General features: G+C 45.0%; 1 protein-coding gene across 2 annotated transcripts; it reads right to left on the reverse strand.

The window, feature by feature from the left end:
* Positions 1 to 4,838: 4,838 nt before the first annotated feature.
* On the reverse strand, positions 4,839 to 36,504 carry APCDD1 (APC down-regulated 1). Of its 2 annotated transcripts, none has more exons than XM_027576584.1 (5): positions 36,302 to 36,504; positions 23,509 to 23,692; positions 19,933 to 20,464; positions 7,544 to 7,865; positions 4,839 to 5,919 (listed from the first exon to the last, which is right to left on the reverse strand). In XM_027576584.1, exons 1-5 carry the CDS (start codon positions 36,357 to 36,359, stop codon positions 5,468 to 5,470), a joined length of 1,548 nt encoding a protein of 515 aa, XP_027432385.1. In that variant the 5' UTR covers positions 36,360 to 36,504; the 3' UTR covers positions 4,839 to 5,467. The 2 variants fall into 2 exon arrangements, with proteins under 2 accessions (XP_027432385.1, XP_027432386.1); XM_027576585.2 differs by lacking the exon at positions 36,302 to 36,504 and adding an exon at positions 35,299 to 36,242.
* Between the last annotated feature and the right edge of the window lie 35,585 nt (positions 36,505 to 72,089).

Here is a 72,089-nt window from a genome sequence, read left to right on the forward strand (position 1 = left end):
AAGTATGTCCCTTGAGCTTGAAATATCAAGTGTGTGCTCGTGTGTGCAGAAGCCCAACCCAAAGGCACCTTCACTCACTGGTCTGGAAACCTTGGACCAGGAAAGATCTGGACGGAATCACCTTGGGTTGGCTGAGGAACTGAGGGTGACTGAAGCCTGACTTGATGTTTGGAAGTCGAAAATGTCCACTTGTTGCAAAGAGGGCACAGGTTGTTCTGTCCAGATGGCTCCGGAAGACTTCTGGGAGGAAGGAGGCTCCCTCGGCTTCCCCAAGCCTGATCAGGGAGTAATGATCACGTAGTGAGCTCTCAAAGTTAAAAGCAGAGACTGACGCCGCCCTAGTTTCTACTCTCTCTCCCCTGAAATCAGGGACTAACATATGCTTCACCAGCTTCACTGTGTCTCTGCATGTTCTGGAAGGGTGGGTGTTAAAGTCCCTAAAGAAAAACTGGCTTTGTGCAGCGTTAGGACAAGCACACTGCAAACCATAACCGGATTTCCCTGCGAGAATTCAAAACGGTAAAGTACTAGGTTGTAGTGAAGATGAAACAAGATAATGTACGTGAAGAACCAGTTATGATTCCATAGACAGTGTGCATTCAAGAAACAGCTCCTGTGCTTGAGAAAGTCAGGCTGAAATTCTGGGGCAGGAAAAGAACAGCTCCGTAACAACTCTTTGATTCCCTAATCCCTGACCCCAGGGAGCTTCACCTTTATCATCTAGAACCTAAAATTAGTGATGCCTTTTTGGTCTTCTTTAGAGCCAAAATTTCCAAGGAATCCATACTATCTTCGCTAACCTTACTTTAACAAACACTTTAACAATGGGTCAGATTTAATCTGGAACATGTAGTGGGAAAGAAGAATTGATTTGTACATTGGTGAAATATACATATAATTAAAAACCAGAAAGATCTTCACGTTGACAAAGGCCGGAAAAAGCATTGAAAATGGACACAAATGTCCGCTGGAATTGGATCCTGACTGCTCCTCTTTCTATGTAAGTGGCAGCGAACTCTATAACGAATGCTTTTTTAATGGTCCTTTTTTAATGGACCATAGTACTCATATTGCTGTGCTCTCCATCTGAATTTATTTCAAAAGCTTAATTTATGCAAAGGGCTTTTAAGGCAAAGAGGCCTTATGTGTTACTAAGGTACCTTTTAGTTCCAGGGATGGCAAGGCAGCAATAGTGGAAGAGCGCTCTCTTCTTGCCTACGCGAGCTTCCTCTGCCAAGCTGCTTGCTTCTAACACAATGCAATATACTCTCTTCTGCTTCAAGACGATACATTCTGTTCAGGGACTTTTTTCTTTTAATATTCTACTTAGGTGCTATGAGTTGAGAATACTATGAGGCCGATTAATTCGTCTCTTTCACGTAAGTGATGCTGGGACTCAGATATAATATAACTCCACTTCCCAAATAAGTTGGAGAATAAAACTGCAACATGCAACAGATATTTCGATTTTTCAATCTATGAGAGGTCTCAATTTCAATGAGGTAGCTCAGTGTTTCCAACTGATTCCAGGGCAGACGTGTTACCCTGGGCCCAACGTGTGAGAACATGGACTGTGTTATTTAGGGAACCGGAAGACATTCTGCAGATGAGCTTTCTTACCACACAGTGTCCCTCGCTTGTTTATTATAACCTTGATTTTCTGAAAGTCAAGTCCTCTCAATTGTCCTACATATGTTGCCTCATCTGCTGCAGAAAAAGCCTGAGCCTCAAATGCTGCAAGTTTTCAATCCCCAACCTGCTGAGGATCTTTCTCAGCCTTTCATATCACTCAAGAGGGAGAGACTTCATGAGGAATAAAGAGGCTAGAGCTGTTTCTGAGCAGTGGACAAAGCTACCAGGTGCCCCTCCAGCTCAGGAAAAAGACGAAGCTGGTGGTTGTCAAAGCTTGGAGTCCTGGGGCTACAAATTGTTGCTCTCTATGCTCACAAACCCACTGGCCTCCAGATTCTAACATAATAGCTCTGCAGGATTGATTTAGTGAAGGGGGCGTGGAATTGCTTGGGTAGTGTTCCAGAGGGTATAGGGGTCGCAGAGGTGGTTGTACAGTGGATGTGAGAAACCAAGAGATCCGAACGAATCCATGGAAACCATGGGAGGCCACCGGTCAGATCCTGCAACTTGCTGTCCAGTGTGCCGTGCACTTGAGTAGAGATGTGGGTTTGCCCCGTGTGGCATACTGTGGCGTACCACTTGGTGTCAGTTAGGTCTCCCCTGGAGCAATGTGATTGTGTCAAGTGTCCCCGTCATCAGGTCTCAGTCAATGGAGAAGTTGGAGGGCATAACCTCCCCAGTATTTTTTCTTCTCGTGGTAGTGTTACTTCTACCTACTGAAACCCCAGGGGAAAGGGGTTGTGATAAAATAGGAGCCCCACAGACATGCAGAGATCGTTTACCCTACAAGCCAAAAACTCTTGGGTCATTATAGGGATTTAAAGGATTCAATTAGTCCTTTAGGACATACGATTCTCTTAGCTGTAAGAAAAGAATGCTTACACATTTTCTCAAGAATCTAGAAATCAGTGAGAAACATTTATCCAAGCTACCTTTATTTGTTCATGATGCAGTTGTATCCTTATGAAAGATGTTTGGATTCACAAAAGCTTAGATGTCTCGAAAAGGCCAGAAAAATCTGTGTCAGGTAGAGAAATTCTCCGTGTCAGAGTGGGCCTACTCTCCGTGTATTTCCACCCACCGTCCCTGCTCCCCCAACGCCACCTGGGGCTGGTCTGTGATTTCCTTTGAGGACGGTGTCCAGAAAAGCCCAGTGAGATGCTATTGGTTGGTTGCTGCACTCCATTGCCACGTGCCTGACAAGTCATAGGGACGGGGGAGGGGGTACCATTTTAAAATGAAACATTGCGACGTGTGTGTGGACTGCTTTGAACATCATCTTTGTTTTCAAAACCTATTTAAAGAGTTGGTGGGATGGAGAATCTCTTCTATTCTGGTGAAAGCTGTCCCTTCAACCAGGAACCACAGGTACTTATACTCCAGTCGCTTTTACAAGGTGTGTGTGAAGCCCTGCCGAGGATGCCCTGACCCCCAGCCTCTCGCACAGGGATACTGGGTGCTGGGTGCTGCTGAGAGTCACCCTCGTGTGTGGCCACGACACCGGGACGCCACGATGGCCTGTTCAGGATAGCAGGATGGACACCACCTGGAAGTCATAGGCGCTGGGCATCTATGCAGATGACCAGATTGGAATGTCTGCACGAGTTAACCTTTGTTCCGTACTGGGTGACTGGAGGCTCCAGGAGGCTCCTTTCTGAGTCCAGGTCACCTAGAGTTGACAAGGTTTGCCCAAGGAGCAACTTTCTGACCCTGACCATCATCAGCCTACTACCCAGGAAGAGAGGAAGTCTAGCTCCAGGCCAGGGAGGTGGAGAAGAGCCATCCTTTATTTACTTACTTCTTTCATGAAACCCAGTATTTACAAGTGGAGCTACATGCCATGAACTTACTGACCCTTATTTGTGTTAATATGACATAACCAAGACAAGATGTGATATATGTGGGTGATAGCGCAAACAACAGGCATACATCTAATTGTGTTGATAATTTGTGAGTAAATTATATTGGCCATTCTCTGTAATGATTTATAGTGTATCAGAATGTGATACGAGCCCATGAATGAATGTCATGTTGTCCCTAAGACATATATACACACACATACATTATATACATGTTAATATCTATATATTTGGATATACATGTGTGCATGTGTCTGTGTGTGAGTAGCTAAGTCTAGGTGAGTGCCTGTGAATTAAATCACTATAAATCTATCACTTCTATGGCAAATCACTGAGGTATTCCTTAGCAGTGAACATAGTTTTTCACATAATTTTATTATATCCTTTAAAGATAGCATTAATGTTAATTAAATAGATCCACAGGTAAAATGTATTCTGTGGGAGTATTTTTGACATCTTTGCTTATTAAACTTGGCAGACATTAAGTTAGTATTTTCATTTGAATAAACCCCTGCAGTATGCACCACAACTTAAAATATATTCTAAAGATAAAGCACTTTGGTACTCCATGCTATCCTATAACTTCTCACCACACTGAATTGGAATTTCAGCATTTCATAGAGTTAATTTTTAAATACAAGTATGACTCTCAACCTTGATTGTGGTTTCCATGCTCACTTCCTGTTCCATCCAAGCTTTTGATGACTTGCTATTTCCCTCCATCGGTGCCACTTGGTGTTCAGATAGCACCATCTGTAATAATCCAAAGTAATGGGTAGACATGTCTCATGCCCCCTCCCAGTGTCTGTGAGGAAGGAGCTCATGGACTCTCCAGAAGGTGACCCTGAGACCCTGTGCAGCCACAGAGCAAAGGCAACAGCAGGTCAGAAACAGAGTCATGCTGTTGCATCCGGTGATAAGGGGGCTTTTCCCGAAGCCTGGGCTTCACACACATTGAGGGTCAAGTGCAGCCCCAGTGAGGATGCCCCCGCTATACTTTCTTTGAACAGTAAAGCGTGGTCTCTGAATAGTCATCTTTGAAAGTAGCCCAGATGACCAAGCAAGGCTCCGTCCTGTTCACCCCTCACCAGATACAGCACGAGCCAGGACGAGGGTCCCACGAAGAGGAAACTGTGGAATGAACAGGCACTTTTTTTTATCATTCAGGTGGCATTTAACACACTGTCACCTTCCCGTACATCGCTGCTCCCATGTGTACTGCTTTTGATATTTGCTCGACCACCCTCGTCAGCCAAGCAGTCATCAAGCAGCGTGCATTCTGCAACCACCCAGAAACCAGCATTTCACCAAATCTCCTTCCCCAAGTTAAAACAACGATAGTTTAAATTCCATTGAAACTTTAATTACAGATACTTTTCCACTCAACATTTAAAAGCTGGGATTCCCTCCTTTTTTTTGCATTAAGGCTGTCAGGATGGTTAAGCTAAACCCGGTGTCTTTCCCTATATACATATCTACACTCAAGTCTCTTCTTTATTAATAATAGGTGTCTTGATTGCTGTCCCAAACCAACTCTGCACTGGATTCCAGGTCGTAACATGGTTTCAGGGGAGGACAGTAAGCAGTACAGTGGCAGGAAAAGCTGGAGCTTGATATCTGTCTAAGTGTGACTCAGAAACAGAATAATAATTATGAGGAAGAAAAGAAGAGGACTTAGCTGTCACCCTGCTCCTCTACCAAACACACTAGCCCGCCACTCTCTGCGGTCTTAAAGTGCAATTACTCTCGAGAAGGCGCCCTGGCCTGGGATCCCACTGGCCAGAGTTCAAAGCAGAAACTTCAAACAGCGCGCTGCTCAGGACTCAGGCCAGGTGGGAGGGGGCTAGGCAGCAGAAAAGGAGCCACAGTTCTGGGGCATTCAAGTGCATCACAAGAAGCAGCGCCCTTTTTTTGTAAAGAAAATCTGTCAATTGTAAGGAATCCTGGTTTGGAAAAATACAGCTTTTTAAAAACTTCTATCTGAGGACGTTCCAGTGCGGTAGAGTCAAAAGGCCGGCGAGCACAGCAAGGAGCAGAGGACAAGCGCTCTTCCCGGGCGCCCAGCTCCCATACTGGTGACCCCGGTGGTCCTCAGAGAAGTCCTCGGCTCTGGGCGCAGAGGACGCACACTGGACTAAGGGCATCTGGTAGGAGGTGGCTCTCTTCTCAGGCCTGTCCGGACTGGACCCATCGCTGGGCCTCTGGCCGTTGAACAGCAGATAGCGGCCGTGGGCGTCCTGCTCCATTTTGAAGATCTCATATTCGGTGTGAGGTAGTTTGATCCCCAGCGCCACGCAGCCATTGGTGTGTGTCACGTCCTGCTGGACGCCCACCTGCCAGGAGCCCTCGGCCCCACACTCGTTCCCGTTGAAGACGTTGAGGAGTGAGGCGGTGGCCGCGTCCATGGGGGTGACCTTCATGTGGTTCACTGCGAAGGAGAGAGGACAGGTCGGTGACTCTAAGGGCGGGGGATGCATGGTGCAGAAAGCACTCCAGCTGCACAGGCCATCTGCTCTAAACCCAACCCCACACAGGCACCCACCGGTCACAGCCCCCCTAAAAGCATCCCCAGTGGTGAGAGTTCAGCGTGTGGACGTGAACGATCATCACACCAAATATACTGCTGGTAGACTGCATTCTGCATATAAGTGCGGGGCCCGCACCGCCCCGAATGCCTGCTAATGTGAACTCAAACTGTCACACAGAGTGTCTCCAAGGGGTTGCCCTTGGTGACGCTGACTCTTTGGGATTGCTACAATATTTCAACACAAACTGGAATTTAGTTTTTATGAAAAGGTTTTGAGGTTTTTAAATAGTTTTGGTGTTGAACGCCTATACTAGTTAGCAGACTTGCAAATTTATACTGGCCCATGTATCAGGCATCTAAAATGAACTAGGCTGCAAGCAAGAAAAATATCAGTGAATGTATTAAATAGAAATCCCAGCACTTATAGAGGGCTGTTTCTGAAGGACCCCAGGGAACTGTATTTTATTTTATTCCACAACAGCTTCGGCGTGGAACCAGACCAAGATGGTTGTTCTCTTGGCCACATCTAGCAAAGGTCCATCCTTCCTGGAGAAAATCTTCCTTCCTAAGTGGAGGATTAAGATGCCCTAGGTCTTATCTGGGTTATCAAAAATACTTCATATTAAATAGGCTTAACCATGATATGCTATCCTAGAAGGGGTCATACCCAGTAACTGAGCCACCTCTCTTTTGTCTGTGACATGACTGACACCATCTTAAAAAGATGTGTAAGTGTAAAAAGAAATTCTAGAAAAAGAAGCCACAAGACCTCCCTTGCTGACAACAGCCTGGTGAATTTCACCCCTTACGTTCCTCACTTAGGTCATCATTACAAATCCCAACCTCCCACCTCCAAGCACAGGACAACTTCCAAGTGCATGACAAACTGGGCGTTGGAAAGGACAATGCTGAGCACCTGAGGTGTAACTAACACTTGCTCTTTATTGCCCACTCCAGAAAGCACACTGAATGCGGCAAGTAAGTGTGGTGTTATCACAGGGGCAGCTCAGAATCACCCTGAGCGGTGCACAAAAAAGGAAATGTGTAGGGGCGTCTGGGTGGCTCAGTTGATTAAGCGTCTGCCTTCGGCTCAGGTCCTGATTCCAGGGTCCCAGGATCGAGGCCCATGTCGGGCTCCCTGCTCAGTAGGGAACCTGCTTCTCCCTCTCCCTTCCCCCCACTTGTGCTCTCTCTCAAACAAACAAATAAATAAATAGGAAAGGTGCAGGCGTGAGGTTTCATTCCTAGTCACATACTCCCCGGCCACATCTGACACCACGCATAACAGTGTGGGCCCTCCTGCACTGTGGCCCAAGGGCTGAGCCACCCCTGTTGGCCCCATTCTGAGCAGAGGGGGAACCTTGAAGGCTGATGTGAACGATGACCTTGAAGCAGAAAGGACTCCCTAATTTCTCCCCCAACATCACCCCTTTCCCTCAGGCTCTGCCTGGACAAAAAGGTCCCCAAACTGCTCAGTTTCTCAGCCACTGGGCTGTTACTTTGGGAGTCGAGGCAGGAGCCCTACCTTTGAACACAAACTCTGTTCCTCCCATGACCCTGGAGGAGTGCACCCCCCGGCTGTAGCGGCCCTTGGCATAGATGGTGAAGGTGGGGTGCTTGCAGACGGGGTCAGAGTAGTGGTAGTAATGCCCTTCCCAGGTGTTATTGTTGTCATGGAAGATGAAGTGGCGCGTGAGGAAGAGGACCTCGGGCCGCACCTCGCAGCGCTGGCTCACCCACTCGCCGTGCAGGCCGACGGTCAGGTCAGCCTTGGGGGGCAGGAGGGGCGGGCGGTGCTCATCTGACCTGTGGATGATGCGGCAGGCGATGCAGGCATGGTCGTGATTCTAGAGACAAGAGACACACACACGGATAGACCTTTGTCTTCATGACAGAGCAGTGCACACATGCTCCCTTCAAATGAGGCTCACCAGTGGGACCGGGCAGGGCCCCCTGGGGCTCCATCACTTGTCACCTGCGGACCTGAGAGGCACCTGGGGCTAGGCCCTCAGGCACGGATGAGAGGGTGGTGGGGTGTGTGTGTGTGCGCGCACAAGTGTGGGTTCACAAGCACACATGTGTGTTTGGCTGACATCAGGGACTTGTCTAAATAGGTCAGCTGGGATGTATACTCTCTTTAGAATCCTATCACACGTCCCAGACACTTGACTTCGGCAAGGCTAGTGTCACCTCATACCCACTGGGAAGGCTGCAATGAAAAATATCTGAAAAGAACAGTGTGGACAAGGGTGGGGGAAACTGGAACCCGGGTGCACTGCTGGTGGGAAGATAAAATGGTGCAGTAGCTGAGGAAAAGAACTCCAATACAATGCAGCAATCCCTCCTCTGGTTTATGTCCAAAGGGCACCAGGGTCTTGAAGAGACAGCCATTCAGCCATGTTCCTAGCAGCGTATTCACACGGCCAAATGATGAGAACAACCCAGTATAGATCAACGGGTGAATGGAGAAACAAGATGTGGTCTACACATACCATGAAAGATTATTCAATCTGGAAAAAGGAAAGGGATTCTGACCCAGGCTGCAACACAGATGAACCTTGACAACATGATGCTAAGTAAAATAAGCCAGACACCAAAGGACAAATACCGTACCATCTCAATCGCACTTCTATGAGGGACCCAGAGTGATCAAATTCAGAGACAGAAAGTAGAATCCTGGTGGCCAGGGGCTGGGGGAGGGAAGATGAGGAGCTCGTGTTTAATGGGGACACAGCTTCGGGTCAGGGAGATGAAAAAATTCTTTGGATGGATGGGGGGAGATGGTCGCACAACCCTGTGAATGTACTTAAGGCCACTGAGCTGGACACCTCAAATGGCTAAGATGGAAATGCTACGTGTATTTTACAATCAGATTTTTCCCTTTAAAAAACAACTATGAGACACACAAAACTAAAAAAAAAAAAGGCCAGCCTTCCAGTTGCTGGGATGACAAAGGGAGCTGTGTAGTAAAGCAGGGGTCCTTTCAAAGGAAGGCATAAAGGAGGCGGCCAGCAAGAGGGCAGGGGCAGAGGCCTCGGCGAAGCCAGCCTGCACACCTGTCATCCATTTGCGTCTCGGGCCTCAGGGTTTGACGGTTTACGGGCTCTTAATTTGCTTCCTGCTTTATAGCTTTAAGCCATTTACTTAGCACAAGATAGCTGCAGCTCGGCCTTTCAGGGGCTGCCTCCCTGGGCCTCTGCTTTAAAACACTCCCACAGCCTCCGGGGCAATGCTGTCTGTCCACAGCCGTGGCCGAGAAACCCTCCAAGGAGCAGAGGTGGCCAGAGACTGCCAGTCACGTAAACGCTGTTTGCCCAGAGGGCTCAGGGCTCCCCTCAAAATGCCACAGTCTGGAAGGCAGGACAGCTGGGTTCTGGGCCATACCTGCCATTGCCTGGCTGTTTGATCGAAGCCACGGGACACCTGTGTGCCGTGGGCTGCCTACCCCTGGCCGTGGGAGTTACGTCTCTGGTACTCTCCCTCCCGCACTGGTTGTGCTAAAGCTTCCCGGGCTAACAGAAGCACAAGGCAAATGTGATCAGCGCGGTGGCGGGAGGGTAACAGTCGTAGCCCACAGTCGGGGGGACAGCTCGTTGACACTGGCCTTGGCCCCCCCCCCCAGCCATGGGATCCATGGTGTGCAGCAGATCCCTGGTGTGGCCTCAGGCCTGACCACAGGCACTGAAAGGAATGCCCAGGAGGGCAGGCCCGTGCTTCCTAGCGCCGGAAATCCGGATTGCCAAGGCCTTTCTTTGTGCAGCAGCGACTCGGTGTGACGCTGCAGTTGTCTGGCTAGGTGCTCGGAGATCTGAGAGAGCGGGCGGGCGGGAAAGGGCTCTCCGCCGCCATGCCTCTACGGTCTCCTCCAAGAACTCAACGCTTGCCAACTTGTTGCTGTGCTCATCAGAGGAGCCTAGAGCTGTAAGTTAGGGGAGAGAGGGCTTCCTTTGCTAACACCGTTTGTGGCTTATAGATGATAAGATCAAGTGGGCAGCCACAGAGTTAGATGAAGTTTCTCTTTCGTTTCATTCCCCATAAATGGGTTTGTTATCTGTAATTCGGGGATTTAGCATCATTTGTGGCCACTTCATTTCTGGCCATTCTAAGATAGGAGTCTCATTCCCTGGTAAGATTTGTCTCCTCAAACACCAATATTAATTCGGGAACCTCCCAGAAAGCTTCTTGGATGGGGCAGAGCAGGTGGGAGAACAGGGGTCTTTGTTCTCACAAGAGCTACTGCCCCCAGCATTAACATCAGGGATCAGGTGCTCTTCCATCAGAACAGGAACAGGCTCGGTGAGAGGAGGTGGGCACAGCCCTTGGGCCCAGGCTGTCTCGGAAAGGTGCCGTGGTAGCATGTGGAGTTCAAGTGGAGCTTTTAAGAACAAGGGCACAGAGGCCTGACCTTGGAGATGGGGACCCGGCTGAAGCATTTCTGTTCGTCAGCAGAGAAAAGCAAGCTACAAGCAAGGGAAGCTTGCCGTCGTCCATCAGCTGGATCTGTGAGAATTTAGGGACAGAGTGGGAGGAACCTGGCCCTTAGCTATTAGTGTTGCCAAATTCCTTTTTATTGTGGTAAAATATATGTGACGTAAAACTTACCATCTTAATCCTTTTAATAGTTCAGTGGCGCTAAGCACATTCACACTGTTGTGCAACCGTCACCACCGTCCATTTCTAGAGCTTTTTCATCTTCCCAAATTGAAACTCTGTACCCAAAAGACACCAACTCCCCATTGTTTCAATCTTAGCCCTTGGCAATCACCATTCTACTTTCTGTCTCTATGGATCTGTCTACCCTAGGTACCTCATAGAAGTGAAAGCACACAGAATCTGTCCTTTTTGTGACTGGTTTATTTCACTTAGCATAATGTCCTCAAGGTTTGTCCATGTTGTAGCCTGTGTCAGAATTTCCTTTCATTTTAAGACTGAATTATATTTCAATGTATGTATGCACCACTTTTGTTTATCCATTCATCAGTTGATGAACCCTCCATTTTTTGGCTACTGTGAATAATGATGCTATGAGCATAGGTGTACAATCTATTTAAGACCCCACTTTCAATTCTTTTGGGCATACACTCAGAAGTGAAATTTCTGGATCATACCATAATTCTATGTTTAACTTTTGGAGGTACCACCACCATACTGTTTTTCCACAGCAGCTGCACCATTTTACATACCCACCCACGGTGCACAAAGGTTCCAATTTCTCCACATCCTTGCCAACAATTATTTTTTTCTCTTTTTGGTAATAGCCAATCCAATGGGTATAGTGTGGTATCACACTATAGTTTTGACTTGCATTTCCCTAATGATTAGTGATCTTGAGCATCTTTTCATGTGCTTATGGGCTATTTGCATATCTTCTCTGGAGACATGTCTATTCAAGTCCTTTGCCCATTTTTTAATAGGGTTGTTTTTCTTGTTATTGTTGAACTGACTAGTAACCTGTTGTAACAACTCTTGAGCAGGCATTAAGAAACCAAGATGTCATAAACATGGCTGGGATTTTTGACCTCTCTGGATACTGTCACCAAGTGGACAGTTTTAGCCATGGTTAGGTAAGGGGGAACCTCTCTGTTGTATGGACAGATTTTTAAAAAATCTAATTTGTGCTCTTGATTCTCACCATCCTTGGCTTGAATAAAACTTGAAAGACCTATAGGAACAATATGCAGAAGCAGAAATTAAGGCCTATATACTGGCTGTACAGTTTCTCTTTCGGGATGCTTTTCTTAAACAGCAGCTTTTCGGGGCATCTGGGTGGCTCAGTCAGTTAAATGTCTGCCTTCAGCCCAGGTCATGATCCCAGGGTCCTGGGATCGAGCCCCGCATCGGGCTCCCTGCTCAGCAGGAGTCTGCTTCTCCCTCTGCTTGCTGTTCCCCCTGCTTGTGCTCTCTCTCTTGCTCTCTCTCAAATAAATACTTAAAAAAATAAACAGCAGTTTTTCAAAAAGAATAAATGGGAAGAGTTTTTCGTCATTAAGAGTGATGTGTACTCTGCAATATTATTTGCTTTATGAAATTCCTCTCCTTTTTGGTCCCTGCTCTGATACCTGATTCTCCTTTGAGAAGCTATCCTTTTGTAGGCTGTCCCATTGGGCTTCTACCTCACTCCCTTCCCTGAATCTTAGAAAGGGCTACTTTATTTTTTCAAAGATTTTATTTATTTACTTGACAGAGAGAGAGAGAGCGAGAGCACAAGCAGGGGGAGCGGCAGGCAGAGGGAGAGGGAGAAGCAGGCTCTTTGTGGAGCAGGGAGCCTGATGCGGGACTTGATCCGAGGACCCTGGGATCATGACCTGAGCTGAAGGCAGATGCTTAACTGACTGAGCCACCCAGGTGCCCCAGAAAGGGCTACTTTAAAGTTAGGGTTTCTGTACACAGAAGATCTGAAGGTTAAAGCAGAGGGACCAGAATGTGTTTCCTTGTTGCTACTCTTTACACCAACTATAAAAAGCTTTAATTCTGAAGGAGGAGGGGAGAAAAAAAGATCCCCATGTAATTAATTTCCTAAAAGAAAACAATCAAACTTATTCTAAAAATGAAAAATCAACCTTCAACTTCATAAGTGCGCAACGTCCTATGCAAAGAGTGAGGTTTTGCTCACTCCGCATTCCAATTCCTGCAGGGCGCCCTGGCAACATGTCAGCTACCCACAGCTTGCACGTACAGGACATATGAGTCTGAGGAAGTTCAAGTACACCATCCCCCTAGCTTTACAATCTCTTGAAGAGACCATGGGTACACTTTACAGATGAGGCCACCAAGGCACAGAGAGATTGAATAACATGGCCCAGATGACTTTACAAGCCAAAAGTAGAGTCTGGAACATAATTTGGTCTTGGGACTTGCTGAGTGCTAACCCCAGGCCCCAGGCTGCCCCTCACGCTGAGAACAGATGTCTCCCTATCAAGGATTCTGGTCCCTAGAAAAGGTCTTCCCTGGCCAATGACTGATAGGGATTCTCCAGGCTTTCTCCTGTTCCCTGGCAACAATTATTTCTGGAGAGGTGGTTCGTCAACAACATTTGCCAACAGCATCCACTCATTTCCAGCATCTTCCCAGAATGGAAGAAATCACTTGATATCACCCTGCCATGAACAGATCAACTAGAGAAGCAGGATGAATAAAACATTTCCTGGGCTAAAGGTTTTGCCCAAGGAGGAGGAGAAATGGCAAGAGATGATGGAAACTTCCTTTCACAGAGTTTTCTTCCATGGGATAAAAAACACATTTGTGTTTCTCAGGAAGAAACCTGCCCCCAATGACTGAAGCTGAAAGCTTTTTTTTTTTTTTTTTTTTTTGACACAACTGCAATTCTCCATGCATTTGATTCCATTTCTACTGTAGGTATTCCTACACATGCAGTCTTCCTGGGGCCTCTCCATTTCACTGGAACTTCATCAAGCTCTTGGAGGCCAAGACCAGAGTACTCTCCCTTTCTCCTACTTCCCATGGCATCTGGGGGAGCGCGGCAGGTATGGTGAAGGCTCACGAGTGGCAGGCTGATTGCTAGAAGGCCGTCACTGGCTATTTAACACTATGAATCGAGTAGGTCAGTGGCCATTGCAAATGAGGAGAGCTGACCACCTTGCGGAAGGGGCCTCTCGGGGTGCCTTTCAGATCTGGGGTCACGGGACTTTATGGACTTGGGCTCATTTTGACCACCTGAGTGGGTCCTGATGATGCCACTTTCAGGAGGAAGTAGCATACCATGGTCACACTTGTCGTGTGTCTCAAAGAGCAGCTTTCAGAGCTGCTGGAGGGGGCTGGCGGTAGCCATGAAGGGACTTGGGGATGAAGGGATGATGGAAGGACACAAGAAGGGTGAGCTGCTGACGTCTCAGGCCTCACATTTGTCTCCTGACCGCTTAGTGAGACACAAGGCAACTCAACACTGTCCTGGAGTTAAGAAGGGGCACTTGGGGGGGGAGGGGGGTCCCTGGGAGCAGCAACCCTTCATTTTCTAGAAAGAGGTTTTCTAAGAAGTTTAGAATCCAAGAAGTTAGCTCACAAAGGCCTGTCCAGTTTACCAAACATTAGTAAATCACACCAAAGATAAGTCTGCTTCCACCTTGCCTATTCACACACACCACACACAGACTCAACAGCCAGATAGCAAGGGCCATGAGAAGCCAGTTCTTTTAAAACAAAGGACTTCAAGAATGATTTCGGAAAAAAATTTCTGACTGATGTTTTTACTTGTTTGTTTCTTCCACTCCTATCAATTTAAATTCATTTCGATAGTTAAAGCAGACTCATTTTAATAATGACATTAAATCTACTGTAAATCCAGAGGGCCCCCCCCATCCGGCCTTCACCCCTCCTCCACGCTCCCGGCCAGTGCTGAGCCAGCACCCCTGCATACTATGGGCCTACTCCAGACTTTCTGAATGGTTCACTTCCGGCACGCCTGGGCTCTCAGTCCTCTGGGCTCTCTTGCCTTTTAAGGGAGGAACTGTTTACCACTTACACTGTCCCTGACAACAAGTATTTCCTGGTCGGCTAACTCCTTAAACAAAGCAACCTTGCAATTCTGTTTATCTGCTGAAATACCCTGTAGTCAAGAAATACTGAACTGTTTCTGCAAGAAAAGTGGACGCCAGCCGCTGTGGGGTGCAGTGATTGACTGCACGACACTTCATACTTAGGCCCAAATCAAAGGTCCACACAGGCAATCCTTTCCGAGTCAAGACCCCATCATCCAACACCCACCATCAGCTCTGTCTTCTTGAACAATGTGCACCATTTGCTGCTCTATAGTAAACTTCCGGCCCTGGTGAGCAGGGCCACGCTTTTCTTTAGGATTCATCCTTGAGGGCGCCTGGGCAGCTCAGTAGGTTAAAACGTCTACCTTAGGTTCAGGTCATGATCTCAGGGTCCTGGGATCGAGTCCCTCCTTGGGCTCCCTGCTCAGCGGAGAGCCTGCCTCTCCTGCTCCCTCTGCTGCTCCCTCCCCCTGCTTGTGCACTCTCTATCTAGGCTCTCTCAAAAAAAAAAAAAAAAAAAATTAAAAAAAGGATTCATTTTTGGTGTAAGACGGGCTTTTTAGGTCATGACTCCTTGAACTCCCTAGCCCTCTACCACCTCTTCTGTTCCCTGTCACCTCCACAAACCCCTCTCCTTTCCCTCCAGTGGCAGGCAGAGAAGGAAGGTGAATTCTTCCACAACCACCTTCCCTGGCTCCTTTTGCCCTTATTCCTGTGACACCCGCTCACCAGCCCCCCGGGAGCCCCACCAAGCACACGCCTGAGGAGGCGGCCCCCATCTTGTGGCAGAGCCACCTCCTGGGGCTGGGCTGAAAAGTGCGCTGCCTGCGGCCACCCGGCCCACAGTGCCTCGGATGTCACAGATACAGAAAGTCTCACAGTTCATCTGTATTTCTCGCAGACTCTGAAAAGGCTCAGAAAGACCAGCTCCCTCAAAATCAAATGCTCATTCGCAGTCTTGAGGTTTCTGCAGAATGCCAGAGAGAAAGCACATGAGCATCACCTTCTTCATTTTCAGTGCTCAGCTCCCCTTGAAAACACTTTGGTGCCTGTCTTCCTCAGATGTGCCGTGAATGCGCTGGGGCAGAATATCTGAGATGCATGGCTTGGGGAAAGTTGTCTGGTTTTAGACAACCCCTTTGATTTATGACCCTATGGCTAAATCAGTGCAGGATTTTGGAGAAAGACCAATTCCGTTTGCTTACAAGTCTGATCCTGAGGCTCTGGCATTTCCAACAACCCGGGTGATCATTTGCTTTTAATTACTATTTGATTCTACCACTGAAAGAATTCGGCTCGCTAACCCTTCAACTGCACAAAAATCTAGGCAGAGGGTGACGGCTGCCCTGATGTTAAACTCAATTGAGGGAAAGCATCTTCTTTTAGGGTTATTTTATGTGGTCTTGATTTTTCGTAGTGAAGAGCGGCCAATTTCATCCTGAAAGAATCCTCCCAGCACACCTGATTCTCTTCAAATGCGATGTATTTGCCAAAGGACTCGGAACCTCACAGCAAAGCTGTACTAAGCTTAGAAAAACAAGTTGATTTAAAGTTTCTATTTTTACATGGTGTCCCGTTTCCAGAGGGGCTGAGATTAGTGGTTTCAAACTCAATTTAGCATTTAAACTAATTTTCAGCCAGGTCTCTATGGACCTGCAATTAGGGGAGGCAAAGAGTTCAAAGAGGCGGGTGGTGGGAGGAGTATGGTCTCTCCGGATGCGCTCCCAGCCCTCCTCCTTCCCATTCCCAGTTCCCAGAGGGCGAGGCAACCTGCCACTGGCCTGCGGGCAGGGAGCACCTGGGGCTCTGCCTGTGGGGACTCTGGAAAGGCACCAATGGCTAAGTCCGCTTCTTCCCTCTCAGAGCTGTCCCGGGGAAGGATCTAAAAACTTCCTGAGGACTTGGCGGCATGCTGTGTGCCAAGACGTTTGACGCCAGGTCCAACATTAGAAGAACGGGCCCTTTCAGCTCCCAGAGCCTTGCAGACCTCACTGGCCTTCGAAGGACACCCATGGCCACGCGGGCTGGCTGTGGAAGAGGAGGGCAGCGCACACCGGCCCTGGATGCATTAGGTTTTGGCCTCCCAGCCCTGCCACCAGTTCTGGCAGTGGCCGCGGTGCTCCTCTGAGCCTCAGAGCCCTAGCTTCTGAAATTTATTTTAATTTTGCATGATGACTGTTTGGATAATATAAGAGCATGGCACAAAGTGCAAAAGGTACAAAAAAGGTATACAGTGATGAGTCGTGGTCCAACTGTCCCCCAGCGGTTCCCTTCCTCGGATTGTTATGTTTCTCATGTACTCTTCCAGAAATACTGCCTCCTTTATAAGTTCATTGTATTCTTCTTTCATTAGTTTCACACAATGGTATCTTACTATTCATGCTATTCTAGATTTTTTTTTTTTTTTGTATTTAACAGTATGCCAAAGGTTCTTTCCACCCTTAAAATTTCTTAAATCAGGGCCTCAGGCCTAGGTTTTAGAGGGTCTACCTTTTAAGTATCTGGGTCAATGTCCTCACAATTGCCTCCGCAGGGGGGTGGAGGAGAAAATGGGAGGAGATGCTTCATGGTGAGGCATCATCAAACACTTTGAGGCTCCCCCCCCCCGTCAATGTCACTGTCATTGTCATCCCTCCAGGAGACACCTGCCCAGAAGGGCTACCTACTCTAGGAGTGGGGAGAAGGGAACTTTGGTGAACGGTCCTTTCCAAGGGCAGGCAGCATTCTGCACACTAATCCAGCTGATTCTTCTATTCTTGCCACTTTATAGAAGAAAAATCACGGCTCCCTAAGGTGAGATGACAGCACTAGCACCCTGCAGCTGATGGCCACAGCAGTGGATTCCAGGACTGGCTACTGCCTCCAAAGTCCATACTCTCACCAGTTTATCCAGACAGTATTTAAAAAACAAAACAAAACAAAAAAAAGCATGTCTCCCACTTTTTTGTTTATAAAAATTCTAAGGTTGGCCTTTTACAACTATCATCCTTAGTCCTTATGCCAATGGTAATAACTCACAGTCAAGACCATTTTTCCTTCAGGAACCACAAGTGTGTGCCTTTGCTCTCCCAACAGACAAGCTCTGTTCAGTGAGTCGATTGACAGCAGAAGTGCCTCCTACAGGCCCGGGGAGGGAGTGGGAGAGAATCTTCCAGAGTTGCAAGTCTTAGGAATACTGATTTCACCTATCGGGCCTCCTGATGGGGCATGCCACCAGAAGATCAGAGTGAGCGAATGGATGTAAGAAAAGAAAGGTGTTATGGTTAATCCTTTTTTCTTTTCAGTCCTAAAAAGAGTCTCCGTGGGTGTCTGCAGTTGAGGAAAAGGAATCTGAACCTGAGTTCAGATCCTTGCGCAAAGGATCAAGGTCAGGTGTGGATAAGAGAGTGGCTAGACTCCAGCCCAGGCATCTCCGGGACGGGACCTGCCTCCTCCTGCAGCAATTCAGCCTCCTCCCTACTCAGTTCCCTGCCTCACTGTTCCTGCCTCTTGGCTGTTCGCTGCCTATTAGTGTCTCCGCTGGAGGGTGAGCAGGCATGAAAAGGACTGTGTGCTTAGCAGATCTTCATAAAGGTTCAGGGTGGGACCGGGTTGGCGCTCTTGGCTGACATCAGGTTTCTGGATTATCTGTGGGCCGTTTTTATTCATGACATTCTTACTCCCATTACTAGAGATAATTTAAAAGTTGGCTAGACTGTACTCAGAGGAAGCCAAATGTTCAGACGAGAAGCTCCTTTACCCCACTGCTCTCTCACACCAGAGATTTCAAGAGAAGAGCTGTTCAGCTGCAGTGTTTAGCACCGACTCTGGATGACGCTTCCATCTGGATTCCTATCTGCCCCCCCAAACCATGCCCTTGCCTAGATGCTACCTATGGAGCACTGTCCTCTTGATGCCTTGGCATGATGTGTGGAATGGGCGCAGCTTCAGCTCCTCCACTCCCCACCCCTCCTGAGGAGGCCTGGGGAGTCCCAGGCAGACACTGGGATGGAGGCAGGCAAGAAAGGCCACCCTCTCCCTCACTGCCCTAACTCCTCTCTTCCTCCTCAGCAAATCTGCAACCTCACAGCAGGACACAGGGGGCCTGACTCCAGGGTTTGCGCTCTAAGTCATGCTGTGAGCCCAGGGAGGGCTGGGTCTGGGGCCCGGGGCCCTCAGTCTGGCTTCTCCTCACACATGGGGACCGTCCCTGGTGAGGCGCATCTAGAGGAAGCAGCCTCAGCCAAGTGGGCTTCCTCAGATTTCCCACAATTATAATAAAGGCGACTTTCATTACAGGAGCTCACAATAACACAGATAAACAGAAGATAACACCGAGTGGTCTTTGGCAGGGGAAGTACTCTGGGATATCTCTACCAGTCATAAATAAGCTCAAAGGACTAAGAAAAAAAAAATTAAAAAAATGAATAAACTATCAAACAAAAGTGATATGGGGCCCCTCATTTAGAGAGTCATTGTTGGAGAGAGGGTTCCACGGAAGCCAATCTGACGGTGGCGGAGGGGGGTGGGTGGCCACTGGAGAAATATCCCTTGACCCCCTCCCTGCATGCCCCTCCCTGCTCAAGCTTCTCCAACTTCTGAGGTGGAAGATAGTGTTACAGGCTGACACGGATTCTGAGCCCATGGGAAGGAAATGCTTTGTGAATTCCAAATATAATTACTGGACTATCATTCAAGAAAAGAACATTATAAGGTTTTAATTGTTTCCTGCCCCCTCCGTCCTCCCATGTGATCACAGTGACTTTACATTTCACTTAGTTGAATGGAAAGAATGTGGGGTCTGGAGAAGGAGGTCTGGGTTCAAGTTCCAGCACAGAACCTCACTACCTGGGTGACCTAGGGCAAAAGACAACAACCCCTTGAATCTCCGCTACCTCTCCCTTCTGCCTAAGAGGGCGGCAATATCTGCTTCAGGGGGTCGTTTTGAAGACTAAAAGCAGTAGGGTGGGTGGGAGACTATAAGCTCTCCAGCCTACAACAGCACTGTCACTTTCCCCTCAGGCACCTCTCCCTCTCCTCCAGGGCTGGGATCACTCCTGTTGTGGCATCTCTCCACAGTGTGGTTATAACATCTCCGAATTTCCTTTATGTTTTCCTTTCAGGATCAAAGAAGATGTTCGTGGAGTGTTAGAGCTGAGAAGAGCCTTAGGAATCTTCTAGAATCACCACCCCTGGGTCCCTGGCACACCAACAAGCCTGCCGCCATCAACCATGTCATGAGGAAAACCACAGCCGCTCGCTGCAGAGCAAGTTGGTGGCGTGTCCCTCCCTGGGCAGCCCTCCACAATCTCCCCCATGACGCAGGGTGCTTCCTCTCAGAGGTCCCTTTGGACCCCACTGCCATATCTCCCTGTGGGTCGCTCATCTCACTTATTAAAGAACAGCCCACAGGCCCTGAGTGCAGTCAGCGGCAGGGTACCTTGGCATTCTGCAGAGGGGGCTGATAACTGGATGGCCGGTAGAACATCCTCTGCAAGGCGTCAGTGTGGATGTCCCCGAGGAAGAGCTCCTCCACCAGGCGGTCCAGGTTGTGCTGGAGGTACTGCTTCTCCACACGGATGAGCTGCAGCTCGTGCATGGCGAAGTTCACGGCCTTGGTGCACTCGCAGCCATTCTCTTCCCGCCACAGGTCGTAGGCCACGTCCTGCACCCACGGGCCCCCAGCGGGCACGAAGCCCGGGCATGTGCGGTTCACCAGCTGGCTGAGCCTCTCGGCGACAGCCTCTGTGTGGCAGACAACCTGCACGTTGTGCAGCTGGTAGTCGGCCTCGGTGCCCCCGCGGATGATCCAGGAGGCCTGGCGCAGGCGGACCTTACCCCGGATGACAAGGGTGTAGGTGGGGCTGGTGCACCGGTTGCCGCCATAATAGAACTGGTAGGCCTTGAAGGTGTTATTGTGGTAGAATCTGTAGGACCTTGTGATGAACTCTGGGCCCGACCTCACTTCACAGCTGAAGGAGAAAAGGGGAAGGAAGACATCTTCAAGCCCAAAGGCATTGAGGAACAGATGCGTTACAGTGTCAAGAAATTACGCTAATAATAACAAATGTTTACTCTGGGCCAGACACTGTTTTGTGCTTTCATAGACACCAATGTATTGAATCCTCACAACAACCAAGGAGTAAAGTAGGTATTGTCTCCATTTTACAGCTGGAGAAACCAAGGCATGAGAGATCAGGGAAAGTGCCCCCAGGCCACATAACCAGCCAGGAGAAAAGCCAGACCATGAATGCAGGCAGTCTGACTCCAGGCTGTGTTCCTAATCTCTCTACACCACAGTCTTTATTCATTGTAGGAACAAGCCAAGAGAGCCCAAACCTGCCCTTCTCACTTCCACCTGGGGGCCTAACTTCAGAGAAGTGTCTTTCCGGTGGGAAGAGGGAAGAGAGTAGTGCTGGCCTATGAAGGAAGTCTCCTTATGCTAGCTCAAAAACAGTTGATTCCCTGAACACTTCTGTTTATGGACCTTGTCTAGAGCAGGCAGGTGTTGGATGTCTGTCATTCTGAAATGGAATCTAGTCTGGGGAGGAGTCACTTGGGCAAGTGGAAACTCACCCTCCCATCTAATGAAAATTAATTTTCCCTCTACTGGGGAAAAGGGTCCATTAGTGAAAGCAAAGCTAGTGGAACAGAGGTAAGGGTTCCTTTTGTTTGTGCTGACAAGATGACAACAAAGTAGTTTTTTGCTGTGGCCTTAGATCAATGCTAGATTCGTTGGCCAGAAATACTTAGACTAGGTCTACAGGGCATACATGGCTGGCAGGAACTGATCACTGCCCTACCTGGGGCCAGTTCCTTTCTCTGCAGCCCAGCCCACACCAGGGAAACGCTGGAGGGCTTCTTCAACATATCTGCCACAGAATCTGACCTCTGTAACTCTCCACTAGATCAGAATTTGTTACAACATGATTTGCATCCATCAGGTTTGGCCTTATAACTCTGCTCGAGTCTGTGAGATACAGAGAGAGAGAGAGAGAGAGAGAGAGAGAGAGAGAGAGAGAGAGAGAGAGAGAGAGAGAGATAACGATATATAACAATATAATGTCAGAACTCAATATATAATATATACAATATATGTGTATATGTATATTCTATTTACTGTATTATTTACAATAATTATGGTTTGAGCAGACTCAGCATGGCTAAATCAAACAGTGGAGCTGAAATCGCAAAGACCTGTTATTCTCAAAATCGGTAACATTTCCATTTTTCAGTTAACACACTGGTGAAAGGTAAACATCACCCCAAGCGGGCACCTCCCTCTGGGAAAGGCTGTCAGTGGAAGTCCAGTGCGGGCGCGTGCACAGAGGGCACTCAGCGGAACCCTGAGCCCTGCGCTCTGCAGAGAAGGTGAGAGAGGAGCCGCAAGGGTCCTCCCCTTACGAAGGAGGCCCTGTCCAGCGTGAGCGGTAACTGTGGTCTGTTTTTAAGGTGTGCTTAAAGGTGTGCAGCCTGGCCTCAGGGCTCAATGTGTCTCAAGTCCTTGCGTACTCCACCGGGGCCACCACCTCCTCACCTAGGCCTTGTCCCCTCTAGATGCACCTGTTGCAACCATCTTTTAACTGGTCACCGTCCTCTCACACTTTCTACCAGCCATTTGCTGCAGTGCAGCCAGAGTGCCTCGTGTGAAAGCTGGATCATGTCTTAAGCACAGTCCTTGCTGCAAACTCTTCAGTGACTGTCCAGTTCTAACCTCAATCCAGCCAGACCTGCCCTGGAGCTGGCCCCGCCCTCCTTGGCAGCCTCATCTGGAGCTGTCCCCTGCCCAGGTCCCTACGCCCAGGTTTATGAACCTCCCCCCGCCACAAGGACTCCAGGTCAGTTGTTTCTCCAACCCCGTCTTTGCTAGCTCTTCCAGATGGAAAGCTCTTCCCTAGGTCTTTGCACAGCTAAGGACATCCCAGCTCAAGTGTCCTTTCCTCTGGTAGCCTTTCCTGACCCCACCCCTGTCCTAAAATAAGGCCCCTGGTATTCTCCTTTAGCACCTGTTGTTTTTTTCCCTCTTCATAGTACTTCTTTGTATGTTTATTTGTAAAATTCCTGAAGACAGGGACCATGATTTGTTTTGTTCACTGCTATATACACAAAGTCTAGAATAGTGCTGGGCACACGGTAAATACTGGTACACTCAATAAACATGTGTTTGAATAAAATGATAAATTATTTAAAAGTACATCACATTAAGATCGTGCAAATATTTATCATGCGGTTATTTTAAGAAATCCATCTTTAGGGAAAAAAAAACCACGTCTGGGTCTTCATCATCTTATAAAAATTCCTTTTTTTTCCTCTTCTCTGTTGCACTTGATCCCTCCCCAAGATACCTGGAGGCTGCAAGGGAGAAGTGATCAGATCCCAGAGTGAGTCTTGTTAATTCTCAGCAATTTAATGGGTAGGGGAAAACCTGCAGGTCTGCCTCTAGGCTATTTTTTAAAAGCTCTAATGGAAGATAAGCCAGAGCTCAAACTGGGATAAATCTCAGCTCTGTAGCCTGGAAGAGTCCAAGAACTACACCCTGGCTAGTAGAGGTAGCTTGAGTACCTTTTCACTTACTCTTAGAACCCTGAAGCCATATATTAAATTACCAGAATATGGCTAGAATATTCAGACCCTCAGAAGCTTGCAAGTCATGTTTCAGGGTTGGTGAAACACAGACTCCTAATTTCACTTGCTAATGGTTTCTTTTTATACAGGAGTGGTCCCACACAGTTCTGTAAACAAGGACCCATTCACTCACAGCCTGTGGTTAACAGTGGTATGCCTCTCTGCCTTAGCTAACATTTCTACAGTCCTTAGCTGTTTCTTTACTGAACGGAGTTTCAAAGTGTTGCTTGGTTTTTAGTTAGAACTTAGATAACACCTGCGCCATTGCAGATAGGATACAGTCTCTGTGCATCTGAGAAGCCCTCAGGAAGGCCTTCCACAGACGTGTGGCTCTCTGATCCTCCCCCCCACCTCCCCTCCCCTACCCGGGTCCAGTCCCCGACCCTCTTACCCGGTGGACACCCAGTGGCCCTCGATTGCTGGTGGCATCTGCACAGTGATCCTCGCACCATTGTGAAGATGTTTGAGCATGTGATGGCACTGGGATTCCTTGAAAGCCCTCCAGGCACTTTTCTCTAAGGACCTGGGATGGGATCTGCTATCTGGATGAAGGAGGGCAGAACCCTCTCCCAGCCCTGAAAGAAAAGTGGAAGTTTGTTGAAAGGAGAGCTCACAGCAGACAGGAGTCAGGCTGAGGAACTGCCTCCTTGGCAAGAAATCACTGCAAATGGGGGACGCCTGGGTGGCTCAGTTGGTTAAGCGTCTGCCTTTGGCTCAAGTCATGATCTCAGGCTCCTCGTTCAGTGGGGAGTCTGCTTCTCCCTTTGCCTCTCCCCTCTGCTCCTGCTGTCTCTCAAATAAATCAATAAAATCTTTTAAAAAATTATTAAAAAAAGAAAAGAAAAATCACTGCAAGTAGGAAATGCACTCTTACCCCACCAGGCTTATCACTGTCTCTGCTCTCCTGGAGTTAATATCTCAAAGGGGGATACGTCCTGGGAGACCATTTCCCAGGTGGGAAAGCCGGGAAAGCTGAGACCCACGGAGACAACACGGACTCTTGGGAGGTCTCTCGGCTAGTTCCTGGCAAAGGCTGAGCTCAAATCCGTGCGTCTGTGCAACGGCAAATAAAATGGTGCCTCTAAGTGAGCAGCTTACAGTGCAGATAAATGAATGTAACGGGCTGAAGAGAGAAATGAACGTGTTCCAAAGCCACCCAAGGGAGGGGTAATAAAGGGGTCAGCAGGAAGGGAGACTCATGCAGTCACACATTCAGGTGAGGAGGGGGAAGAGCATGGAGACCAGCCTCAGTGGAAGGGGAATTCTGATGGGGTGGAGAAAGGCCCAGGAATAACTCAGAGGGCTCCTAACTGACATCTGCTCCCTGGCTGGGCTCCCCGCTGCTCCCACCAAGCCACGCATCTTCTGGTTCTCTCCATCTCTGATGGACACCCTCTACAGGGCTCCCCATCAGTGGGGCGCAAGTCATATACCCCCCTTCGGTGGGGGACGTGTGGGACATTTTTCCCCAATTACCTTCCCACTCCATCCCCTCACACCCACGAAGGCAATGCTAATATAGGGTTCTAAATAAAGAATAACTACAAGAAGACTACATATTTTTATTTTCCACAGGTAAAGGACTATTAGGACTAAGTTCATCTTCAGTATAAGCAGTTTAGTTTAGGTTGGCGGACCCTTAAACGTGCAAAATAACCAGCAGCCCCTGTTCAGAAGAAAGCACTGCCAGCTGACTGAGTTATAATCCGAAAGTCCACTCTTCCCTTTGAGATTCACTCCTGAATTAACACATCAATACGTCTTTATTGTGGACCTACTAAGTATTCAGCACTGTGCTAATAAAAAAAAACCCCAAAAAACCCTAGACAAAAATAAAAATATACACAAAATAAAATGCACCCATCAGAACTGTACTATGAAGAGGCAATTATATATTTTGTAATCAACACCTAAATAACTTCATAGAAAAACCAGGGTTTACGGGGCATCGTTTAAAAATGCAAAGTTAGGCCCAGAACATGGTGACTTCGAGCAACATGGTGAAAACCTACTAGAGAGACTCAGACCCACATCTTGATAACATTGAGATATTTATAAAATATTCAGATATTTGCCATGACTCAGAAGGCTGAACTAATCTGTTGAAAGTCTTTGGTACTGAGAAGACATGTGGGAACTCGGCTTTTCCTCTGAGCAAAATGCTGGCCTCGGGCTAAAGCAGCAACTTTGGATTGTTCCCTATGGATCTTGAATGAAGCAAAAGGCAACGAGGCAGAGACACCCGTAAGTATGATTCAACTAAATAAAAAGTGTGAAAGGAGATTTGAAAATGAGATGATGATGCTATGTTCAAATGAATGCAAGCTCACGACCAACCCCGTTTAGCCCAACCAGGTGATTCGGACCCCAGCAAGAATGAGAGGAGCACTAAAACTCTGAAACCCACGCCTGGTGGTGTCCGTGCTCATGGGCTCCTGGTGGTTCAGTGAGGCCCTTCCCACCAGTGGCCCCTGCTTCCACGGAGGAAAGAAGATTGCATTTCTGGGTATTCTCTCCCTATGCCTTATTCAACCCTCCCCAGTGAAGTTGTGTGTTGGATGGAAACAGGTGTGTGTGACTATGACATTCGTCTCTTTCTGTCTGCCAAACTGGCCTCTTTTCAAAATGCAGTTCACCCTTGAACAACATGTCATATGTGTTATATACTGTCTTCCTACAATAAAGTAAGCTAGGGAAAAGAAAATGTTATCAAGAAAATTGTAATGAAGAGAAAATACACTTACAGTATTGTACTATCTTTATCGGAAAAAAAAAATCCACATGGAAGTGGACCCACACAGTTCAGAGCTGTGTTGTTCAAGGGCCAACTGCACATGCATTTTGATCAGTGCCTACCCCTGCCACATAGTAAGGACCCTGACCCTTCAGTTGTTTGGCTGTGGCACTAGGCCAGGTGGAAAGGCTGAAAAATTCAGGGGTGAACTGTTAGCAATCCCACCATGGGACACTATACTGTGTCTTCTGAGTATTTATCACTCCAGTTCTTATGTTTTCATCCCCATTTGTCTGAGACCTCTGCTGATCTCTCAGTTGGCTTTGAACTGGAGGAGGGAAAGAGGGTAGTATGGAACTCTACCAATCCCCAGGAGCTGTAATTATCTTGATGATGGGAAGCAGTTCCTGAACTCCCTGTTATTCAATCAAGAAATGAAAGATACTACAGCTTGCTGTCTGGTGGGTCAACTGCCTGTGTGATCAGTTACAATGTGGCTAACTTGAAACAGATTCTAATTCAAGTTACGAGGCATTGGGAGTTGGGGACGATTCTGCTTTAAATGTGACACTGAGCATGTGGTAAAGAATCATCTCCCTATCAACCAAGTTATGTTCTAAAAATTGATTTGTAAACCCCTTTATACCCTGCAAGTGCTTTCCCGTAAAGACAATAAAAGCTGGAAGGATAGTGGATATGGGTGAAGTCTCTAGAGCTAGGCTGTGCGAGTCTGAAACCGGATCTGCCACTTAAAGGATTTCATCGAATCCAAGACTTCAAGGATTGTGAAGATGCATCATTATTTTACTACCAGTGACAAAAACACTTGCAGCTCAATGATGACTGCACAACAGTCCCGCGATCCCCCTGCATCCTGCACAGCAGCGCCCAACTGCTCTGACATGGCTTTTATCTGTTCAAAGAGATTTGACAAGGGTTCTTGCCTTCAGTTGCAACCCTTCATGTGTGACGGGTAATAGGTTTGCTTTGCATGTATCTCAACAGCAAAACACGAACACAGCCACATCTTTTTGTGGGTCTTCCTTTCTATGCAATTGATTGTTGCTATGTGAGAAAATAGGGAATCACAGTTTATTCTCCTGGTGATAAATATCTGCCTCACTGATGTCAAACTCACACTCCACGGCTCTGTTACAAGGCCGCGCTGATTCTGAAGAGTGAAATTTATAAGTGAGTTATGGAGAAAATAACCAAGCACGCATGGCTCAAACATTTATTCTATTTTCAAAACTGACCTATCTGCAACAAATCCACAGACGTGGAGTAACAAGGGGCCATATAAAGGAAGTGATGTGATGACAGTGTGAGCTGCTGTGTCCAGATTCACACAGGGGAAGACTGTAGCACCCCCGCATGACTGATGCCTGCAAGCTGACAGGGACTGGGACCCCCCCCCAGACCAGAGGACGCACATCCACTGCAGAGATCTTAAAATATGGGGGGAAAAAAGTGTATTTTCCAATCGATGAAACACACCATTAGTGTGGTGACCTGAAACAAATGACTTAACCTCGCCAAGCTTCCATCTACTCATCTGTAAAGAGGGGTAACATTACCCATCTCTCAGGGTTGTCTTCCTTACACAGACATAGTTCTCATTAAATGGGTTATTATTTTAAATAATGATTAGGCTTTTAGATCGCCTTCAAAAAGTCCTTCCCAGCCAACAGCAGAGTTAAAATGGTAAAAGTCAGCCAGAGCCAGACTCCCTCTGAGCTCTGAGAAGGACAGCATGCTCAGAGTAAAGAAAGACACAGGGCTCCCTGAGTTAACTGGTGACCCTGAAGCAGAAGGGGGTGGGACCCAAAGCGCTGGGCTCTGTGGTTGTTGACAAGTTCTACTCAGTTTAACAAATACCTATTCACTCTTATTTTGTATATTTTAGGAGCCGGAAGCATGAAGAAGAATGAAAATAAGTTTTTCTGACCTTGAGGCTCTCAAGGACTCACTGGCCTGAATGTCAAAGAACAAGGGTGGAGACGATGAAGGAGGGTTCTGGGAAGGAAGCCGGGAGTTCAAAGGCAGAGGAAGAGGGAGTGGTGGTCAGAATTTGCCTGGGTCGTTCATAAGGCCAGTCACACAGGAAGGGAGCCTACAGTGATGCTTTTTAACTAGGGGTGGAAGAAATAAAATCCCAGAGCCACCAATACGCCAATCATTCGAAAGCGGGCAAAAGATCATTACATCACTCGGGTTTCTAGAGACAAATCTCCACTCGGCCATCGCTCTTACCAGACAACGAGCACAGGTCACAGAAAATGGCAAGACTGTCAGGGCAGAAGAGAAGCAGCACGGGCAGGCAGGCGGAGGAAAACTCTACAGTTAGCATGGCTCTTCGGCATACAGTGAGTTAGGGTTTGCACTCGAGGCCGATACTAGGGTCAATTTTTAGGGTAGAAAAAACGGGATTGGTTCCCTTTCTATCTCTGCCCTTCGAGTACCCATCACCTTGGTGGGGACAAAATTAAATGGGTCATGTGAAAGCCGGAGCTGCTGTACAGTCGGAGAAACTTGTCTCGTAGGTTTGCAGTCAATTGCCAACAGCGGTCTCCAATATTTACTTGGCTTGCCTGGTGGGGAAACTCTGGTTGGCCTTCTCATGAGTGCTACTTCTATGAAATGGCTTTTAGAATTAAAAGGTCATTTGAAGCACCAAGTCTACCTGCAGGAGAGGTCAAGATGAACATCTTTCCTTATCCCCCAAGACTTCTGTGTCAGGATTGCCCATGGCGTGCCCTCCACGGAAACCAGCCTTAGACTTCTGGTCAACCCAGGGACCCCTGTGTTCACTGTGTCGCTCAGAGGATGTCAACTCCAGTTGGGGACTGAAACTAGCAACTCATTCATTCAAATCATCAGAAAGGTTCTGAAGGGCCAGGCTCTGTTCTGGACATGGAAGCTACAAACATTATACCCTGAGGGAGTCTCAGTTGGGCCAGAAACCAGACCCCCAAGTGGGCTTGTAGAGTGACTCATAGGACAGAGAGAGCAGGCTCTGAATTCATCCTTGGACGGTTCATGGAGGGGCAACCACGCCTTGAATGCTCAATGGAAGTGATCTGGGCAGAGTTTACAGCATATTCAAACATAAAGAGGTAGACAGGAGGGGTTCACATAGGAGGAACCGGGCCGGGCTCAGGGAGGGGGGACCACAGGGTGGCCCACAACAGAGGAGCAGAAGAAGAGAGGCAGGGCCATGATCAAGAGTACCACATAGCACGCTGAGTGTGCATTTCACTGGAAAGGTTAAGAGAAACCACCAAAAGATGTTAAGCAATGTTAACAGCACAACAGGAATTCCATTTTGGGAAGACTGCTTTTCCCATTTTCAGAGGTATGGGAAACAGGTAGATCCATTCTGACACTTCTGTGATGATGGCTCAGCGTATCATTTTTGCCTGAATAAATGAGAAAGATAAGAGACGGGAACGACTCTGGACAAACAGCAGTAAATCTCTTTTGTAGTCTCTGAGTTTTTTGTCCTAACCATCTTACGTATGTTGTGGAGTAGGTATATAAGAAGTTATAGTCAAAGAAAGGAAAGAGGAGGGAAGGAAGGGAAAGAGGAAAGTGGGAACGAATACTAATTTAGCACTACATCTAAAAAGACACTTGTGCAAAATATTTATATGTCCTACTTTAATCTTACATTGTGTAAATCCGTCATCCTGGTACTTGGCAATGCAGTACTCAGGGGTGGTAACTATTAGAATAGCTGCTGAGTATCCCTATTATTTATAATAAATCTGCTTGCTATATATAACAACTTTTTAAAACCCCCATTTAATTGGACTACCCATGTAACTGGAAGTGTTGACTAATCACAACTACTGGTTGTTGAAAATTCTGCCATTGTATGTCGAATGCAGTTGACATTTATGGTCGTTCTTTGATGATTCAGGTTCTCAAAGTGGCTCAAGGTCATTATTAGGAACATCGGTCCCTGTAGGGTGGTACTCTGGATACAGAGATACTGGAGTGAACAGGTAACAACTCTGTTTAAGCCATGAAAAGTTTTTTCCTCATTTTTTTATAAGCTGACGAAGTCTGTGTGTGGGAGTGCAGGTACAAAGAACATCAACATTTTGGTTAACTGAGGATTCTAGATATTTTGGTTAACTGAGAAGATTAGTTAGTCGGGTTCTTCTACTAAGATTTTGCTATAAATGAATCCAAGGAAAAGAGTATCTCAAAGGATTAAAAAACAACCACCATCCAGTAAGAAAGTGACTATGAATTTGGTCTTCAGGGTGGCTTGGAGGAGGTCATCCAATATGTGCCTTTTACTTGTATCAAAGTAAAAATTACAATAATGATAACAACTAAAGTTTGTGTAACACTTAACAATTTACTTTATGCATATGCTATCTCATTTATCAAATGCCAGTTACTACCCAGGTATAGAAAGTTATAAGCAGAGAACCACTCTTTAATGTGAAGTGTTCTATAAACGGCCAGTCCATGACACCAAATAAGCTGGAAGCTCTCCATAGCACTGTTCCCTGTCCAGCAGAGCTCTGAATCAGGAAAACGACTTCACCATAAAATGGTATCCAAGACTGGGGGTCCCAGGGCCTGGGCTCAGATAAAATTATGATGCCAAGTGGGTATTTCTTTGAAGTAAGTGTGGGAGAAAATAGTAGACTTTGGAAGGAAATTATTCACTTGTTGAAAAAAAATTAATTTGTAAAGGCTTTACGGTATTATTTTACAGGTTACTAATTCTAGAGAACTAAACGAGATCCTGGAGCTCTGGAAGGTTTATTCACATGCATGCGTGCTCATGAGTGATTTACTCCCAGGGAGTAACAGTAATCCAAAATGACTGCAGAATGACCTTAACCACTATCATAATTGTAAAGTCTACAGTTCAGAGCCTGAAAACTCTCAATGATATCAATAAAAAAAAAAAACAGATTTCCCGAAATGAAAGGAAGCGTAGAGTTGGCCATTTATGTAGAGACTGACTGACACCCTAAATACAAAGCCTGTGTGCGTGACCAGATGACTGTTTACACCACTGAATTCACCAGATTATGCATTCAGAAAGCAGTCCTTAGCATAGTTGTCAAAGAGAATGAATATACTATTTTTGCTATGGTCATCCCCAGCAAAGCTTGTTCTTAAACCCATGGTGTTTTCAGGAAGCAGCCAGTCTAGGACAGGGAGGGACTAAAGAGAAGAGTGAAGGGTGGGAGACCAGGGGAGCAAGCAGCAAGTAACTACTTGCCTTCTGAAAGTCAACATTCATTCACTGACCAAATAGCTAAGTGCCTACTACACGTGAGGTTCTTGCTCGCGCACGGGCCATTGTTTTTAATGAAAGGAAACAAGAAATAGAAAGTACACTCCATGTCCAAATCCCCAATTTTTCAATAACATTTTTAAAAATTTGAATTATCTAGGTATATTCCAGAGTTTCTCACCTGCCAATCGAGATCGAGAACCAAAAGTTCCAAACCACTTTACATGTAATAAAATGTAAAATTAGTGGGGAAGGAAACAATTTTCAAGCACACTTGGGACTGAACTAATCTTTGATCAGGTCGATCTCTATAATATGTAGTTCAATGCTTTAAAAAAATTTTTTTTAAAGGCTAAATAAGCATATGTAAGAATATTAACAATGGTTGTCTCTGGGGAGGGGCTTCTGAGTGATTCTTTTCTTGCTCATTTCACATGCTTCTGTTTTAAATAATGTGACATGTATTACTTAATCAGAGTGAGAAAGTATTCTCAAGTTAGAACTGGTGTGATATGTAAAAACCCAAAGCAGATAAAATGTGGCTGATTAGATTAAATGCAGGTAATTACTTAGCCATGAAATTGCCTTGCCCAATTAAATAAGCAGTCATTACTGTAACTGTATGCTTTACCGTGGATTCTGCTAGATAAGCTCCAGCACAGCTTTCCATGTGTTGGAATAAAAGCCTGTATGCATTGCAGACAAACTGGATTTTACTACCATGTGGGTAGCTATGCCTACCAAGCTCTTATTTTTATTTCCACATTGTTTTGTGAGATAAAAGCTGAAAGAGCTGCTCTTGCCAATCTTTAAACCTTTTTATCTAAAAGTATTTTTCCTTTTATGAGAAATATAATAAAGTCAAGATTTCAAATTCCTGGCTCCATTCAACCGTAGCTGAAAATGAGGTAATTTTCTATGTCATTTTCTTCTAATGCCATGGTCCCCAGGCTAGACAACGGGGTCGAACCACAAACTGCACAATTTACATGTTACATCTGTAGTTCACTGCTGCTGCCACACCCATGCTCTTCAGCACAGTCGTGCCCGTGTGTGTGTGTGTATGGTGTACGTGGAGTATGTGTATGTTTGGGGCGGTCTGGTGGGATTCTCAGCAGGGAAAGTACTATAGTCATCCAGAACATGCCATCCTCCCCGCTCTGGGGGCCTGCAACAAGCTTTCCTTCCTCACCCCTCGATATTCTTTGGGGCTCTGCAGGAAAGGGAGTATGCACCTCCTCACAGCTCCTGTCCCTGGCATGTGGGGGTACTTGGCACACAGGAGGGCCTCATAAATGTACTTGCTGAATGAATAAAACTGGAAAACCCTTACAGAATACCCTTAATAATTTTAGGGTGTCACACTATCATTTCTCTAACCTTGATACCTATCACATGACTTTCCAGAATAATTCTATTCCCATAAGGACCCAAACACATAAAATCTTGACACAGTAAGAAGGCGTGCGTGAACAACAATGGCAGGGTCTTCACTTCAATGCTACACACCAGGGTCTACTGAAGACACGTCCTGCTGTGTGAGTTTCAGCAGATGTATACAATCAGTAACATAGCTTTTCATGTTTCTAGTCTTAAATGTCTTATGCTTCACTTTAATTGATTATATCAAGTTGTCATCAGTCTGTCCCTAAACAGTATGTAATTACACAGTCATATCATCCACTTAAGGTTTAGTTCTCCTCATTTGGGGAGAAAAAGAATGAACATGGCTACTATAGATGTGCCTAGCCACATGTTTGAAGCAAGTCAACTGATTTTGCAAGAGAATATTTAACATCTAAGACCCTTGCTCCTTGTTATGTTCCAACGAGTCATATTTCTTTTCAAGATTTCATTTTATGACCAAGGAGGAAAGGGTGCAGGAGACACAATGGTTTCTTGGTTACAAAAACTGTCTTCTTCAGTAAAACGGTATTTCAAAGATTCCTATTTTACCCTATATAAGTGTTTTGTCCGATTTTGTTAGGTAAGCTCTCACTTGGAAATTTACAGTTTTGTGGTTTTTGTTTTTTTTTTTTCATTTTGCTAGAATATGCTTGAATGAAAGGGAATAGCTCAAAAGTGCCTTCACCTTTCAGAAAAGTCAACTAATTCTACACAAGTAAACAGCACGGGGGGATAGAACATCTCTCCCAACATCAGTTCCAAAACTTAAAATCAAATATTTCCATTAGCAAGGAGAGTCCGCACTTTGCTGTGCATTAAAGCACCACTTATTCTGGAATACCTCATGCTAATCTGTGTTTCTGGAGCCGAATGATTTTTGTGGCTTTTCATCTAAGCAAAGAAAACAGTGATAATGGACATCTTCCAGCTGCATACCTCCGTGACATTCAATAGGTTTTATTTGGATTAAGAAATTCAATTGTTTTCAGAAGTTGGAGAGGAAAGTAAAATTGACATGTATACTTTCATGCCATTAAATTTTGAACTTGAGTCCTGCCCTACATTTACAGTTTAAAAAACAGCAAAAACAAACAACAGGCTCAAGTCTAGCCAGAGCCTACTTACCAGTAGGACATAGGGGTGATTTATGATTTGCAATTAGTGGAAATAAAAGTAACCAACAAACTGAGCAAAGACTGGAGGCCAAACATCGTAGTTTCTATGTCATCCTTACACAGAATTTTCATAAAGGCCTTGTGTACTTTTTAATCTTATTAATGTGACTTGCTAGTATAAGAATCTATAAATGATGTCTGAAACTACACTTATTAAAGTTTGTCACAAACACACTCCTAACCCCCAAAAATCTGTTGTTACCAAAATTGCTACCATAAATAAATAGTGTCCTATGTTTAATAAAATAAGATGCCTAGGTATCAGGAAAAAAATCATTAAGCCATTCTAAGAAGATTTTGACTCATAACTATTAAAATATATGATCAAGCTCATCTGTCGCTACAGAATTTTTAAATGTTTGTAAAACCTCCGACTATAGAGTAGGACACATTCATCAAGCCATTCTCTTGGGTTAAGATGGTTAATGCCTATTTTCAGTTAAAACTACTTCAATTGGGGAAAATCAAGAGGAAAAAGGGGGAAAAGAATACTCAATTGTTTCCCGGTGCTTTACATTATCCTAATGAATTACCACAAGCCTTTCTTAAATCCCAAGGATTTATACATTGAACAACCATTCCATCTGTTTATTTTTTTATGCTAGAGTCCAACACTCCCTGCAGGATCCAAGTTGATCTTTGAGCAACGTCAGCGTTAATAATTTTGCCATTGCAGACCCACTTTGAAATTGGATAATTTTTTGCAGGGTATCCATGCCATCCAATTAAAATTCGCAAACGCCTTTTTTCTCTTATATCCTCTTCGTCACACATGTATAGGCATGCACACACATGCACGGGGTCTGACCCCCCCCCCCCCCCCCCCCCGGCTGGGTTATAGTGCAGACTGCCCCCTTCCTTCCTCCCTTCCACCACAAAGTTCTCCCAGCACAACCGGGTCTGGATAAATCTCTTATCCCAAGAAGTTCAGGCCAACACAGACTCAAACTGGGAGATTTCGGGCTATACTCACAAGGATTTACTGGGGCTTTTATTACCAACTATTAGTTATTATCCCAGCTTGGACTAGCGGGCAGGCTAGGAAGTATAATTACAACACCCACCTCTGAAAGGAGGGAGAAAGCGTTCAGAATAAGCCGGTCCAAGCTGCACTTCTGAGGCTCACTTTTACAGTCCAAAATGCAAAAAAATCCTGTTTATGCCAAATTTTCAAGTAATTTCTCATTTGAAAGTCATTTTACCATCCTGCCATTTTTGTTCGCAGATATTACAACAGATTTTTTTAAGGGGACAATTTTCTGTTTCATCTCTCTCACCCTCTTTCTTCTGGTGTGTGTGGCAGCTGCTGTTTGATCTGCTCATCGGCTCTGATTTGTTTCATGTTTCAGCCAAAGATTAAAACTGCTCTGTAATTCTAAGCAGATGGGCCTAGGAGTGCAACCCTGTAATTATACCTTCTCTCTTTGGCCCTCAAACTGCAAGCCTTCCATCCTGACTTTTCAAAGTCTGGGATCACTGGGGCTCAGTGGACACACCTTGGCAATCAGGCAGGTGTGGCCCCACCAAGCACCTTAGCAGGGCCTGCAGTGCCAGAGCTGTCTGCCCTGAAGCGGGATGACAAAGAAAAGAGCCACTTACACAGCTCCGGGGCTCGTGCCTTCCTGGATCACGCAGGGTGGCGGGCGCAGGGGTGTGGGGAGGGGGTCACAGCCTGGTCTTCAGTGCTAGCTATAAAGCATCAATGCATTCAAGCTCCACCGAGAGCTGCGGGTCCTGCTTAGAAACTGACGGTCCTTGAGGGTGCTCATCTGACCTGCAGGGGTTTTGGAGGCTTGGAGGTGTGGAGACGCTCTGCTGAAATGTCAGGTGTCCACCATTAGGGAAAGTTCACTCAGGATTTCTGAATCAGCACAACATGTTCTGCCACCACCTGCAGCGAGGATCAACACCAATCTACCACAAAATCTGCCTTATTTTTCTCAGTGCAATTCCTGGAACTCTTTGAAGGAGCTGAGGTTCTCTAGCTAAGGGTTTACTGGAGACCCCGAGGAAATGTGGTCCATGAGGCGCAGAAACAAAAGCATCAAGCAAGAGTCTGAAGGAAACAGGGTGTCCAGTTCCGGAGAACCTTCGGAGACCGGTTTTCATGATTACACCTTGGGTGTTAAGAGTCCCCTGCTCCTTGCGACTGCACCCAGTCCACTTGGGGCGAGAGCCGCATCACCACACCTTCAGCAAACACTAGTCCTCTCCGAGGGCACAGAGAAACGCGCGCGGGCTGTTTCTCCCCTTAAATGACCACAGTTTCGCTTTACAGCCCCACAAAACCTTGCACCACATCAAGAGCCCCTCCCGCGGACAATCTTGACACTTTGGAGACCGGATCGCGGAGCCCGCGACTTCATGACAGTCTGTACTTTGAAACCCCAACAGGACAGAAAAGTTTTCCCTGTAACTTGATGCAATCCGTTCAGGAGTTAAAAGGTGTCTGTGTGTGAGCTCTGCACCCTTCCAGAAAGCAAGCTCCAGCCTCAAACCAGCTCCGGGCGCCGCCGGGGGACCCGCGAGCCCCCTCTCCCGGGGCCGGGCAGGGGGAGCAGCGGCTGCGCCCGGGCTCCCCGGCGCCCGCGCAGGAACTCACCGTGAAGCAGGAGGGCCGGGAACAGGTACGCGAGTAGGAGGCGGCACAGACCGGACATCTCCAGTCCTCCTCCCGGACCGCCCGAGCCGCCCGCCGTCCAGGGACGCCGCTCCCCGGGAACGGCCGCGGCGCCGCGCGCGCTCTGTCCCCCCGCCTCCAGCCCGGAGGACGCGACGAGGCGGCGGCGTGGCGACACCGGCGGCCGGCCCAGGCCCCGCGCGTCAGGCGGCCGCGGCGCGCCCCATGCCCGGAGGGCGCGGTGCGGGGGCTGCGGGGCGCGCGCTCGCTGGGCGCCGTCGGGCCCCGCGCGCCCGGCCCGGCCCTGTCCGCGCTCCCGGCCTCCCGGCACCCGGGCCCTCTGCGTCCCTCCCCGGCCAGCGCCGCCGCCGCCGCGCGCGCCGCTCCGAGCTGCAGTGGCCGCCACCGCCGCCGCAGCTGCAGCGTCTCTTCATATTTCCCGAGCGCCGCCGTTGGGGCGGCCGGGCCGCGGGCCGGGGGAGGAGCCGGGGGAGGAGTCGGGGCGGTGACGCCGCGTCACCGCCTCCCGGGCCGCAGCCGGGGGCCGGGGGCGCGGAGACTTGAAAGGGCGCGTGGGGCACCGCCTCTCCCGCCTCCCTCTCCAGCCTCCTCCCCTGTCCTCCTTTCCAGCCCCTTCTCCTCCTCCTGCCTCCTCCCTCTCCCTCCGCGCCTCCCCCCCCCCCCCCGCCCAGTTCTTAACCTTCTCCCTCCCGCCAGCATCCCCCTCTCCCAGCCCGGGGATCAACGCCTCTTTCCCTCCTCCCCCTCGGCCGCCGCGCCCCCGCCGGCCAGGAAAGAGGTGCCCTTCGCCCTCCCGGCCTCCACCCCGGGGAACTCTGGACCCTTTCTCTTGCCTCCGCAGGGGTGGGGGCACCACTTGTGAAAGGTGTTCCAAAAAGGTGGGGGGCGCTGCAGGGCTGGGGGATTCGTGGAGGGGGTCTGAGAAAAGTCCGCTTGCAAGGATTGGAGTGTGTGGGTGTGTAGGCACGCGCGCGTGTCCGGGCGCAGGAGAGAAAAAGAGACTAGGAGAGACAGGAGATTAGTGCAAAGAGGAGTTGAGTTCTGGAAAATTGCTCAGGGTGGGGACGGGGCAGTGCCGGCTCCCTCAGGGGTGCAGTGCGCGCCGACAATCTTACCCCCGTGAGCAAGGAGCCCTGTCACAGGCCCCAACCTGTGAAGGGAATGGTGTAGGCAACAGGAGCTCTTGCTCTTCTTCCCCTTCCAGGAGGCAAATGACTTGCTGAAACACGGGAGAAATCTCCGAGAAACACTCGCTGTCAGTCCCCAAGAAAGTGCACCGAGGCCCCTTCTCTGGTTCTCCGCTCTCCCAGCCCAAATCTTGATTTTTATCTGTGTTCTGTGGGCCTTTGGGTATGGTCAATTTGACAGTGGCTTTTAAGACACAAGGCGGGAATGGCTTCAACTCTCTCAATTCCCCAGGGAGCGGGTACAAGCTGTTTCGGTCCATGGCAGCTCCCCTGGTAGGCTGATGTGCCAGGGCCCTCGCGTTTCTCTGGAGGCCTCTCCTCTGCAGAGCTCCTCCATGGGCCTTTCACCAGCTCCCAGAAGGTTTCTCCAGGCTCTTAGGCTAAATGTCACCCCCTCCTCACACTGGGATAAGGAGCAGCCACGGGACCAGATGGAATCAAGAGAACATTTCTTGACTCTGCTAGTGTTTTTCATAAATAAAACACTTAAAAAGAATGCCTAATTTCCCAAGAGAGCTCTCTGCCCCTTTGAACAATGTAACAATTCAACTCTTTATGCTCTAGACTTTCAAAATTAGTGGGACCTTAGCAGGGGCATAAAATTTAGAAAATAGGTAAGAATACACTTGACAGTTTCTACTTTTCCAGTTTTTTTTTTTTCTTTTTTTTTTTTCCTGAGAAAGCCATGGGTCTTTTGATGGGATGGTGCTGATACTGTTTGACGTGCTTCAATTTTTATCACCATCATTATCATCTTTCCATCTTTAATGAGAGGGATCATAACATGTACCACCTGCCTGGCTCACAAGGATGTTGTGAGGATTCTGAGCCAATGTTTGCAAATCTCAGAGATGAAAGACTCCCGCTGTGGGAGAGAAGGGAAGGTTGAGCAGGAGCATTCTTTCGTGCTGGGCTTGCTTTGCCGCATCTCTCTGGGCCCACTTTGTTCCCAGTCTCTGGCTTGTCCCCGTTAGGAGGTTTGGGTAGCAGATTATGACTTGTTGGATTTGAATGCTGCCCAAAGGTCAATCGTGTTTAAAGCAGGAACTTGGTTTCCTCACGAATGTTGGGCAGTTGGAAATGATGTAAACAGCCCACTTGGCCGCTTCAAGCAGAACATTAGCCTTGTCACCAAGAACACATACTAGGCAGTGTTTAGCTTTTCTATGCCTTCTAGTCATTTGATGTTTTAGGCTATCAGCGAATATTTGAAACAAACAAACAACAGGAGGGAACATTAGGGATGGTGTGCTTATGAGTAAGCAACTGGGTTGATAGTAATTGAAAAATGTCAAGGTCATTCATCACATGTTAGCAGAAAAATTAGGTAATATATCTAGTTAAATAATTATTTGATTCTGTGTTTTAAGAAAAAGAAGAAGAAACCAGCAGGCCAGCCAATAATTTGCTGTCATCTGGACAGTCAAGTTGATTCAATTTTTGTTTTTCCAACTGGTTTTACTGGTGTGGTGTAAACATAGCCAGAATGATGTCATCAGCTTAAAATGTGTTTTGCCAGTGTATTTTCTACATGTAGCGTCTTGGATTTAAAGACTTGACCCTCGACCCTCCGCATAATATCCAGCCAGAGTCGCTGCTCGCAGAAATTCCCCATCGCATCCTGCCTTGTCCTAGCTGTAGGGTTCACTCTCTGTATTCATTTTTACTTTTGCCCTGAGTGTGCTCGCTTCTGGAAGGGAATAATGAAAACAACAGTAGGAATTTGTCTTAGAGTGATTACATAGTACGTGGCTATCTGCTTAGAGTAATAGAATTGGGATGAGGGCTTTTTCTGGGAGGTAATAAGGTGGCTGTGAGCTCCGGCTCAGAAGTGGGCCCCTTGCAACCGGCACAGGGAATTTCCCCAGGCCACTTGCAAGGACCAAGCCTTGAGCAGGAGCGTCAGTAGCCAGGTCCTGGTGATAATGGGAGAGTCCTGGCCGGGGCAGCTGGAAAAGATACCCTCAGCAGTATCAAACAGTATGTTACAAGAGAGCTACTCATAACTAATTTTGGGCATGTTGATGAGGAAGAGGAAAGTCAAAGGGGCTGAGTTCTCAGGCATGCGGCAAATCAGAGGCGCACTTGGAACTCCTGTGATTGTTCCGTCACCAGCTCACGGGGCCTCTCACATGCTTAGGGAGTGGTCTTTTCCCATAAACACTGCTGATCCTAACTCAGAGCCTCTTCAATCAGCTCCGGCTCTGAGTCAGAACCACCCTTTGCTCTTCCCCCAGTCACTCTGAATCATGAGCACATTTTCTGGAATGGACTGTGCTGGCCACATAGCTCGAGTGATCACCTTGGCTTGGTTTTCTCAGGAGGGTGTCTCAAGTATTAGTGAGCAGAGTAGGGGACAGCTCAACTGCATCATTATCCCAGGAGGCACAAGGACCAATGTCCTTTAAAACCTGTGCCAAGATTTGGTTTCCAACTGACTAAAGATGTATAATCGTGCAAGTCATTTGCAACTTTGGAGATTCCATGTTTTTCAGTTCTCGAAGAAAATGGTAGTTTCAAGAAGGGTCAGAGGAATGAAAACATGAATTCTGAAATGTATTCAACTATGAATAAGGTTGAAAGCATTTTACTACTGCTGCGTCCTCAGAAGATGGGAAGTGTCACTGAGAATAGACTTTTTGTGAAACTTGCTGGATGTCAGTGCCCAGCCTGTGACACTGTGGAAATGCCTCTGAGTGTGAGAGGCTGGAGGACAGGAATGGTGTCTAGTCATGACTCAACCCCTTTGAGCATCTGTGTCAGTGTTTTCATTTTTTTTTTTTTTTGTCCGCAGCAGGACTTCAATAGTTGATAAAGACATTACATTTAAAAAATCTTATACAGCTTCCTTAGGAGGCAGAGCTAATAACATTATCCTGAGGAGTCCTTAGAAAGGGACATACATCTGAGTTACATTTTTAAGATACGTTAGGCAGAACAAACTCTATTTTGAAAATAAAGTAAGTTTAGATGTATTTCTGAGTGACATGGTCTTCTGAGCTTCAGAAATTAAAGGTTACATTCCATTGTATCCTCATGGCGGTTATCAGAAGAAACCACTAAAATGTTTGTGAGCTTAGCATTCATTCATTCATCCAGTCATCCATCCAACATGTGACCACTGTTGAATATAGATATATATGTACAATCATCCCAAAATAGGGAAAGAGATGCATGAGGATGGCCCAGCTTACCCATCCCTTCACCCCATGTCACAAGTCTTTGTGGGGCCAATGATGAGACTTGGGACCCTTAACACCAAAGGAAAATATGAGATCAACAGGGACAGGAGACAATAAAGGACCTCAGTAACATTTTTTGTCTATACGTTCATGTGTTCCTTATAATATTCTTTCTTGGTTGCCCTGTATGTCTAACTGCTTGATCTGCTTAACGAGATTACTTGGCTCTTTGAGGGCAGGAAGAAAATTGGGTATTATGTTTGCCTCTCCTCCCCCCAAGTCCCTTCACAAATCTTTCCATAATGGGCATTTGTTGGGCTGGTAGATGAGGCAGGATAAGATCAGACCATCAAGAAAGAGTCTTTATGAGGCCAACACCACCCTAAGCCACCACAGCACACAACTACAGAAACAGGAAGACACAAAAACACTGGTATTCAATCCGAGCACGCCCTGTGTTGTTATGGCGCACATAGCAACGCTCAAACATGTTTGTCAAATGAGAGGCAGTGTGGCACGCTTGGTAAGGAGCCAGATTCACCAGGCTCAGGTCTCGCAGCTAGAGGACCTTGGGCAAGTTACTTAACATGGCTGTGAAATGGGGATGAGAGTAGCATATACCTGCACAGAGTCAAGCGCTATGTAAGCGCACCCTAAAAAATAACTCACTGACAATGAGGGCATCAGACTAGACCATACATTCTCAATGATGGTGAAATCGCCCCCAAGAGGGTGAAAACTGAGCTTTGGTGGGGAGAGGGTGTGAAAAACAAAACCAGAAACAAAACTCTTCCGATGGTTTGTGGCTCTCCAAAGGGACACGGTGCTTAAACAGGTGTACTGTATAGCTTCATTACTTACAATTTAATGGGGACAGGAAGCAATTAGGAATAAATGTCTAAAAACCTCCTTGGGGAGCCTTAATGAGAAAAGTTTGAGTAACAGTACTAGAGGAATGAAGTTAAGATTAGTCCTATTATAATTAATCATATAGCAAACGTTTATAATAACTTCATTTCTTTAATTCACTTGATATGTTTTGATTATGTGAAATGAAATATGTTTTACTTCAACTGACCATCTGGTGTGGCATTCTACCATTGATTACATCATCCTAATATCACATTCAAATACTGTTTATCTTTGATTTAGATACTGGAATGATTACTAGCTCCCTTCACAGATGGGAAAGCTAAGGCCAAAGAGATTAAGCGCTTTGCCTAAAAGTCATACAACTTTCAAGGGGCAGAGTCGGTAGGGTTCCTAACTTCCAAAGGAGGTGCTACCTCCAGCTCTAAGGCCATGTCACCAAAAATAAATGCTTTTTACCTCTCAGAAGTAAACAAACAAACCCCCCAAAAAACAAAAACCAAACAACGTTGAGTTAGATGTGTTTTGAGACATGCAAGCTAAAAAAGCAATACCATCGAGGCTATTTGGACATTTCTTGCAACTGTCATCTGGATGGTTGGTGCTGCAGTTCCCTGTTTTACATGTAAAATATCTAAACAGTCTAATTTCTAGAACAGATTATTGCAGTCTGTAAGATAGGGGTGTTGAGCAGGAGGTCACTAAAGTGCTGCCCGCTGCTGCGAGTCTCTGAACTTCTTGGCGTGAGGGCGTGCCCCGCCGGGCGGTGTATATACGGAATGATGAGCTGTGCACGCATAACTGTGTGCACTCTCATCCCGTCTCCCTGAAGGGCAGGTCTCTAATGCAGTGTGGAGCTTAAACAAAACAGTCCTCTGGGTCACCAACTGCAACATTATGGAGTCCATAGTGACGCCTAACCTCCGCGTTCATGTAACACTTGGTAATTCTCAAAAGACGTCCAAATACATGGTCTTCTTTTGACCTTCATGCAATTCGGTGAAGGCCAGACGACTGCCAGGGCTGTCCTGATGTAAGGATGCAAACTTGAGTTTCAGAGATTACGATGTCTGTGCTAAGATCTCATGACAAAGAACACTTCATAATTTTGCATCTCCACGCACTGACAATATTACTTTAGCTCTATCAGGGCAGAGCAGGTCCTAGCTTAGGCCCTAACTGTTTTATTTTTTATACAGAACTTGGTGTCCTTGCTGCCTCTATCCTTAGGCAGGCATCAGGGGGAATCTTTTATAAATAGACGCAATATTCAAAAAGCACCAGAGTTTGTTTAAAATAAATTAGTCAGGGGCACCTGAGTGGCTCAGTCGGTTAAGCATGTGCCTTTAGCTCAGGTCATGATCCCGGGGTCCTGGGATCGAGTCCCGCATGGGGCTCCCTGCTCAGCGGAGAGTCTGCTTCTCTCTCTACCTCTCCCCATGCTTGTGCTCTCTCTCTCTGTCAAATAAATATATAAGATCTCTAGAGAACTAAATTAATCATATTAATCTAGGAACACTATAAGGGTATATAGTTTATTTTCTCACATTTTAGCTCTAGATTTTTCATATGCTTTAGCCTGGTGTCTAAATTAGTAGTTATTTACAGACTCTCAATTGATTAGATGGGACCTAATGTTGTATTGTAATGGATCCATCGAGTCAAATGAAAGCAGCAAATATGCTGGCGAATCATGCTGGGAAGTAGAAGGAGGTAAGAAACTGAGTCATGCACACCAACGAAGCTCATTGAACAAGAGGTCAGCAGACAGTCAGTTCATCCAGAACAAGACAGCATGCTTAGGAAGGAGTCTCTGGTCATAAAAGTCTAATGCGGACCCGTTGGCTGACCCACACCAGTGTGCTGACCCCACACTGAGGATGGTGGCATGGCCACCCACACACATAGTGTCTGCAGGTGGACTCGGGCAGGTGGTCAAGCTGTACAGTTAGGCTGTCGGCCTTGAGGCCAGAACTCACTTCTTTCATGTTGGAATGGGAGAAGGGTTGAGTAACTCCAAAACAGTGGAAGTGAAACAATTGACCATAAAGCCGATGGGAGAAATGCCAAACAGGTACTCTCACACTTGGAGAGGTGGAATCTACCTGTGGTGGGTGGCAAGGAGCCTTGAAGTTAGCCAGAGAGTTCACAGCCACAAGGAGTGTGAGGACTGTTAAGGTCAGACTTCCCCCAAGGTCATACAAGCTGGGGTCCGGGTCCAGAGCCGGGACCAGACACTGGGTGCCCCATCTCATTTCAGGGCATCTCTCCCTTCCACCTGGTGCTTCAGGTCTGTATTTTCTCTCTCGTAATGATCAAAAATTTGGAAAGCAGGACCTTATGAGGCATTATGTTGTTGAATTAATTATATTTTGGATTTCCCCTTCAATATATATTCTGCATCATTAATTCTTTCCTTCACTGCATCGATTCTGCCTTTGCTGCCTCTTGGAGGTACATGAGGTTCTTCTGTCCTGGATCAAAATATTTTCTACTTTACAAGAAGCTCCTGGTTTATAATCTTGTAAGTTTTTAACATGACAAACTAAGCGATTCGATTTTATCTGTGGTACTTACATTTTTTTTTTGTCTCCATCATGGTAGCTGTTGACTTTGTGCCCTTTGGTGCAGAATGGCCACTGTGATTCCGTGAGGTGAGCTACTGGGGAAAGCCACTCCTGAAGGATTCATTCGTGTTGCAGAGAGAACCTGGGGAGAGACAGACAAAGGAAAGGAATTAGAGGTTACGTGTTGATTCTGCCATACCTTCCTAGATCCTCCGACTCATCTTTCTAATATTTTAATGCAGAATGAAATGCAGAGACGTTTTCCTTGCCATCACGTAACTGGCAAGTATGCCAAGACTTGGTAGCTCTCTAGGAACATGGCAGGTAGGGAAAGGGGCACTGGTTGATTCTGGGCTTCATGGAGGAGAGGCTAAGGCATTCCTGGCCCACGCTGAATTTAACATTGTGCTCTGTGGCCATCAATTCCATGGAAGCCATGGTGGCAGAGAGACCTCCTGAGACGTGACAGTTTTTAGAGGTGGGATGGCTTTCTAGAAGGCCATTTGAAGAGGGCTGACCCCACATATTATACTTGAATTCAGTAACTCAGGTTTAACATCTTAATCCAATCCCCTGGACACAATTTTACACAGAAGACCCTCCATTCTCCCCTCCCCCACACACGTCCACCGCTCTGCCCTAGAGAGGTGACCTTCCCGTGGAGCCCAAGCATTTGTGCAGAGCTGTAGGAGGTGGGTGCTGGAGCAGAAGAGCTACAAACTACTGGACAGACAGCAGTAGTTATTACAATGGCTGCCAGGGGACAAGTCCACATGTGCAGGTGTCTTGCCCCAACTCCTTTAAAATCCTCACCATCAAGTGTCCATCAATAGATAAACAGATAAAGAAGATATATATATAAAATACATACCATTATATATAATATATATTCCATTATATATAATGTATATTCCATTATATAATATATTCCATTATATAATATGTTCCATAATATATATATTATATATCCAATATATATGGAATATATTATGGAATTCCATATATTTTTATATGTGTGTGTGTGTGTGTGTGTATAGATATATATAATGGAATATTACTCAGTCATCAAAAAGAATGAAATCACGCCATTTGCAACCACATGGGGAGCCAGAGAGTAAAATGCTAAGTGAAATTAGAGAATGACAAGTACTGTATGATTGCACTCATATATGGAATTTAAGTAACAAAACAAATGAACAAAGGGTGAAAAACAAAGAGACCAAAAAACAGACCCTAAAGTGTCAAAAACAAACTGATGGTTACCAGAGAGGAGGTGGGTAGGGGAGTGGGTTAAGTAGGTGCTGGGGACTAAGGAGTGCACTTGTTATGATGAGTACTGGGTGATGCATGGAAGTGTTGAATCATTATATTGTACACCTGAGACTAATATCACAATGTATTTTGACTATACTGGAATTAAAATAAAAAACTTAATTAAAACAAAAACAAAACAAAAAAGACCCCAGCTTGGATAGTAAGGTCCATGGCTGGCCAGGTCGGCTCAAAGAGATAAGTCAGTGGTTAATCATGTGTCTGACCAGAGACTTCTGCCCAAGCAATCCCGGAAATCCTATGATAACAAAATAATTTGAAAACAAATAGCAGCTCTCTCCAATGAGTCAAAGAACAGGAACAATCTAAGAATAAAGAAGAATAAGGAAAAGAAACATAACTGAACAATCTTAGAATAAAGCTGACATATACAGAGAGCCAAACGCAAAGAAAGGAAAACATTCAAAACCTTTTTTTCTTTGTTCAACAAATATTTATTGAGTCTTATTTCTCCTCTTACACGTCCCTCAGATCTGAATTCAGATGTCGCTTCTTCCTGGAAGCCTTCCTGGGCCTCAGGCCACCCCGCACAGCAGCCCAGACCTCATCGAGTGATGCCAGTCCACTTGACTTGGTGACCATGGGAAGGCAGGGTCTCAGGCCAGCCTCCAGGACAGGCATGGCACAACTATGCATTAAATACGTGTTTGCTGAATGATTAAGAGGATGAATACTATGTTCTAGACATCTAGCTAGGTGCTAGAAATATAAATGTGAATCCAATAGAATCCTGGCCCTGGGAGCTCACAGCCAGCGTGAAGAGTGTGTTGAGAATCATAGCTTCTCGGGGACAGATTCCGTTGATAACCGGAGTCAGGGCAACATGAGACCACAGGGAGTCTGGGAGACCATGAGGTGGAGGGTGGGGACGTTTATTTTCAACTCTGCTGCTGACAGTTAATGCTCTTAGCTTCCCCATTTGCAAGACCAGGGTTTTCTTAGGCCACTCCCAGCACTGAGTCCTGTCCTGAAGGAGGAGCAGAATTTTTTAATCAACTGGGCTTTGCTGGAAGGAGACAATGGAGTCAGGGGAAACTCTAATCTTTTTGTTGACTTCCCAGCACTATGCTATGTACTGTTCAGAAGCCATTGAAAGTGTAGCTTGTGAACTTGATCTTAAGAAATATGTTCTCCAAAGGATATTACTCTTGTCATGAGGCAGTGACATTTTAATTCAACGTCTCTAAGTTTGCAATCAAGGACATACATGGGGCCAGGGTGTGCATATGAGACATGGAAAGTACATAACCCAGTGTGACAGTGGCTGATTGCTTGTCTAACACCTGTCCTAGCCTTTTGATTTAGGATCGGCATCCTTGTGTTTGGGGTGGAAATTTGACCAGCTGAGATCCTCCATTTCCCAGTGTTCCTGGACAAGAAGAATGGCAATGAGATTTCAGTTTACAACAGGTGCATAGAAACAAGGGTTGCTGCAGCAAAGGACAGATAGGAGGCAGAGAGTGCCCCAGAAGATCTGTGCACGCTCTCCACCAGCCCATGCGAGTGCCCTATGATGCTCGGATGTGCTGGTGAACATTCACTGTCCCAGAGGTGAGGGCAAAGGTGAGACGCACATGGGACCCAAAAGTGCAAGACATTGGCCATCTCCGTTCCCGCCTCCTTTCACACACGTACAGCAGCACCCATGTGTGCCACACACATATACACACACACGCACCTACACATTTGCAAATATATGTGGCTTTGAGAATATTTTTGAAAATTAAAGTCCTGTGGTTACAAGTACAGTCACACATGTGTGGGAATCACTTGCCAGCAGATACACTCCTCGTTGGAAAACCGTTAGTTTCCTAAAATTTTCCCTGAAGATCTAATATGTTACATCTAAGCCCTTTCCAAACACGTGTGATAAGAGTGGAAAGAACCATACTGATACACATGATGGCATATTTTCACTTTTTCTACAACAGTGGAGGCAGCATAGTGGGCTTTGGGTCCTGGCAGACTGGATTATAGTTCTGACTCTACAATCTGTGAGCTCTTGTGCAAACCAAGTCTCAGGCTTCTCATCTGGGAAATGGTCATAATAGTGAAATAGTTACTTTTTGGTGCTGGTGGGTGGATGACGGATGTGAATTATGTAAAGCACAATGCCTGGCCCCAGAGGAGCCTCACTGATGTTCCTCTAGGAATCAAAAGGGGTGGACGCAAGGGGCTGCAGTTTGGGCTTCCTCCTTTTATGCCTTCCTGCATTGTGGGCCTCCTATTATAACATTGCTTGAACAGCCTATGAGCCTCCTCATCTACTTTAAATCATGCACTCATTCAATAAACATTTACTTAGCATCAACTGTATTTCAGACGCTGTTTACATAAGTGCACCACTATTTTCATCAGAAAAACACAGAAGAGCATCAGGATTAGATGAAGAAGTCTTAAAAAGATCCCCTGCTCCCTGGTGCTGCCCTGGGTCATGTTTAGCACTAGCACTCATCTGACTTGGCCTCCTTCCTTCCTTTGCCCCATCCTCCCCAAAGATACCAGAGTGCCCTATGTGCTCTGCCCTTATTCCCTAACAAAACAAGAATTGATCTCATAAACCTATAAAATGCAAATAATTAGTAAGTCTGAAGTGTCAGCATTTAAACTGCAAATGAAACCCTGACCCAGAATGAAATTAGAGGGATGGAATTTCAGGGATCGGTTGGAAGTAGAGCGCTATCCAAGCACTATCTTGAGTAACCACCCTGACCCCAGAGCATCTCAGTTGGAAGTAGAAGGATATCCAAGTACTATCTTGAGTGACCTCCCCAACCCCAGAGCATCTCAGTTGGAAGTAGAAGGATATCCAAGTACTATCTTGAGTGACCACCCCAACCCCAGAGCATCTCGGTTGGAACTAGAAGGAGATCCAAGCACCATTTTGAGTAACCACCAGATCCCAGAGCACCTCATCTTCTCAAAGCACTCACATTGCCCGTGAACCTTTGTGCTTGTATTTAAGAGGCTGCTCACTCCCTTGTGGGGGTGTTAGTGAGGAATGGTATAGACTTGGCTTTGCTGTGTTTATTCTGAACTCCGGGGAAACCAGATTTCTCTTTCGTTTACATTATGGCTCTGGTTGTTTTATGTTTTATTTCTAGCTGGGGGTGGAGAATTTGGTGACACCACTGGAGTGTTGTCTTCTGGTTCTGTTCTAACTTGTCAATGTTATCTCGTTCTATTCTGTTTTCCACTTTATGTAATATAACTTCAGTATCTAGATTACCTGAATCATTAATTGGGTTGCAAAACCCTTCCCTTTCCCACGCGAAAGCAGAGAGGAATATGAGACATGGCTACAGACAGTTGCCGTACATATTTAGTTAGATTTGTTAAAGATTTTTATTTATTTATTTGAGAGAAAGAGAGAGAGAGAGAGAGAGAACACAAGCAGGTGGAGGGGCAGAGGGAGAAGCCGACTCCCCGTTGAGCAAGGACCCCGATGTACGGCTCGATCCCAGGACCCTGGGATCATGACCTGAGCCAAAGGCAGATGCTTAACCAACTGAGCTGCCCAGGCGCCCCCATATTTAGTTAGATTTGTAGGATCATTTGCTTCTCACATATGAGGAGGTTCTCTCCTCTCCTCTCCTTTTACTATCGCTTGGCTAGACCCTATCTTCTCTAAAGTATTACTGGGGAAAGGCTTGACATACACGGCATAACCAGAAGCTCTACCTGGTTTTCATGCCCTGCTTTGCTCAGATTGCCATATCTTAGGTTTCCCAGTGGTGATTTCTCCATCATCAGCAAGCTGGGATCAAGATTCCCGGCTCCTGTTCTCTACTGGCTAGTGGTGTCATGGATGAGTTCTCCTGTAATAGATGGGGAAGTTGGTACATTTCAAGAGCTGGTTGATGGTCCCATCACTGAATATGCTGATGGTCTTCCCTGTTGTCCAAGAGCACTTTATGAAATGGGAAAGTGTGGATGACCCCTGGAAGAAGCCCTTTGTGTCAGGATGGACTTTGCAGGCTTCAGATGAATCTCAAGGTGGGTCAGAGACCCTGCAAGTGGTGATGGTGGCCTGGGGCTGGGGTTTGCCTGGCCTGAGATCTAAGAAAATTACTCTACTATTTCAGTATTAACTAAGGAAAATTTAAGAGTCTAGTTTTACATGTGGGACTTGGTATGATAAATGTCAGCTATAACAAACTTACTTATAACTCATTATGAAAATTAGTGTACCTGGCTTAAATAAATAAACAAACAGGACAGACTCTAGCAAACAACTTACTACCACTTCTTTCGTTTGGAAAGAGGTTTGCCCTTTTGTGGATGAAAACAGAGACATTTTTGTATCAGAGTTCCAAAATAACTTTTTACAATTTCTATTCCTTTTGGATGCAAAGCTCTTTGAAGTTAAAATAAATAGAAATAAGAAGACAGAAAACAAACAGTAAAACGAAAAACATTTCTCTGGACTACAGTAAGCTTTGTGATTCTTTATGAGATAGGAAATGCAAAGAAAAGTGGTACTTTTTTTTTTTGTCCTACTGAGAGGTGGGCTCTCCATGTTTATTTAAAATTTCCCTTTTGTTTATTTTCTTCTTTCAAAGTAGAACAACTTCTTCTAGTAATCTGAAGATGTAGCATTTTCAATGTATTCAGGTAATTTCCTATGGAAACAGAAGTTGTTACAAAGGAGAAATGGAGTAGTTTAGCTTTAACTCATTTGCTTTTGGGGGCTTAGTTTTACTTATAACCCATAAAATATACAGCATGGCTAAAAAGCTAGCCTGAAATTACACACACAAAGAAAAATAATGATCATATTAAAGGACATTGTATCTTACTACACAATGAAATGATCTTCAGGCAGTTGCTAAACAATCAAGCTTTGTGTGGGTGTGAGGCTGGGAGGTGCCTGCTTCATACATTCACGGAATACACGTGGCAATATGAATAAACTGGAGAAAAACACAACAGGACTGGATGAAGTTCATATGCCAGCCAGTTGACAATCTCCTGTGAGCATTTTAGCACTAACATTCATACAAAGAGGGAAAATATTAAAATCATGGCGAAGAGAACCAATTCCTTTCTTGAAGTGTATGAAGTGTAGATGGTGTCACTAGATTAGACAACACAGCTTTGTAAAAGTAAACTAAACCATCTGCTCGGCAAGACCAGTGCACAGGGAGGCGTGACCAGGGCTAGGATCTGCAATGAATGAGCATTCAGTGCACTGATTTTCTATTGTCCCAACGTCAGTGATGGCATGGCTCAGCCTCAAGACAGATGACAAAAGAGATGTTCAATTAGGTAGCACCAGCGAGGTTGGGACTGACTCAGACAAAGCAGGAAGGCTGCTGAGTAGATGCTTAGGACAAATTCTGATAATGTCTCCTGGTAAGTGTTTGGTCAGATAAGATCACTCGCCACCTGATTCATTGATGGAGTATCTGGCCCTCAGGGAGTAATCTGTCCCAGCAGAGAGAACCATGGACCGCTGCAACTGCTGCACGGTGGGAGACAGGTTTCTCTTCTGCTACTTAAGGCTACGGAGTCAACCATGGTTTAGGCTTTTTTTTTTTTTTTCAGTGACACTGTAAGTCATGGCCATAGCTACAGTGACCTGAACCAGCCAAGTTGACAGCTATTTCTCAAACCTGCATTTTGGCAGCAAAGGTCTGAATGTCTAGGTTGAAAACTGCTCCCAGTTTTAAAATTAGTTCGTACTGGATCAAATTGTGAGGTCCAGTCAGGGTCAGGAACGTGTTGTTGGTCTGCATGGTGGTAAATAACTACGCATCTGGGGGAAAGAGAAGGCAGGACTGGAGGTCAGTGCATGGACTTGGGTCTGTGATGGGCCCGGTTTTGAATCTTTCCTATAGCTGTGGGGCTTTGGCACATTATTCAATCTTTTGAAAACCTTATTTTCTCGTTTGTAAAATGGTAAGGACAGCAGTGTGGATCTCAGAGCATCGTGTGAGGATTAGCTGAGATGACACAAAAAGCTCTGCGCACCATGCCTGGCACCTAGCGGATGCCAGTAAACGAGTGTTTAGTGGGAAGAGCTGAGCAGCCTTTGAGATAAGCGGGGCAGATGAGTTCTTAATGGTGCTAACTCGTGCCAGCAGCCAGTCTGAGAGCCCGTGGCAGCTCTTCACGTTTTCCTTGAAATCTATTTGAATCGCTCATTGTACAAGTTAGGGTTCTTGGCTATAAAGCAACACAGACCACTTTCGTTGATTTAAACTGAAAGCACACAGCTGGTCTGGTAAAGACACAGGCACGGCTGTCACTGGACCAGACCATGAAGATTGCCCCATGGACACCACTGACACTGAACCCCTTGGGGAAGTATGGGCTATTCTTATTCAGGCTGTCTGCACTACTGCCCCCTAAGGACTGTATGATTCTGCAGTGGAGAATCAAGTTCATTCCAGCACCTGGCAACTGTGGCTCAAGAAGGGATATTTGAGGATGGGATGGTGGCTGGGCTCTTATGTTTCAGCCCACCCATCAGTAATGGTCTCAGTCTTTCCTGAAGCTTAGAAAGTGGGAACTGGTAGGTCTCTTTGCAGAAGACATCTAGGGGGTTAAATGACAGAACACACAGTGGGAATAGAAAGCAATATGTGGGAATATGAATATGGAAGAAGACACCACTGGATTTTGAGAAGGGAAGTCAGCTGAGGGAACAGGATCCAAATCCCCAGCGTATCACTGGCTATCCTCCCGTGCAGGAGGAGAGCACCTGGGTTGCCGGGAGGTCAGCTCAGAGTAGCTTACGCCTTGTCACATGGCTCCAGCATGGATTGTCCCAACCCTGTGTACTGATGAGGGTTGAAGAAGCTCCTCGTACCCCTACTGGGTGCTCATGGAGCTTTTACTCCTACTTAAACCAGGAAAATCCATGAAAGATCATCAGTGTTTTTCCCCACTCCTAGGTCCATTATGTGGAGAGGAAAGAGTTACCGACATCAGCTTTCTCCGGATATAACTGGCAGGGGCTGATTTAACATCATATAACATGGTTATACTTTTGCTTCGCCCCAAACCTTAGATCAGAGACAGGAGGATGGAATACACAAACATGACTGGGAAAGCCACAAAACAGTTATTTCCAAAGTGGTCCGTGTGCACTTCCTGCCTCATAAGGGGACAGCAGCATTTGTACTTACTTTTACTCTTGTGTCAAAAATAAGAAAAAAGATGGAGGTTTCTTAACTTTTCATACAGAAGCTGACCTGTCACCCTCATTTGGTCTGTGTATCGCAGGGTCTCAGGGCTCAAACGCGCAGCCTGGGCAGGACCCTCACAGGTGCCGGTTACAGCCCGCTGGGGCACAGCTGTGCACGTCCCAGGAGTCTTTGATTTGCTGTTTTCACAAACTAAGAACTTCAGATGGGGAATGTTCATAAAACTCTGTAAGGAGATTGTGAGTTAACAGATCTTTCGTACCACCCTGAGGTTGACTGTTAAGTCTTATGGGAATGTTCTTAGGAGAGTTATCTATTATAAAATAAGTCGTATCTTTTCTCTTATTAATAAGGAACAACATGCTTAAGAAACTCTGACCTTTCCTTTTTTCTTTTTAAAGATTTTATTTAGAGGCAGAGAGAGAGAGCAAGCAAGAGCATAAGAGCAGGGGGAGGGAGAAGCAGACTCCCTGCTCATCAGGGAGTCCGATGCAGGACTCCATCCTAGGACCCTGAGATCATGACCTGAACCAAAGGCAGACGCTTAACCTACTGAGCCGCCCAGGCACCCGAGAAACTCTTGACCTTTTCTTTAACCATAAGTCCATGTCAATGGAAAGCTACCTAGCAGGGTGTTTTGCGGGGACAGGTGGGGAGGGGGCGGATGAAAGAAGTAATCAGACAAAGCGAGGCTCAAAAATAAGTAATCAGCAGTTACTTATTACCCACCAAGCAAAGGTAACTTTAAAAATAATAAATGAGAAACTGGTTTTCAAAAGAGACTATTCTACCCTCAGATATTGAAAATATATCCTTGCAATTATTGTAATCACTATATGATTTTGTTGCTAACATAGTATAAATACCTTCATATCTCTACCCCTAAAACACTTGGAAAGAAAACTTTCTAAACTGTCCAACTAAACCCCAAATATTAAAGTGTAAAACTTTCTGATTAGTTTGCAACGAAACAGAATAGTTCAAAGTCTTGATTGACATAAGAAAATGGAAATTTTTTTAGCCAATTTCAATGGAAACTTGGATAAAATTGGTAGATAGGATTGAAAAATGAATGCCATGATTTAGAACACCCAACCAATACAAAGTTTCTTCCATTTGGAGTGATGTAACATTGAGTATTGCCTGCTTCAGCCACCACGGCTCTTACAGCCAAGAATGAAGATAACCATTTAACTCTCTTTATTACAAAGGATTAAAGCAAGATTTTCAAAGATTTTTCATAAAAAAAAAAGCATGGTCAAAAAAAAAAAGCACAGTGAGTCATAAAGCAAAAAGACATTGTTTAACACCATTAATAATGTTTAAGATACTGTTTAACCTTATTTCATCCTTTTAAAAAATCGTCTTTTTATGTATGTTTTATCAAGGATGTAGTAGAGTGCTGCCTTTTTTTTTTTTTTTTAACTGACAGGGGTATAAGAGCAAAAATGTTAAGAGATCTCGGTTGTAGGTGTTTTATAAAACAGGCAGAAATTGGATCCCTTCTATAGGAAAAGGCAGATGGAAGATGGTCTTCTCCCCATCCTTAGAGGCATGAATCATGTAAAGCTAAATTTAAAACCTCAAGGGGTTTACTGAACTTTGCTAATTTTGTGTCTCAGAAAGTTAAGGACAAAGTTTAGAGTATTAACTTGAGAAAATGTGTATAATTTTACATGCTGAACTATTTATAAATATGTTGATTATTAAATTTTTTTAAACATTGCCTGAATAAGTGAGGGTCAAAAATAGCTGGTTGTAGTAGATTAAAAATTATAATAAGACAGACATAATTGACCAACTGAATACAGTCAGAGGAATTTTAGCCTCTTTAATTTCTATTTATCTTAAAATACTTATTTTCAGCTTCTAATTTTGATACATTTTAGATAATGGTTTACTAAATATCAGGGCTTTTTTTTAAAGGGTTTTTAGAGCAAAAATAATATGCTCTAAGGCGGAAGTTTGGGGAATGTTTATGCCACATTAACTTTATCAAAAAGATTTATATATTCTACAGGTTCAGTGAACTCTACCTATGTCAATTTAGCTCTTCATGATTAGCATTCTGCCTGATTTTAATTACAGGATCCTGTGGAGCTAGTAACAGCAGCATTTGGGATTTTGGCTTATTTACCTGCTTACTTTTGATCCATCAAAACATTGTTACTTCCAACTAGTTTCTCCTTAATCACCACCCACATCTATATATCTATGTGCTCTTTTCATATCATGTCTCCGAATATAGCCAAACTGGATAACTTTGAAATATCTGGTTGAAGTTAAGTTAAAAAGGCAATATAGTACAAGATAATATCTGTTAGGAATTTACAATAGTGATTGAAAAATTACTAAAACATCCAATCTATTAAACATCTGTAATGAACCAACCACTATTTCAGCTGTAAGCAAATAAACAGATAAAGCAAAATGCTTGTTTGACCTGAAACTAACACTTCACTCTATGTTAACCAACTTGAATTTAAATAAAATCTTGAAAAATAAATAAATAAATAAATAAATAAATAAATAAATAAATAAATAAATAAAACTAACAGGAAAAAAACAACAAAAACCCCAAAATGCCCATTTGAGCTGTCATAAATTTAGAACATTTTCTGTATGAACTATATTGTAGGTTATTACATGATTGCATATGAGTTTATTTTGTGTCTATTCAGCAAAATGAGACAGATAAGCCCTTTCAATAAATACCAATAACGTGGGTCAAGCTGAACAAATTTCAAACAAAATCTCAAGCATTGCTATTAATGCCTTTAAGATAATTTTTAAATGAATTTCTCATATTATTGCCTTAAAAACTTTCCACTTAATTCTGACCCTAAATTTTCCTAGTCCTTCAGAAATCCAGGGCCCTGGCATAGGATTTGCTTTCTAGTGAGTACTGGGGAAGTCTTGCCCCAATTGCTCCCAGATGTCTCTCCCTAACCCAGAGCAGCAACTCTGTAACATATGCACTTGTTTGGGGGAGGGAATAATCCTTTCGAATGAGAATCTGTTTTTCCAATGTTCAGTGTATGAACTGGACCATTAGGACTTGGACATTTGATGTGGTCCAAATTGCATCTCTCCTTCTTATGTATTTGATGAATGTTAATTAGTTGCTTTAGGTTTTCTTCTAATGATTTACTTTTAAAAAAATCTCCCCTAATGTATACTCTTTCAAGACAATACCATATAAAACATACATCTGAAATGTCACATGTGGTTTGCTGAAAACAATCATGTTTCTTCATTGAAAGTTTTTTCTTTTTTTTTCTTCATAGTTTCACTGACTCTTAAAATGTCAAGTAAAAATGCTAGGGGAAAAAAATCAGTTAAATTATATTCACATGAACAAATAACACGTTGCCTCAGAAGGCAGATTATTTGACCACAACATACAAATACCAGTATCAACGTAAATGTGCACACGCATATGCTTATGTGTGTACTTAGATCTGTATCTTCAGACACCAAATGGCAATCATAAATCTTTGAAGATTAAGTCTATTTTAAAAAACAAAACCAAAAAAAAAAAACTATAAAGGGGAAGAAAGCTTTGAAACATGTCTGTAAACCATGTGAATTGCATTTAGGTTTTTCAAAGAGAAATGAAGGCTTTTAATTTCAACAGAAGTAAATTGCTGTCATTATTAATAGCAGACATGTGGCAATGTTTTTAATTGAGACCAAAAGTGTGGGTTCTTCATAGCACAAAGACGGTGCAAACTCGGAGGCTGTGAAATATTCAAGTCAAGTTTTAGGCCCCCAGAGGTTTTTTTTTTATGCCTAAAAATTTAGTGTGCAGCCTTAGAGCTCAAGGAATAAGATATTTTGAAATGTAGTGATAATCCTTTGAGCAGGAAAAGAATGTCTATCATTACAATTAAATGAGGGGAGCCAAGAATTGTGGCTTTTAATGAGAATTAGGGCAAAATCTACTCATACAGATGCTTCCAGGCAGCACGCAAACACCTGCTTCTTTGTCAATCTCTGACATTTCTTTCTCCCAGGATTACACACTTCTCTACAACGTGGTTTGATTTAGGGAACTAAATATAATCTAGTAAGTCTGTTCCCTTCATAAAAGTTAATCAAACTGCCCCAAATTTATAAATAGACTGATATTACCTGGAAAGCAACAGAAAGTGGCCAGGCTGCCCTCAAAGAACTTTGTAGTCAGACTGGGGAAGTAGCTATGTAGGCAAATAATTGCAGTTTAGTGCCTAAGTACAATGATACAAAGTGAACTGGCCCGGTAATCGAGAGCAGGGAGTTGGCAAGGTTGCTGAGGGAGGGGCCCTTGCTCAGGGAAGGTTTCTGGAGTCATGGTTCTCCTACTACAGGGAGCATCAGAATCCCCTAAAGGGCTTGTTATAACACAGATTGCCCAGCTCCACCCCAGAGTTGCTGATTCAGTAGGTCTGGGGTGGGACCCAAGGGTATGCATTTCAGACATGTTCACAGGGGATGCCTACCCCGCTGTTAGGGGCCCACCCTTTGAGAATCAATGTCGCAAATGATGAGGTGCTTGGTTGGGTTTTGTTGAAGGAGAAAGAGAGGATCATTCTTTGTATAGGCTTATAAAATACCAAGGGTGAGGGCCCATTTAGGGATCCTTTGGGGAGCTATAAATAGCCCTTAGGGCTGTAGAGAAGGGTCCCAGTAGGGATACCAATCCTTCTGGTTGTCCAATGACTGGGAGGTTCCCAGGATACAAGACTAAAACCAGGACAAACCTGGGTGAACCTAGATGATTGTTCACCTGGGAACAACAGGGGATGAAGCTAGATAGGTGGGCATAATTCACACCCCGATCTTCCCTGGAGCCAAGTCACAGGGCTTTAACTCCAACTGGGAAGCCACAGCAAGCCATAAAAGGACCTTCAGCAGAGAATCTTAATAAGGTTTATGTTTTAGGAAAATCACTTCAAAAGTTCGGTGGATGGTCTCGATTAAAAGACGGAGCAATGGAAGGCAAGCAGGAGGAAGCTGCTGTGGTAAATTCAGGGATCCAGTGAGAGCCAGCATGACCTGGGGCAAGGTGTTTGAGTTGTGACGGGTAAGGGGGAAAGACGCCAAATACACTCGCTGACGGAATCGCTGGACCCGCTGTCCTGGGTTCCAGGCATCGAAGCCGGACGGTGGCTCCCAGGTTTGAGCTTGGGAGCTGAGTGGATGGTGCTGATAAACAGAGCATCCTTTCGCGGGAGGAGATAGGAGACTGTGAACGTTTGAACGAGTGGCCTAGGCTACCCTGTCCACTGGGGGAGGAGCTAGAACCGAGTATTTCCCAATAGCATGCATTTGCTACCACACTTCTCTACCTCTTGGTTCACGTTTTTTTTTTTAATGCGGTGTTTATGTTTTTGTTGTGTTTTGTTATGTTTTTGTTTATGCGGTGACTTTGACGTCCTCCTAGGCTGTGGGGGCGGGGGGTGCTATAGCCTTCCTTCTTCATGGAGCCTGAGGACCGGGGAGGAAGTGAGAAGCTGTTTCAGCACCTGTGTCCACAACACTCTACTCCTCGACTTCCTTTAAGGGAGGCATCTTGCCCCTTCAGGGAACACCATTTATTATACTTCATTTGTGGCTTTTTTTACTCCCACTCCTACTCTGTGCGTGCTGGCTTGTTCTAATCTTTGTTCCAAGTTTCACATCAGTGAGGCGGCATGCAGACTCAGGCTTTGTTAGCTGTTGGGTATACACTAAAGTGACTAATATTGGTTTTTAAATGAGTTTCTATTGCTCCGAATTAATCCCGTCTCCATTTGACACAGTGGGTAATAATGCTTCCAAACACAAGCTTTGTGAACCATGTTGACACAGTGGGAGTGTTTCAAGGCTGTCTGAGGAGCACATTCTACTTAACATTGCTGCTAATTGGAAATAAATCCCGAGTTTCAGTGTGAGTCAGCTAGCTTCATAGGAGCTCAGGGCCATTTTTGTACCACTGCTGCGCAAACAGGGGCCAAGCAGGCTTTTTGCCTTTGGCTAGGGTTAACCAGTTTAAAATCCAGAAACAGGTGAGGGTCTTGGAAACGGCTGTGTGTACAGAGTGACCAGCACAGATATATCCCCTCCCCTGATCAAAAGGAGACCAGTGCTTGCTACCTAAACAGACTTTTTCTAGTAGCTCTTAGGCATCTATGCCTTGGCTTATTTCAAGTTTCAACAGGGGCAAGGCTAGCTGAAGATAGGGGAATGTCTGAAGACTATGAGGCTGATCTTTGGGGCTTGATTACACAACGCCCTTCTCTACAAACACCCCTCCTTTCAGGCTATGCAGTGCCCACTCTCAGTGGAGACTCCGTCTCTGCCACTCCCAGGCTACTGTGGGACGCTTTTCCAAGTCAGCCTAATTCAAACCATGCTAATATTTGAGCCTTTTGACTACACTCCTTGGGACCCCTAATTTGGCAACTTGAGCCTGGAATGTGAGCCAGGGGCCTCTCAAAGAAGGGTCTGGCAAACAACTCTTGCCCAAAGGAAATTACTCATAGTGTCCCCATCTCGAATTTATACTTCCATCCTATCTGCCCCTTAGTTCCTCATTTGACTTTGGCTCTCAAACTGACCTCCTTTGCGGATGTATTCAGTCTTCGGGGTCTCTGCTTTATCAATACCTGTTCCTTGGCCGGTTTTGCTTTCTGCCCACCAGCTCTGCTTCCTTCCATCCTCATAACCCCAGACACCTGCTGCTGACCTTGGGCATTACTTTTATTAGCTCAGTCCAGGCTTCCAGCATACATCTATCGTCCCTTTGGATCTTTGTCTTTCACCTACCAGCAGGTTGATAGGAGAAATGATAAATGAATTCATGTGGTTGTAACCATAGTTGATTAATTCAAAGGGTTGGTAATTTTCGATGGGCTGGTGTCTTTCTGTGTCCTTCAAATCACACAACATAGGCAAGCGCCTTCTCTTTAAGGTTAGTTCTGTGCCCGTGGGAGCTCCTTTTAAACTGATTATTGGTGTACATAACCCTCTCCCTCCAGATCCGCTAATTTTTCACCCCCTGAGGCCAATTTATTTTCCTCTAAGAATGACTACTGTATACTTCTTGTAAAAATGGTTCATAGTTGATATAAAAATCTAAGCAATGCAGAAAAATATAAAGAAAGAAAAAAATCATCCTAAACCTCATCACCAAGATGATGAGGTTTAAGTATTAAGTATTATTAAGTATATGCTAAGTATTAAGTATTATTAAGTATATGCTAAGTATTATTAGCATTATGGAACAAATTTCCAGCGATTAAGTATTATTAAGTATATGCTAAGTATTATTAGCATTATGGAACAAATTTCCAGCGATCTTTCCAGGAACATATACAAAGAAAAACATAGACTCACAACATTGTCTTATAAACACGACATCATGCTGTCCATTCTATTTTTTAAAAAAGAATTAAAAATCATCTTTCTTAAATTAAGCAGAAACATGTAAAATAAAGGGATTTCAGGAATTCAGATCATTTTTTTCCTCCATGAAAGAGTCTTTCCTGAAGAGAATCTTCTATGATTGATGAAAAAGATCCAGAAAAATTTAAATGGCAGGAGGCGTTGGTTATTTTAAAGTCCATTTCACTTTTAGATGGGATAGAGTCACTCTTGTGAAAGTGGGATATTTGTGTGCTTTTATTCTTCTTCCTGCCTCCTCTATTAGGTCCTATGTGAGTTTAAGTTTTGTAACATTGATATTTCATTTTGTAACCGTAGTTCTCTTTGTAAATGATTCTTTGCTCACTTTTACTGTGGTTATTCTATTCCTTGTTTTTTTTTACTTTGATTTATCACTTAATTGGCTGGATTTCATTCTTAAATGCTTGAAAGGAAAACTTGGCCAGATATCATATTCCTGGATCACTTTCCTTTAGCATCTTATAAACATTGCTTCACTATTTTCTGGCATTAAATATTAGTCCTCGGTTTGTCCATTTATCCCTTGGTTACATCAATACATAGTTTTTCAAGAAGGACTCTAGGGTGCTGTATTTCTTGAGTTCTTTCATGTTTGGGACTTTCTGTACTTGAATGACATCTTGGTTGGGTGTAACATTCCTGGATCATGCTTTCTTTCCCTTATAACATTGCTCCAATGTATTTTGGCTATGAATGTTGTTGTGGACAAGTCTGAGGCCTCAGATATTCTCTAGAAGCTTCTCTATTTGGATGACTGAAGAATTCTTGATTTTTACTTGGAAGGTTAATACAACCAGGATAAGTCTCAGCAGTCATAATTTTTGTATCGATTTTCTGGAAAACGTGTCCCCGTGGTTAGGAAGTTCCCTTGTCCCTACATTAGAAAAATTCATTTCTTGATGTATCTTTGAATATTTTTAGTTTTCATTTGCTGGCTTTTTTCCTTTAAGGGTACTAACTTTTACCTATTACATTCTTTTTATTGTGATTTGTCTTTCTCCTCTCCATTTACTTTGATTATTTGAATCTGTTATTTTATGTTAGTAATTGACTTCTGACTTTAACTATTTTGTTTCTTGCTATTTCTAATCTATTTATTGGTTCTGGAATGGTATTATTTCCATGCTTAATTTATTTCTTCAGTTCTGCAATTCTATAAACCTCAATCTGCGGTTTTTCCACATCCTATTTCGCCTCTTGTTTTCTGGAGTTCTTTTTAATGTTAAAGCAGTGACTTTATGTACAGAAAGGATTATTTATGAGTTATTTGGCTTAAAATGAATATTTGACTGACTAAAATTGCAAATGTTAAAATATAATTTCAACTTCAAGTTTAATCCACAAATCTAACTGTTCTATTTATAAATATAAAATTTGCACAAGAATTAATAATGTAAGTTTGAATTACTTTATCTCTGTACTTATTTCTCAAAGCCCCATGATTGATATATTTCCATATTCAACAAAAAGGAACAGTTTTGCCTCCTCAGGTAGAGTGGCATTTTCAGAACCAAAACACTCTGGGCATCAGTGCTGTTGTTTATCAACCAGGGATCCGAGTGAGGATGCAGGAGCTGAGTCTACACAAGCAGGAGGAGTTTATCCACGTAAAGAAGTCAAGCACAGTTGTGCAGGTTGTGCCCCACACCAGAGTATCTTCAAGGGCGCCTTAGCAGAGTTGAAATCCAGCTGGCACTCTGTGAAGCCCAGCCGGCAAGGGTGCGTGTCAGCCTGGAGGAAGGGCGGTTGCTAATTGTTCTGCCCAGGGGGCTGGCCTTTTCCTTGTTGTTGTTTTTGTTTGTTTGTTTTAATTTTAAGTAATTTCTACCCCCAACGTGGGGCTTGAACTCACAAGTCCCAAGATCAAGATTCTACCCACTGAGCCAGCTAGGTGCCTCTTGCCTTTTTCTCCCTGGTCCAGCCAGAAGGGCACTTTTTTATTCATCAACTTGTTCTCCTATTGCTGGTGACTTCTTCTAACTTGTACAAAAGCATCTTACATTGTCAGGTGTGAGTGGTGTCCCCAGACCACAGATGAATATGCTCCACCTCTCTGATGGCTTTAGGTCAGCAGAGGACCCCAAACCCCTCACTTTTAGGTGGCATTTAGTTTTACAACCAGCCCTTCCTGTGCTCACCATTCATGCGTCCATTTCTGCTCTTCCATTCAGTGCTCATCTCTGACTTGGATAAATGTAATTGCGCACTGTGCTCATGTCCCTGCCAATTGATTTTGTGACATGATAGGTTCAGTGAACCTCTCTACTGCCTTATTGGATTCGGCATTATTTATTTATTTATTTAGGCTAGATCATTGCCATTCTACAGTCATTTGTTAACATGTGTTTTCAAAATTCCCGTAGTATAAATCACTTGAGGAATTTCTTTTCCTTTAAGTTGTATTTAAATTTTTTCCATTTCTTAAGTTATGTGTTTTTCCTAATTGGATCCTTTGTCATATAATGTTTCTTTCCTTCCCTCCCTCCCTGTCTCCCTTCCTTCCTGTCTCTCTTTCTTTCTCCCCCCTTTCTCTCCTCTCTTATTTTGTTGCAGCAGACTTATATACCAAGAGGAGGCTTTTTTTCCCTTAATTAAAATACTTTTTAAAAAATCAGTTTTAAGTTTACAGAAAAAATTAAGGGGAAGTAAAGAGTTCCCACATACCCCCTCACTCTGTGCCCCAGTTTCCTGTTTTTAACATCTTGCACTGGTGTGGGGTACATTTGTTACAATTGATGAGCCAATATAGATACCTTATTAGTAACTAAAGTCCCTGGTTTACATTAGGGTTCTCTCTTTGTGTTGCACGTTCCATGGGTTTTGACAGATGTATCCACCAGTACAGTATCATACAGAATAGTTTCACTGCCCTAAAATTCCCCTGTGCTCCCCTTATTCACCAGAGGAGGCTTTTATCACCTGAGCTGGTTTGGGTGGCCCCATTGATTATATCTGATGTTTGCTGAGGTTCTATCTGTACCACAAATTGGAAAGAAGATGAATGATAAACTCCAAAATATCAACCATTCTGCTCTGTGCTGCAGGTAAGAGGGAAGCCAATGGTATAGATGGGGGCATTGCCTTGGGACAGAAATTGTGGGTTCCATTACCATGGTCCCTACTTAAATGTGAATGCCCCACTTAAGTCCTGGTAAAACCAAGCTGACAAAAATGAAGTTGGTTTACAACACATTTCCTGAATAAAATTCAGTAAAGTATGTTTTAAAATACATAACTGAAAAGAACTGGTTTCCTCATGAGTGCAATTTACCTGCCCTTATTTATTGGCACAATGGGAAGTTCATTAAAATCTATTAGAAATGTCTTAAATGTCTGACAGGGAGGGACATCCATCTTTGGAGCTTGTTTTGCCTCATGATTCTAGTAACACTATTCATAAATAGAATAATCGAAGATAAGATTTTGACCTCATTACTGGTAACATCACTGACAATATCCTACAAAAACATATGATGAGAATTGCCAAAAGTTTAGAGATGTGAAAACGGCCCCAACTTTCAAAAAAAGGGAGAAAAGTTGATGGCAAAACTCAACAGCAAGTTATTCAAGAGTCATGTATAAGCATTTCTTTTTTTTTCTTTTTTTTTTAAAGATTTATTTATTTATTTTGAGAGAGTGAGAATGAGAGAGAAAGAGAGTACATGAGAGGGGGGAGGGTTAGAGGGAGAGGCAGGCTCCTCGCTGAGCAGGGAGCCCGATGTGGGACTCGATCCCGGGACTCCAGGATCATGACCTGAGCCGAAGGCAGTCGCTTAACCGACTGAGCCACCCAGGCGCCCCTGTATAAGCATTTCTTAAACAAAGGAAGTTAAGAGTTCCATGGGGTACCATCTATGTAGAATGGCAGAGGATTCTGAGTAGCCCATTCTGGCAAGTTTCTTGGCATTTTGAATCATCTTTGGGAAAGAAATATATCCTTGCTCTCCAAGCCTTTAAAGGCTCCTCTTGATCTCAAGAGGAAGTTGGCACTTTGTTATATGACATAGGAAGCCACAGAGAAAGGACTAGTTTATTTTACCTGTTTAGCTCTGATATCAGCCAGATCTGTTTTTGAATCCTGACGGTGCCAGTTATCAGTTGTGTAACCAAAGGCAAATTAACTAGCATGTCTAATCCCCAATTTCCTTATCTACAAAATAGGGACATTGGTAGTTCCTATCTAATAAGTCTGTTATGAAGACTAACTAAGAATATGCAAGTGAGACACTTAGCATGATGTGTGATAACTTGTGTGCTCTCAACAAGTGGAAGCTACTCGTTCGGGTTTTAAGATTTTTTATTTATTCATTTTAGAGAGACAGAGGGAGAGCATGAGCAAGGGGGAGGAGCAGAGGGAGGAGGAGAAGCAGACTCCCCACTCCCTATGCGGGGCTTGATCCCAGGATTCCGGGATCATGACCTTTAGCAGAAGACAGACACTTAACCTACTGAGCCACCCAGGTGCCCTGGAAGCTACTAGTTTTGTAAAGACTCTTTATGGTCATGCCCTGGATACCTCTTCAGCTGGAAAGTTTGCTCATCCTTGCAAAGATTTTGTACATCCTGCTAGGGATACTTTAGAGAATATTCCTGGACTGATTGAATGTTGGAGTAGATGATCTTAACATCCCTTCCAGCTCTAAGATTCCATGATTCTTGAGCTTGTACAAAACCACAGTTCCCAGGCAGAACTGAAATGGTATTGGGCCCCAGAATGACTCCCTTTTTTTCACTAATTTGGGATACTTGTGTTGCTGTGCCTTCCTCTTGCCTAGTTATCACCGTGACTCTTCCACACGGTGGGTGACTTTCTTTGGGGGAAAACAATCCTCTGGCACCCCGACTTCAGAGAACATTTTGCTGCCTCTTATGAAACCCAAAGGAGAGAACTGGGCAACATGTGTCCCAGTAGCCTCACATGGAGGAGGAAGGACAGGGTCAGAAGGGTAAGGTCCTTCCCCCAGGAATCTCTGAAAGTCAAGGCTGCTGCAGTTGGCTCTTCCTTATGCATGGGGTTCCCTCTCCCACTCCACCTCTATTCTGAGTGTACCTACTGGGTCATGAAACAGTAGTTCATAGAGTCTGTCCCCCAGAAGCCAGGGAGTTGCCTATTGCAGGCTTAATGCATGTATTAATTCATCCAACAAAAGGCATGTGCTCACCTCCTTGGTCACTGCAGAGGAAAACCCTCAGGGGCCAGGCACAGTGGGTATTTGTGGCCTCAAGGAGCAGGGCTCAGTGGTGGGTGTGGGTGTGGGGCTGGCAAACACTGGGGATGCTTTTGCTGCCATTTCCCAATCTGGCAAAGGCAATAGTCTGCATCACCATTTTCCTAAATTGGGAAGAAATTGTGCCTAGTAGGAGCTATTCAACCCTTTAATTCTGAGCAGTGAAGTATTTCCCAGGATTTGAGACAAGAGGAGACAAAGGGAAACAGGATCATCAGAAATACAGTCAGGCTGTAAGGAGGAATGTGACAGTAGCTCTAGTCGTGTTTTTGTTACCACACATGTTTATAAATGTAGATTTTTAGGCAGAACAGCCATTTCAGCAATTTAAGCTAGTGCTGGTTAGGCCACTGCTTATAAAGAGTACTTTGCCCTCAAACCTCATTTTCCAACCCAAATTTCAAAAACAAAAGAGATCAGAAATTTCAACTGCAATTGTTTGATTAAGTGCCTCGGCTTGGCGTTGCTGCATGTTCGAGAACATCATAGCTCAGTGTCAAGAGTTCTGGTAGAGGTCACAACTAAGGAAGGAAAAAATCAAAAGCAGCAGCAGGGAGTGATCTGAACATGGAAATCCTGCCAAGATATATCCTTCCAGTGACATAAAACTGAAACCAATCAGTAAATTTGCTTCATAATGAAATGCATACTGCTTTTAAACTGTGCTGTCTTTTCTGGAACATTTATGAATTCTGAACTTGTATGTTCATATGTTCATGGGTTTACCATTTGAGAGCGTGTTCCTTCCTAGCCCAAGTGCCTGTCCTTGTGGTTTTCTGCGTGTTTGCTAATCTGTAGTAGAGTCGGCCACCCGGTGGAGGTCAGAGAGAAACCTCCCATGTCCCACTGCCCACATCCGGCCCCCATGTCCTCTGCCCCACTGTGTCGTCTCTGAGTAGCTCTGTGCTGAGAACCTTCCTTTTATCTGAAACTGAACTTCGGTTTGGAGTCTGCCTAAAATCTGACTTTCACATTCACCTTCTGGAAGTATTTTTATTATTTCACTGTTTAGGGTAATTCCCTTATTACACACTGCTTTCGAGAAAGTAAAAAATGCAACATTAGGGGCATTACCAGTGTTACCAACTCTCTTTTTTCCGGAACATATTTATTGAGGACTGCCTATAGGTCGACCACCACGCAGGCACTGTGTAGGCCACCAAGGAGAAAGATTAAATATAAGATCAAGGCCAAGATCAGGTGACCATCCTCTTCACTAGGGCTGGCTTTGGGGTTTGAAGGACTCTGGGCCAACATTTTGTGTGAGGTCCCTAACTGTACAACTTGATTTAAATATTACAAAGTATACTAATACTAAGTATTAGTATAATACAAATAATACAAAGTATACTAATACTAATACTAATACTAGTACTAAGTACTACATTACATACTAGTACAAAGTATACTAATACTAATACTAATACTAAGTATTACAAAGTTCATGGGTCCATGAGAGGTATAGTGATTTATCAAAAAAAAAAAAAAAAGACTGAGAATAATGGAGAGAGAGAGGTATTTATTTGCTGGTTTATTGTCCATCAGTGAATGTGCTTCTTGGGCTCCAGGCACCATCTCTGCCTGTTCTTTATTGTCAAGTCACTGTTCCTGGCTAACGTCATAGCTCCTATTTTGAGAAAAAGTAGCCATATGGGGTTGGGGTGGAGTGGTGGGCACAGGGCAAGGTCTAGGGGACTGAGCACATTTTGTTCAGGCCAGGCCAACCTAGAAAAGTGCCCTTCGAGGTACAGGAGGTGATGCAGCTGACACCAAGCAAAGGCCCCTGGGGCTGTGTGGAGTGTTATGTTGGCCAAACTTGGGTCACCTCTTGGGGACATGCTGTTAGTGGAACTGTGTACCCTAGCAACTTTCTAAGCACTCAGCAGTAGGTAACCAAAGTACATTTCTTTAACCAAGACCCCCAGGAGAAGCTCTATTTGCCATCATAACCTGGTTATGCTTAACTGAAATGATGCTTCACAGAACAAGCCATACTCTTACTCCGTAAAATATTCTTCCACGCTGTCTTATCCTATCCTAGCCTAGCCTAGCCTTCAAAAAGCTGGCCTTGAAATAGATCAAGGAATTCTTCCAAGTTCAACCACATGCCACACTTCTGCTCAATTGCCCCAAACCTGATTCCCCTTGTGCCTGGATCCTCACTGGGAAGGACTGCCTCACTCTTGATTTTGGTTTCTACATGAGGTGTGTTCTCTTGCCTGGTTCCCTTGTCTCTAAGCGTCAGAGCCCAGGGGCAAGTTCTACCTGAACTGCCACACCCAGTCTTGGCATGCAGACCCCACCCACCCCAACTCAGGTGCAGCGCCCCAGGTTCTGTCGTGTGGGAGGAAGGCTCAGATAGTGAGCGACAACTTATGGGCTTAACAAACGGGGAGTCTACCCCACGCTTCCTGAGTCAGGGCAAGCAGGCTCTGTGACCCTGAGCATGATGGCTCATTGTCTGGGACCCTGGAAGAGCCCAGTAGCCAAAAATAAAGGCACAAAGACACCACTGAATGACCACGTGAACTGACCACCCCTGTCTGGGTCAAATTCATTCCATTCATCGGTTTGGGATTTTCATGCTGCCTGTCTGTCCTGGTTGACTTTTCCTTTGGGAATGTTTCAACTGCTAGCTGCTTGTACTTTTTACTTTACTCTTTATATACTGTGTGCAAAGTTGTCACAGATGTAGGTGCAGCTCCCACAAGCTCGGTGTATACTTACTGATAAATCTGGGGTAACCTCTGTCCCTCTGAGGGCCTGGGTACTCTTTCTCAAACTACCCGCCAAGAGTGTACATGTAAACCTTGGTATTTCTTATGCTTTTCCTTAAACCCAGAAAAAAATATCATACACTATTGGTTCAGATTCCTTCTCGGAATGTCTAAAACCTTTCCTTTTGAGTTCTAGGGCTTACCTCATATTAAGAAAGAATGAATATATTAATTCCAGTGTGTATCTAGCCATTTAACTTTGAGCTTGGAATTCTTTGGAATTATCACCTCATGAAATGCCTTTCCTCTATGTATGAGATCTTAGATCAGCAGGTCATTTCTCTTTGAGAAACATGTTAGAAAACAAATTGTTTTATAATGTTATTAGCCCTCTGGGGCACAATAATCTATACATATATACATACGTTGCTAGGCTGAGGGTCTGCGTTTTGGGAGTGTCATTAACTCGGAGGGGGGCGGTGGCCTATTGGGTAAGCAGATAGACTGATCACACTGGAGTGGAAAAGGCATCCTAAATGTGATGTGGTGTCAGCAACTTGACCTTGTCTATGAACTGCTAATTGCTGAACATTTTGAATTTCAAAGGTTACAAAAGACAGTGCTTTAACCAATGGAATTTCTTCCCTGGTGATCAGAGGTTCACACTGGTGACTTGAGACAATTGTTCAGATAGGAACCATAAATCAGATGCTGGGTTCTATCCCAGTTCTGTACTAGCTATTGGGCCCTGAGCAATTCACAACCTTCTGGGCTGTCTTTTCCTGTGCAAAAAATAAATAAATAAATAAATAAATAAATAAATAAATAAATAAATAAGGGTTAGGATCAGAATCAGTGTTTTCAGACTTTAGGTTATAAACTTAGTGGGTTGTGAAATCAATTTAGTGAGTAGAGCCATGCTTTTAAAGAATGGGATGGGATGGGATAGAATCAAATCGAACTGAACCGAATCGAATCGAATCGAATCGAATCAAACTGAATAGACTAAAAATAAAAGAGACCATTTTATGTACTTAGGGTACGGATTCTTCCATGAATTCCTCATTTCAGCTACGTATGTGTATGAGTACCAGGTTCTGACATAAAATGTGATTCATACTGTGGGTCTTGGTTAAGGAAAAAAGGAATTAAAAGCCTCTAGGCTAAATAGACAATCCCAAGTTTCCTTCGAGTTCTGGTTATATGTTCAATGATAAGTTAAGACCTAAAAATTACTTTTTCTTTAGTTATCAATATATATGCGACCAAGATACCTTTTGGATCCCCAAAGATGAGTGGCGTAGGGACTGGAATATATTTTTGTCATAGAAGCATGTTTTGTTTTTAAATGTCAGAGGAATTAGGTCTCCACTAGGAGACCCAAAGGAATAGAACAGTGGTGTTAAGCAAACATTGAAGGCAAAAACATTGTTCTTATGATTGTGTTCTTGGAACATATTTTTCCTTTGCTGGGTTCAAATGGTCATTTATATTATGCAACTAAATTTTGTTCCCATGTGTGACCAGAAGAGCATCACATTCCTGCAAGTTTGTGAATAAATAAGTGTGCCTATGTTGAGAGTCTTATGGGCACAGAAATTGGGGGGGGGGATTCTCACAGTGTTCTATAGATTCATTCATTCTTAAAAAGGAGTGATGGAGTATATCAATATCCCCCAGGACTGTCCTAGATGATAAGGACACAGTTGGCCTGTCCTCATGGAGCTTACATCCCGGTGGGAGAGATAGACAGTAAGAAAGAAAACAGCAAGCAGCAGTAAATGCAAGGCAAGGAATGAAAACAGGCTTTTAGGGCCTGGGTAGCTGGTCCAGTGCTAGTGCGGATGATCCAGAAGGGCCTCTCTGATGGCTTAACTTATCAGCTGAGATGTGAAAAGCAAGAAGGGGGACCTGGGTAGCACAGTATTTTAAGTGTCTGACTCTTGGTCTCAGCTCAGGTCGTGATCTCAAGCGTTGTGATCTCAGGGTCCGGCTCCATGCTCAGAACAGAGTCTGCTTGAGGATTCCCTCTCCTTCTCCCTCTGCCCTTCCCCCTACTTGCTCACTCTCTTGCTCTCTCTCTCTCTCTCTCAAATAAATAAATAAATAAATCTTTAAAAAAAAAAAGGAAAGGAAAGCAAGAAGAACAATTACTCAAAGATCAGGGAAGATGAGTAAGTATTTGTGAATTGTGGCCCCACATCCCTTGCTCTGTTAGTGTTGATTAAATACATTTAAAATAAATAAAATCAGAGAAGAACACTGGACAGGCTAAGGGAGGAGTGAATGAAAGCTCCAAGGTGAGAATACGCTTGGCAAGTTCAAGAACAAAGAAAGCAGGCCTGTGTGCTGGGGCAGAGCGGGTCCAAGAGGAGGAGCCCCGAGGCAGGGGCCAGGCAGGTGTGGCAAAGTCACAGCCTGCAGGACTCTGCATCAGGTCAGAGAGTCTGAATTGTGTTCTGAAAGGGGCATGAAGCCTTTGCAGGCTCAAGCAAAAAGGGGCATGAGAAAATAAGTGTCAAGAAAATGAATCTGGCCACTGGATGGAAAAGGGATTGTGGAGAAGCCACACTGGGGAGGGAGACCAGCCCAAGCAACAGAGAAAGAAATTGGGGTGGCCTCTGGGAGGATACCTGCTCCCCACTCCATGCTTTTGGTAGCCAAAGCCTTCTTGCTTGGCCAAGTAGTGGAAGTTATGCCTGCCTTCTGTGGACACCATTGGGATTCTTTTCCGCAGCCTCCATAGTGTTTTATTTTGGAAGGGAAAGCCAAAGCCCATTGCCTAAGGATAATTCAAACTACCTGGTACTACAGGAATTTTCTTAGGGAAAATGTGAGAATGTCCAGTGCACCAGCTGCTTAGCAAAGGGACAGGTGATATTCCCACACCAGCAGACAGCTGGGTTGGAGCACAGGCTGCCGTGGCCATGCGGGAGCCTGGGGCAGGCTGGCGGCGATTACTTGTTGGTGCCCAACTACCAGACTGTCAGTGGAGCGCCCTGCCGTTGGGGCCCACACAGGGCTCCCAAGATCAAAACAGCCATTTGTACTTCAAATAATAGCTTTGGTGCCATTTCCGAGATGCTTCTGAATGCTGTTACCTTCAAAGAACCTACTTCCCCCATGAAAAATGGGTATTTTAATGTGTGCCAAGCCACCATTTTGTGAGGTGTGATAGTGTCCAGAATGTTCTGGAGGCTTCCAGATGAAAGATCTCTAAGGGGCAGAACTTACTGAAGTCATGTAGGCCACCTCTAAAAGAGGCAAGGCTCAAAGGTAAATACTAGCATCAAGAGAAGTCCTTTGTCATGATATGTCCCGTATCACTCAGCTTTGCTCCAGCTGGGCTCGTTGTGGGCGATGAAGGAGGAACCAAGCAATTCTTGATTTGGGGAAGGAGAGCAGAGCACTGTGAATGTATGGATGTGATTGTCTCCAGAATGGTGGTGATAAGAGGGTTGATAGGAGGGTCTGAACTCAGGGATACATGCTTGCATGACGTGTGTCCAGACAGCCTTGCCTTCTAGGTTTTGCAGATAGCTTAAGTGGGGATCCTGTCACCGGCAAAATCTACCAGGGCACCCTGAGATAGAGATGAAGGAGAGATTTCTCAGCCTGATTCTTTTTTTTTTTTTAATAAATCAGAAAGACAGATGCAATGTGGGGTTTCCCGGGGTTGGGACTTGACGGAGAGGTTCCCTATCTCCTACTTGTGTTTACTCCATTCCAGCCACCACTGTTTAAGGGAGCCCCGGGGCCAAGGAGCGCCCACACGGCCGCGAGATGCTGGATTTCACAGCAAGCTCATTAGGCAAGGGTGCCCTTCCCACACAGTGGTGGTGCCTTGCAGGCACAAGGACGGGAAATTATGTGAGGAATGTGATAGCACCAAGTCTGAACAGAGAGGATGGGACGTTGGCGCAGGCCTGCTCCGTCTTGATTTCAGCCTCTGGAGGAGCTGGAGAAGGTTGGCCTCCTTTCTCTGCCTAACGGATGGGACAGCCAGACTGCCAGTGGCTCTTCTGCACTCTGCCCACATAGCAGTGCCTTTGCGGGAGGACGAGGAACACACCCTCGTGACTTGGAA

The sequence above is a fragment of the Zalophus californianus genome, chromosome 14 (genome assembly GCF_009762305.2).
Source record: "Zalophus californianus isolate mZalCal1 chromosome 14, mZalCal1.pri.v2, whole genome shotgun sequence".
Lineage (NCBI taxonomy): Eukaryota > Metazoa > Chordata > Mammalia > Carnivora > Otariidae > Zalophus > Zalophus californianus.

Coding starts and splice junctions, on each gene's coding strand:
- APCDD1 (XM_027576584.1), bottom strand. CDS start 36,359: ATGTCCGGTCTGTGCCGCCTCCTACTCGCGTACCTGTTCCCGGCCCTC. Junction 23,693..36,301: donor CCCGGCCCTCCTGCTTCACG/GTGAGTTCCTGC, acceptor CTTTTCTTTCAG/GGCTGGGAGAGGGTTCTGCC. Junction 5,920..7,543: donor AACAGAGTTTGTGTTCAAAG/GTAGGGCTCCTG, acceptor TCTCCTTCGCAG/TGAACCACATGAAGGTCACC.